Below are 72,089 nucleotides of genomic sequence, written 5' to 3' on the forward strand. Positions count from 1 at the left end.
ATGAAGGAATATACCATACTCAAGGATTAGAAGAATTACTGTGGTAAATAAAGGTGTTTTCTCCAAACTGAGGTATAGATTTCATTCAGTATCTTAGTATCTTGTAAGATGTGTGTGTGTGTGTGTGTGTGTGTGTGTGTGTGTGTGTGTGTGTGTGTGTGAAAGAGAGAGAGAGCGCTTTGGCAAATTGTCTCAAAACTTAGAGAAAAATTACAAAGGGTCTCATATACCTAAACTTTTCAAATAAGGAAGTAAACAAGAAAGAGAAGAAGGAATAAAAAAAATTAGATGAAAGGAGTTTTAATTTACTTCATTTTAGGTCTGATAAAGGGGCAAATAGATCAATGTTTCCTTCAAGGATTCTAAAACCATTTATGATTTATTATATCACCATCAACAGAATAGTATGTAATGGTTAGATTTATGACTTTTTATTTACTTATTTTCTTGATCCTGGGGATTGAACCCAGGGGTGTTCTATCTCTGAGCTACACTAGAGGAGTCAAGACAGGAGGAATGGAAATGAGTTGAGGGGTTTATCTAGAGTCCATGGAAGGGAAACTGAGGATTGAGACTAGGTGTATGGCCCCACTTGCCTTGGTGTGGGGAGTACAGAGAAAGAGCAGTCAAGGATTAATGCCAGATTTTCAGACTGAACAATTGCAAGGACAGTGGTATCATCCAACAGAAAACACAGCAGGAGAAGACTGGGTTACTAGATGGCTTTGTTCACTTTGGTACATATATAATTTTAGGTATCATCTGCTGAAAAGGATAAATTCAGCAAGCAGATAAGATCATTGGTATTTTATATGAATTGGGGAGACAGAAAGATAAACTAGAATAAGGCATTAAGAGTGATTACAGCCATTACCTTCAGGGTTTAAAACAGAAAACAGGAATTAAAACAATTAAGAAGAAAGAATGAACTGAACTCAAAACTGACATCAGATTTTATTTTTAAATTTTATCTCTGCTACTGTGAAGTAGGTTGATAAAGGCAAAGTGAATTGTAAATAATAAGTCTAACTTATTGACCATATGATATGAACTCTGTGATAAATGTTATCCAAACACCTTACAAATATAATCTAATTTCATTTCCATGAACATTCCCAAGAGTTGGAGAATGTACTGGTCTTACTTCTGTGTCCTATGAACCTAAATAGCACAATGAACAGCATAGAATAGATGATCAATAAATAGTGGTGATGAGAATGAATATATGATGAATAAATCCTCCAAAGAACCCTGAAAAGCCGGGCATGGTGGCGCACGCTTGTAATCCCCGCGCTTGGGAGGCGGAGACAGGAGGATTGCACAGGTTTGAAGCCAGCCTCTCTGGCTTAAGAGACTCTGTTTCCAAATTAAAAAAAAAAAAAAAAAAAAAAAAAAATATATATATATATATATATATATATATATATATATATATATAGTAGGTCTGGGAGTGTAGCCCGGAAGTAGAAGGATTTCCAGGAACCCCAGTACCACCAAAAAAAAAAAAAAAATTCTGAAAACTGGGTATTATCCATTTACAAATGAGAAAACTGAAGTTTAAAGAGTTATAGAAATAGATTTCTTTCATTGAATATTGCTAAACAGCTAAATAGCCATTGTTTGAATATAATCTTGGGCCTGATATTTTGTTTCTAGGATACATCACAAGCAATGATTCTGTTTTGTATTTTTTGTGGCTTTATCTGATGGAGTGATAAAGAAGAGAATTCAGATGACTGTATTACCAAGGTAATGGCCACCATCTTTTCATACCTGTCATCTGTTTGTGACTACTCTAACATAGCATTGTGGAGATTCTACCTCTAATCTAGTACCTAGTCATAAAAAAATAGGTGTTAAGAAATAGGTGTTACTGTGGTGATTTGCCTTTGTTTTATTGCATTTTATTTTATCGTCCCTAGTAATATGAACTGTGGAAGAAAAACCAATATATGGTTGATGTGTTTTTCCTTAGTCCTCAAACTTTTAATAATAATCTGTAATTGAGAGAACACACAAACAAGCTGAGAACTTTAAGTCATTTAAAAATTAAGTTACCAACACTTTTCAAGGATAGTATATCTCTGTTTGCAAACCCTTCTGTTTGTAAAAAGTAGTCTCAAAAGAATTGCTAATAGCAGTAATTAAATGTGTTGATTGATTGGTCTGCCAATGCCCACTGCACTTCATTTACAGCTTAACACTTTGAAGCAGCAGTGTGGTTGTCTGGAGTCCCTGGTCCAAAGAGACATGTAGAAGCAGCATCCCTTTCACTTAGCACTTATTTGCCAAACTTCTGAGTAAATAGAGACCAGAGGACGTCATTAACACATCTGCTGTTTGGTGTTGGTCATGATGAAAAATAATTTCACATTATAAGTCACTGTGGAATATTGCACTTAATGGAGATAGAAAAACACTTAGCACAGAATGCTTGGGGGAATCCTCGAACTCCTAAGCAAAGGCCAATTGTCAATTTCACAGAGGAAACTTTAGCTGATGCAAGAGAAGCAAAATAGAGACCTTTGCCTCAGTCTGTCTTCTTACATGATGTAAATATGTTTACCGAGCTGGCATCCTCAGGCAGCAACGAAGAGTTATCTGGAAGAGTTAAGTGGCAGGGAAACCAAACTACTGACATTCCCCCTGAGCACTGTTGATGGATACAAAAAAGTTCTTAGTTACATATTTATTCTATTTGCCCTTTAATCTGTAATTTTAATCTTTAAGATTATAAAGAAATGGCACACGCCAAATAAATTACACTCCTCTTTCAAAGGAGGAAGTATTACAGTGCAAGTCAACTTTTTTCTTAGTAGCAAGAATTGTTTTGCTGGTGTCTGGCTATTGTCTCTGCCCTCAGTTTCCACTGGATTGGAACTGTTTTTAGCAGTCCTGTGACTTTATTTACTTCAGTGAATGGAGCTGACCAGATGCTGTCTGGGTACAATCAAACTCACCAAAAAACACTGTCACCAAAAACACCTTTCTTGTTCTTCCCATTACTAACAGGCTGTAATAGCAGATTTGAGGATTCCATAAATATATTTTTTTAAATCTCAGGGGTAAACTTAAGTTTGTCAAATAAAATAATTTTTAAAATTTCTTTCTAGTGTTACTATATTTTTACAAAAGAAAAGAACATCTTTTTTTTTTCTTTTTTTTTTTTTTTTGCAGTACTGGGGATGGAACCCACGGTATTTTACCTTTGAGCTACACCCCCAGCCCTATTTTTTACTCTTTATTTTGAAACAGGGTCTCATCGAGTTGCAAAGGACCTCACTAAGTAGCTGAGGCTGGCCGGATCCTACTGTTTTAGCCTTCCAAATGCTGAGGTGACAAACATATGCCATCATACCCGACTCAGAAAAGAACATCTTAATCCTGGAAATTTAGCAGTATAATCTTTGACAAAAAGTTTATCCAATCAAATAAGTTTTCCAATGTGAAAAACTCACTACATTATTTTTGTTTTCTTATTTTATAGCGACCTATCAAAATTCTGTAAGAGCCTCAGAGTAGGAAGAATTGGGAATTTCTGAGTTAGACTTTCAAGGTACTATTAATTTTGAAAAGTAATATGAATAATTATAGCTAATAATGTTTATTAATAATTAATTAGCATTTATTAATTAACAATTGATAGTAGTTACTTGATAACTAATTGTTTCAGGGAATATCTTTAGAAATTATTTTTCCCTTGCCAGTTTAAAAATGTCACATTTTAACACATTCTTATTCATTTCTCCCTTTCATTTTCTTTTTTTTTAATTTTTATTGGTACATTATATTCATACATCATATTGGGGTAAAAAACTTGTGTGTAGAGACATGCACACATCACTGATTTAACCCCTACCCAGTTCCCACCCCATTCCCTGCCCATCCCTCCTTCCCTTGCTTGGCTTAGTAGTTGACTTCGATATGTTTAAGTACATTGTGTGTTTTAGAGATTTTCCTCTTCCCCCCTCCTTTCTCCTCCTTTAGGTTGTCTTGTTTGCTCCTCTATAGGATTTTCTTTTCATCTAGAGTTCCTCCTATGACCCACTTCTCCCTAACTCTCACATATTAGGGAAAGCATCTGATTTCTTATTTTTTGTGACTGACTTATCTCACTTAGCATAATGTCCTCCATTTCCATCCATTTCTCTGAAAATGATGTAATTGAGGTTTTTTTTTTTTTTTTTTTTTTTTTTGATGGCTGCGTTTCTCCCTTTCTTGGACGCATGTTCTGTAAGGTTCCATTGCAGGGGCTGGAGATGGGTGAGGTGCTGCCCACAGGGGCTCCCAGCTGGGGCTTCAGGGCTCGGTTTTAAATGTCATAGTGTTCTTTATTCCTCTCAATGTTCATCCTACTATATACAATAAAAACATTAAAATTCATTTTTGTTTTTTGTTTGTTTTTGTTTTTGTTTGGTGGTTCTGGGGTTCCTGGGAACCCTTCTACCTCTAGGCTACACTCCCAGACACCTATTTTTTTTTATAATTTTATTTGGAAACAGGGTCTCTTAAGCCAGAGAGCCTGGCTATGAACCTGCAGGATCCTCCTGTCTCCGCCTCCCAGACGCGGGGATTACAAGCATGCGCCACCACGTCCGGCTAGAATTCTTTTTTTTTTTTTTTTTAATCTGAATCCAAGGTTCTTAGAAGAAATGCACTCGTTCCAAAGAACCTGAGCCCCTGCTGAAAGTGCAGGTTTGCAGGTCACAGTCCAGTTACCCCAGATACTTCTGATGTTTCACACAGCCTAGGTAGAAGGTTATAATCCTAATCTAGTTAGTAGTTTCAGAATCTACGTTTTCAGAATTTAGCTTTCAAATCTTTTCCTGATAATAAAAATGCATACTTATTACAAAAGTAAACCCATCTAGGCATGTGTGACTGGAGATAAAACTGAATTCTCCATAGTTTTCCCATAGTTGGCCTCACATTCTGCAGTAGGAAAGAGAATGTCATTTCTAGCCTTCCAGACTTGGGCTCCAGTCCTGGCTCTAACTTTTATTAGTTGTATCTCCTGGGACTCTTGACTATCTCTTATTCACTTATTCACCTAAAGAACATGTACTGAGTAACTTGTCTGTGTCAGGCATGGTGCTCAGCACAGGATACAAACATGAATAAAACACAGTTTCTCACTCCCGCAATTCCGAGCCCCAGGGGTGGAGGACTTCACAGTGAGTGTGTTGGCAAGGAGTGCTCTGGGTATTTTGGGAATTCAGAGAATGATACCAACCCAACCTGACAGGATTACAGATGGCTTCCTGGACAGAACCCAGGGGCAGGAATGGCCTCTGAGCTAGATCTCATCCCTTTTTTATTTGAAACAAGGTCCCACCACGTTGCTGAGGGCCTAAGTTGCTGAAGCTGACCTCCAACCTGTGATCCTCCTCTCTCGGCCTCCCAAGGACTGGGATTACAGGCATGTGCCACTGCACCTGGTTGTCAAGGTGAATCTTTCCAGGTGAGTACATCCTGGCCAGTTACACTTCGGGTGCGGTAGGGGAAATTTCAGGTATGCAGAACTGCAGAAGGGAATCCCGAAGGAAGGAAAGCACAGCTCAATACTCTGTAGCCTAGAGGCTTTGGGATGAATTTTATAGAAAGGACATGAAAAAAAGATGTGCAGACCTGTCAAGGACCAACTTACTTTCCGAGTATTTTTTATAGTTGGTTATACACTTATGGAGCCATGTTGAAGTCCTTTGGAAAATGCATGTGTATATATTATCTTTTAGAAATACAAAAGTCAGTAAGTCAGGCTTGACGCTACCCTCAGCAACTTAGCAGGATCCCCAGCAACTTAGTGAGTTCCTGTTTCAAAATTAAAAAAATTAAATGGGCTGGGGGTGTAGAATGCTTCTAGGTTGAATCCCAGTACCAAATAAATAAAATAGAAATGCAAAAAAGCAGAACTGGGAATGTAGCTCAGTGACAGAGTTTTACTTTCCTAGCATATGCAAAGCCCTGGTTTCTGTCCCCAGCACTGCAAAAATAAACAAACAAATAAATAAAATTAAAATAACAGAGTAAAAAATAAAAAAAACCTTTATCTCTGCTCCTTACATCATCTAGATTACATGAGTATCTCAATAACTTAAGAATTGTTTTGTTGGTACACCTTCAAGTTTTGGGGTTTTTTTTGGGGGGGGGTTGTGTGTGTGTGTGGTACTGGGGGGTGGAACCCAGAGGCTTTCTACCTCCGGACTATACTCCCAGACCTATTTTATATTTTATTTGGAAACAGGGTCTCACTAAGTTGCTGAGAGCCTCACTGAATAGCTGAGGCTGGCTTCGATCCTCCTGTCTCAGCCTCTCAAGCGCAGGGATTACAAGCATGCACCACCACGCCCGGCTTAAGAAGCAAGCTTAAAATCATCATGGAAGCTGGAGGTGGTAATGCACACCTGTAACCCCAGTATTTGAGAGCCTGAGACAGGAGGATCGCAGATTGGAAACCAGCCTCAGCAATTTAGCAAGGCCCTCAGCAACTTAGATCCTATTTCAGATTTTTAAAAAAGGGCTGAGGGTATAGCTTAGAGATAGAATGCCCTTGGGTTCAATCCCTATTACCAAAAAATAAAATAAAGATGGACTTTCCAGTGCACTGATCTCTTAAAATGGAAGTATTAAGTCATTTCCAACAACTTCCTTGCTAGCACATGTTTGGTTTTGTCTGGAATAGAAATTATGAGTGCCCCTCTTTCAAAGGAAGTGGAAAATGAAACTTGTTTGATTTGAAGTTGACTCGGGGGAAAAGTGTCATGTCATTGCAATTGTTTTCTTAATATTTACCATATTTTTGCACATAAACTTAGTCTTCCCATAAATGTGACCAAAAACTCTCAGAAAACTATCTGGGGCTCACTGAATCCTGAGAGGTGGGACAAGCAGTCAGGTAAGCAGCTCTGAAGTCTGGGAGGCAGGAATTGTGCCAGTGCTACTGACCATGACTTCACCACTGAGCTGGGATAGAAATCTTCTTGTTTTCTGCTAATGATTCTGTGAAAGATCACTATCATTTCCCTTTCAATAAAGATTCAATTTGTGGAGGAAGATCTAAAAAATTTTGCTTGGGTTATCCATCTGTCTGTTTAGCTAAAGGGACAGTTCCTACAGACTCTCTGCAGTTGGAGTGGGAAACTGCTCAGAAGCTAATTGGATTCCAGATGGGAAATGCACTCTGGATAATCAAGACAATCACATCTTCTGCAGAGGAAATGGAAGCTACAGTAGAGTAGGGAATATGGAAAGACAAAGCAAGCCTCCTTCCTGTTTTGCTGAAAGGCTCAGTTATTTCTTATTATGAGCTATTTCTTACTGTATTATTAGGGGTTCTTATATTACTATTAAAGGTTCTTAAACTATTACTAAAGGTTTGGTTATTTCTTATTATAAAAAGGAAACCATGAAAGCCAGGTGTGGTGATGCACGCTTGTAATCCCCATGCTTGGGAGGCTGAGACAGGAGAATTGCACTGGTTTGAAGCCAGGCTCAGCTACTTAGTGAAGCTCTTAGCAACTAGTGAGACCCTGTTTCCAAATAAAATATAAAAAAAATAGGTCTGGGAGTATAGCTTGGAGGTAGAAAGCCTCTGGGTTCCACACCCAGTACCACCAAAAAAGGAAAAAAGAAGACCATGAGAAATGTAAATCGAAAAAAATTCTGTTAGTACTACATGAAAAACAGAATTATCTGAGTCATGAACTTATTCTAAGAAAAATCTGGGATCCACATTAAAACATGAATAGTAATATAAAATAGATATAAGACAAGGTGACTCATCATTATTATCAATACTGCTCTAGAAACACTGACTAATAAAGTATAGTAAGGAATGTATTCAAGAATCATAATTATTAGAAAGAAGGAAAACTCAGCATTGAGCATGGTTAGCTATGATGAAAATCCAAATAAGTCAATTAAAAGCTAAAATAAACTTCATTGCACAGCAGCAATAATGGTTACATAAAAATAAAATGGTTTAAAAAAGATTTACTCAACATCTAGAAGTAATCTTAGAGAAACATAATGAAAAAAATTAAAAATCACACAAATTTGCTATAAACTACAGAAATTTCTCTAAATGTTTTTGTTTCCTTTTGTAAATTTGACAAACTGATCTTACTGGTGGAAAAATTAAAGACACGTGTAAGTGATCAGGGGAAACTTGTGTTACCATATAGTTAAATTACCCATAAAGTTTTTAAATATAATAGAATAAAATCTAACCTGATCAATAAGATAAAATATTGAACTGAAACAGACTATAATGGGTGGAAGGCTCTAATATACCCTCAGGAGAGCTTCAGATTCGTGAACAGACATTTGTAGGCAGGAGTGTATTTTTTTGTTTCATAGAAAATTGGCTACCAAACCAAACATGGTGGCGCTTACTTGTAATCCCAGAACTTGGGAGGCTGAGTCAGGATGATCACAGGTTCACGGCCAGCCTCAGCTACTTAGTGAGGCCCTCCACAAATTAGTGAGACCCTGTTTCCAAATAAAGAATGAAAAATAAGGCTGAGGATGTATCTTGGAGGTAGAATGCCCCTGGGTTCAATCCCTAGTGCCACAAAAAAAAGTAAAATAAATAAAATTGGCTACCTTACCCATACTCATAGTCATGAGCCCAAGTCACTACTATTAAATCAGCCCAAATCCCAGATGATAACCTGAAACAAACTACATGAAGTCTATATAAGAAGTATCTCAATTTCAAATCAATGTACATGATTTAAAATTTTTGCCCATTTCCTATCAAAGTACCTTTTTAGAAAACCATTATTTGTTCCTCTTTTGGCAGGACACCCCTTACGAGAGCGATACATTTATTCTGACTCTAACTCTTGTTCCCACTCCTGCTATCTGCTCTGAGATGACTGCCTCTCCTGTACACCATGGAGCCCAATAAAGTGACTTAGTTTTTTTTTTTTCCCAGACATAAGTCCACCATGTAAGGTATAGCCTTAAAACATGGTAAAATCTTCCAGACATTTCCGTGACTTCAGAGGCAGATAACAGACAGAAACATCATTTAATTTCTAGGATTTACTTTCTTTTCTTTTTTTTTTTTTCTTTTGCGGGTCTGGGGATGGAACCCGGGAGCATTTGACCTCCGAGCTATACCCCCTGCCCTAGTTTTTGTATTCTTTAATTTGAAACTGGGTCTCACTAAGTTGCGGAGGGCCTCACTAAGTAGCTGAGGGTGCTTGCGAACCGTGATCCTCTGGTCTCAGCCTCTTGAATGCTGGGATTAAAAGCGTGCGCCACCATGCCCGGCTCTAATTTCTAGGATTTAAAAAAGAGAAATTAGAAACTACTGAAGTGGTAGATAATAAAGAAATACTCATATATCCATACAAAGTAAATAGTATATGGTCACTAAAATATGATAATTTTAAGGATTTTAAATGATCTAATTATTTTCAGGAAATGAGCAATGACATTTGAATTTTTATTTTATATATATATATATATATATATATATATATTTTTTTTTTTTTTAACAGTACTGGGGATGGAACCCAGCGGCATTCTACCTCTGAGCTATACCTCCAGCCCTATTTTGTATTCTTCATTTTGAAATAGGGTCTCACTGAGTTACAAAGGGCCTCACTAGTAGCTGAGGCTGCCCATGAACAGAGATCCTCCGGTCTCATTCTCCCAAATGCTGGGATTACAAGCATGTGCCACCACGCCTGGCTTTATAGGGTATTTTTATAGTTTATTTTTCAATCTTTTTACAAATGAGAATCAGAAAAACTTGTTATTATTAGGTACTAGAGATTAGATCCAGAGGCATTCTGCCTCTGAGCCAACCCCTTTTATTTTTTATTTTGAAAAAGAGAGCCGGCATGGTGGCACACGCTTGTAATTCCAGCATTCAGGAGGCTGAGACCAGCAGATAGCAGTTTGCGGACAGCCTCAGCTACATAGTGAGGCCATCTGCAACTTCGTGGGACCCTGTTTCAAAAATAAAGAATAAAAAAATAGGGCAGTGGGTGTAGCTCAGAGGTTGAATACCCCTGGATTCCATCCACAGACCTGCAAAAAGAAAAAAGTCTCAATAAGTCACTGAGGGTCTTGCTGGATTGTTCACCTCAAACCAGGGATCCTTCTGTCTTAGCCTTCCAAGTACTGGGATTATAAGCGTGCACCACCACACCTGGCTCAAACAAACTTATTTTAAAAAAGATGAAAGGCAAGCTGTTTTATGAGAGGAATATAAATATTAATAAGAATATAAACAGCCAGTTATGTCTAAGCAATAATAACAATATGTACTTTTAGTCAATTTTTTAAGAAGACCTGTATAATTGTTCTTTGGTATTCTCTGGGGATTGATTCCAGGACTCCCTGCAGATATCAAAATCCATGGATACTGAAGTCCCTTATATAATATGTTTATTATATAATCCTTTATATAATCATATAATTATAGGATATTTACATATAATCCATGAACATTTTCCATATACTTTAAATAATCTGTAATTATTTATAATATCTAATGCAATGTAAGCACTATGTTTATAATTATTACATTGAATTGTTCAGGGAATAATGACAAGTACAAAATGGTCTATACATATTCAGTAAAGATACAGTTTTTTATTTCCAAGTATGTTTTGATCCAAGATTGCTTGAATCTGCAGGTATAAAGTCCATAGATACGGAGGGCCAACTGTACATATATGGTAAATTCATGTATACATGTATGGCAAAATCATTCTAATTTACATTCCCAAATGCAGTTTTACAGTTTTCACCATTGAACAACTGAGTATATTGCTATTTACTCATCTAAGGCAGGAAAACTTCTTTAGAGAAATTTTTCTTTTTCTCCATGGTTCTGGGGATAGAACCCAGAACCTGCTCTACCACTGAACTACAACCTCAGCCCGAGAAAAGTTTTTTTTTTTAATGTAAGCCCTGCTAGACCTGAAAATTTTTTGTGTAGCCTAAAAATGTCAACAGCTGCATGCATGGTCTGTGCCCCAAACAAGAGATGAGATACAAGCATTATAATTTAACTCACTGTTCATTCTTCCACTCAAGTAACTGATAAAAGATCATGTAGTCAGTGCATTCGATTATGTTCATAAATATGACCACTAATTATTTTATGATAGAGTAAAATACAATAATTTTTATGAATTTGATTCTAAAAGTAACTTACACCTGGATGAATCTTTTTGAAAAATTTTCCCAAGTAGAATCATCTTCAGTGCTCTTCTGAACCAGGGATAGAAAAATGCATAAACCATTGGATTAAAAGTAGAGTTCAAGTAGCCAAACCACGCCAAAGTATCATTCAAAGAGGGTGGAATAGTGTAGTTCAGAAAAGGATCCATGACTGTGCAGACAAAGAAAGGGCACCAGCAAATTAGGAAAACCCCCATCACGATTCCTAAAGTCTTCGCAGCTTTCCTCTGGTTGTTCTGTGAGACTCCCTGTTTCTCTCCCAATCTAATTTGAAGGTTCTGATTTGTGCCCTTAATTGATCTTACCTGCCCTTTAGCAATTAAATATATTCTATAGTAGACACACAACATAATAGATCCAGGTATATAGAAAGAAGTCATAAAGGCCAGTATCCCAGATACTTTGCTAAAGAAGACAGAACAGCAGGCTAGGCAGTGAATGTGTTTGTAATATATCTCTTCAGCGCCCTTGAAGTTCAGCTCCAGGAAGATCATTCCAAATGCAAAAATAGCAGGGACACCCCAGCTGATGGAGATCATCACAAAAATCACCAGGGTACTGACCCTGGCTTTGTATCTCAGTGGGTCACACACGGCCACGTAGCGGTCAATGGAAATGAAGGACAGGTGGAAAATGGAAGCGGAACTCAGCATGATGTCAGTGCTGGTGTGAACCTTACAGAAGAGTTCTCCGAAATACCAGCAGTGCTCAATGGATCTCACCATGCTGTATGGCATGACCAGGCACCCCAGCAGAAAGTCCACAGTGGCCATGGAATGAATGAGCCAATTAGTGGGGGTGTGAAGTTCCTTGAAGTGTGATATGGAAATAATAATGATCAGATTGCCCACCAGCGTGGTCAGAATGATGAGCACCATCACACCGTACAGAGAAGCTCGCACGTCACCCGGCCAGGTGCTTCTCACACAGGAAACGTTAATTACATTGTGACGAACAGCCATCATTCCAACAACTAGCCCCTGGTTCACTTTTCCCTTTGTCTGCTGGGTAATCTTTCTCCCAGATCCATAGTCAGAATATAGATCCTTCTCCTTTTATTTGCACATACCTACCCCAGAAACCTGGGAGGGAAAGAGAGAGAAAAGAATAAATCATCAGCAATTTGATTTCTCCCACTTTTAACACATTTACCCGATTACTTCCTGTGTGAAGAATAGTTATTTTGGAAGGAGCTTTACTTCCAAGTTCAGTTCAACTTAACAAATGTTTTAAACTTCTCGCTGGAGTCGGACACTGTGCTAAAACGTTAAACTGAATTATTAGGTTGACTTATATGAAATTGTCAGTTTTATAGGTCAAAAATAAAATGATGACGATTACCATACAGTTTAAGATGGACTTTCATCACTATTTCCCTTCTTTTCTCTTTTCTTTTACTTTTGCTATTTGTCTATAGGAAGCTAGAATCTAGCAGAGATTGCTTACATCCTAAAGGGCATACATAAATTGCCAGAGAGTTAAGAATTAAAATATGTTAATGGAAAGGATTTAAAAAATGTATTTGTTGTTCATAGTGGTGATTATTTTTTTTATTTTTGTGTGGTACTTGAGGTCGAACCTAGGAGCATCCTACTTCCAAACTATAGGCACAGTTCCCCCAACCCCCTACTGTTTTGAAACAAGTTCTCGCTAAGGTGCTGAGGCTGTCCTCTAACCTGCAATCTTCCTGTCTCAGCCTCCCAAGGACTATGATCACAGGTGTATACAGCTATGCTTGGCAAGAAATGCTTTAACTGCACCTGTTACACAGACTTATGACCCACGAGTGCCTACCTTAGTATTTGCTCATATCGTAAATATATTTTTGTAATTGATTTCAATAAAAGAAGCTTACATACCTTTCTTTTCAATTTGCAAAACAATTCTACATATATTGCAGGCACTATTTCATTTTATTTGACACCTATAATATCAACATCATTCCTTGTAAGAAAGACACAACATGGCTTGTTAGCCTTCATTTTCTTGGAAAGAAATTGTGGTCCAGTTCACAAAAGCATGAAAGCTGAAATGCGATCTGAGGTCTCAGTTACTCACTTAATTTTCTCTTTAGCTAGTTCAGGGTTTCTCTGCACTTCAGAAGGAATGCACTCAAGATAAATTACACAACATTAACTTCTGAAGTTTTAATGTAAGATTTATGAGCTATTTTAAAAACTGACACCTGTAGTGAAGTGACATTGTGGTCTTGCCTATTAAATATTTTAATCTTTAAATCATAGACCAAAGTCTATGTGGTGAGGCAGTGCAGCTCAGACAAAAGAGTCCTGAGATGAAAGCCAGTGGGCTGAGCTTGGACCTACGCTGCTGGCAGGGCACAGGACCTCTTCAACTGATTGACTGAACTCTGATACCCATTAAATACAAGAGTCCAATGTACAAAACACATAAAAGAAAAATTTTGTTAAAACAGAGATGTCACCTTCTTGTAGACCTCCTCTTCTCTTGACCCACTGAAGAACCCCAAAGATCCATTGGACTCTGTTTGAAAATGCCTTCTTCTTTTCTATGATTCTGTAATTCTAAACCAGTATTTATATGTACAGAGGGGAGAGAAGAGGAAAAGAGGGAGAAGAGTTAAGAAGAGAAAAGAGGAGAGGAGAAAGTGAAGATCTTGGGGGGGAAAATATACATTTCTACCGATCACTGAAGTCTTATAACCTGTGATTACACTGTAAAAATGCTAGAAAATAGCAACATTTCTTAGAATGTCAAGGGTCAGACTTTCTTCTCATCTTTTCTTCTCTCTGGGTTGATGCTTTAGACCAAGAACACAAGAAACCCAAATTTACCAAATTAGAATTGGAGGAATGTAATATTTAGGTTCCAAAAACCCTAACTTAATAAATTCTAAATACTTCTCCTGGAGTCCCCTTATCTCTTGTTTCCGAGGGGGAACATACTCTTACCAAATAAATCTGTGGAATTTTCTTGAATAGACATCCAGGCTCATTCCATGATAGAACAAGCAACAAACTACTAGGTTATTTCAACTAAGTAATGTTTTAATTGTAATTAAAATTTCACCAAAAGAACAATAAATTTTTTACTATGAAATTTAAATGAACTCTATCACTTGTTAGATATCTACTTAGTCTCTCTCCTCCCTTTTTTCTTTCTTTTACTTTTGCTATTGATGTCATAAAGGAACCAAGAAGAGATGTAGCTCAGTTGTAGAGTGCTTGGCTAGAATGTGTAAGGCTATAGGTTTGATCCTTATCATTGTGAAAATTTAAAATTAAAACAATAAAAATACAAAAAACAAAATCACTTTTTAGAAGTTCTTGCTAAGTACTGACTGTGAAAAAAAATCCTATCTGCATAAAAATTAACTCAAGATGGACCAATGACCTAGAAATTAGCCTGGAAACTTTGTAATTGCTAGAAAAAAAAAAATAAAGGACCAACTCTCCAGAACGTAGGCACTAGAAGAAGTCTAGTCATTAAGACCTCCAAAGCTGAGGAAATAAAACTAAGAATCAATGAATGTGATGTTATGAAATTATAAAGTTTCTCTGCAGCAAAGGAAATAATCAAGAGCTTAAAGAAAAAACCTACACAAGGGTAGAAATTTTTGCCATTTATTCCTCTAATAGAGGATTAATATCTAGAATATATGAAGAACTCAAAAACTCAACACCAAAAACCAAATGACTCAATCAAAAAAAAAACAAAAAAAAACACTGAACAGATACTTTTCTAAAGAAGAAATACAAATAGCCAATGAATACATGAAAAAATGTTCAACATCATTGGCAATTTCAGAAATTCAAATTCAAAACTACACTTAAGTTCCATCTAGAGCCAGGTAGTGACACAGTCCTGTAATCCCAGTACTTGGGTGACTGAGACAAAAGAATGACAGGTTTGAGGCTAGTCTTAGCAACTTAGCAAGGCCCTCAGAAACTTAGTGAGACTGTTTCAAAATGAAAAATAAAATAGGACCAGGAAGTATATCTCAGAGTTATAATGCCCCTAGGCATTATATCAAGTACCAAAAAGAAAAAAATAACTACACTGGGATTCCATTTAACCCCAGCTAGAACAGCAATCATCAATACTACAAATATTAATAAATGCTAGAGAAGATGTGGCAAAATAGAAACTCTTATAAACTAATGATGGGATTGTAATTTAGTACAATTGTTATGAAAATCAGTATGGAGGTTCCTCAGACAACTAAGAATAGAAATACCTTTGATCCAGTTATGCCACTTCTATATATTTTTCCAAAAGAATTAACATTAGAATGCTATAGTCGTGCGTGTATATGAACTGAAGACCAACAACACTGATCCCATACTCCTCCTTGGCCCTGGTTCCACCAACCACCCATTCATAATTGTTCAGACTCAACCTCACACTGATCTCTACATCTCCTAATATAAACCTATCTCCCACTCAACTATTATTCTCAAAACCCTTCTACATATCCCTATGGTATTCATGGTGATAATTCTAAATAAATGTTTGGCTGTCTCCCATCAGGATACCTCCACCTCAGCAGTCTTGTCCATGATGGCTGTTTCCTCTCTCACAGTCCTGTCTCCCCTTTCACACATCCACCCTAGAAGAAGGGTTAGTATCCTCTTGTACGTGCTGGCACTCAAGATCACTGTCACTACCTGTCCCTTGCTAAGCTCCAACCTTTCCCAAGCTTTGAGCTTGTGTCTTCAGACTATACCTCCTCCTCTGCAGACCTCTACAGATTCCCAAGTCATTGCAACTCCTGCCCAAAATTCTTCATCATTTTTTTTTATTGTCCTACCTAGATGATCCTTGTGGAAATGGTCTTTCAGCATCTTGATTCTGTTTTTCCAACAAGCACAGCCTTTCCTCCATCTCACCTCACACTTCCTTGGTCACACCCCAGGGTGTCATGAGCCGCATCCACACCCTGCCTCCCAGTCAATGGACTCATTGCCACTAAGATCCTTTTCCAACAATTTTGCAACCCCAGTGAGTCCCTCAATTAATTCATTTCACAATCTTTTCATTGTTCTTTATTTACCCAAACTCACCTCTTTACTCAGTTTTGGATTCCACATTTTCTGGCATTATCTTTTTTTTTTTTTTTAATTTCCCCTTAGCTAGGGATTCAACTCAGGGGCATTCTACCACTAAGCTATACCTCTAACCCTTTTAAACAGATTTTTATTTTGAAATAGGGTCTCACTGAGTTGCTGGGGCTGGCTTAGAACCTATGACCCTCTTGTCTCAGCCCCCCAAGTACTGGGATTACAGGCATGCAGCATTGCCCTGGCTTTTGCCATTGTCTTACACTCCTGTGGATCGAAACTTCTCTGAAGAAGCCACATCTACACTAAAGGCCCCACAGATCACTTCACCATGCGTAACTTAAACATGGTGACTGTGGAGAGGTGGAATGCTGAAGGTGGAGATCCAAAGTTCTTTTGAGCTACCTTCGTCCCGTTAACAGCCTTTTACTTTCAACTTCTGCACCCTCAAGACTGTTAGGTAAATCTCTCGGAATATATCTAAGCTTAGCAGACCTCTAGTCTCTATCAACCCTAAAACTAAGACTGTGTAAGGGACATCTGAGAACCAGATAAGAGATTTCCTCAGTCAGTTGTAGCCTACCTGCCTAATGTTCCCACCAATCTATTTGGCAAATTTATTGATTTATGGCTTGCTGTGTACTTTGGCTATAAGAGGTTATATAATCCTTTTCATAGTGGAACGTGCCACTCAGGGTGACTCAATTCTGTGTTCTTAGACCATAGTCAGTTATATTTGTCTCAGGAAAAAAAACAAAATTTTTAGCTGGGCCTGGTAGTGCATACCTGTAATACCAGTACTTGGGAGGCTGAGACTGTAGGAGCGTAAGTTTGAGGCCATCCTTGGCAACTTAATGAGACCCTGTTTCAAAATAAAAAAGCAAGATAGGGCTGGGGGTGTAGCTCGGAGGTAGAATGCCCCTGAGTTCAATCCCCAGGACCACATACATACACACAAAATAAAATAATATAAATATTAATTTAAGAAAATTTAAAATAGCAAGAGATGAAGGGTAAAAGCAACAATAGTAATGTTCTCTAAATTAAGATTGAGTTTAAGCAAAATAGAATTATGAGAAGTCATAGTGCAATGCTTATTAAATAAGGATCTTGAGTTGAAGAAAAATTTTAAGGAAACTTTAATATTGGCTTGGAACTCAAATTGTAGCTATCTCACTATCTCCCAGTGGTCCTCGGGGCTGGAGAGGGGCAGGCTAGTTATACTTCCTCACTGGTTCTCAAGGAGTGACCTACAGTTTAATTTTGCCAGCTAGTTTTGTCAGCATTGTTTTTTTAAGTTTAAAGAGCTCACATTGTTTGACCCAAAAAATGTTCAGTGTAATGGTTTTTATAATAGCAACAAAAGTGAAAAGTGAAATAGTCTGAACTTAGATGAGACTTACGTGTATCATCAGATATAAGATATATTCAGTAAGATATTAAATAGGAGCTGGTTCTCTTTATGTAGAAGCAATAGAAAGATGTCAATGATATATTGTCAAGTAAAGAAAACATTACAAAATGTTTTAATATACCACTTATGTGACATAGATGTGTCTTTATCTATATACCTCTCTATGTATATTTGTATAAGAATAAAAGTAGTATCAAATAGCTTACTCCAAATTCTAAATATTGTTTACTCAGAATGGTAAGAAGGAAGCCAGGCATGGTGGTGCATGTCTATAATCCCCAGGACTTGGGAAACTGAAACAGGACCATAAGTTCAAGAGCAGCCTCAGCAACTTAGCAAGACTCTGTTTCCAAATAAAAAATAAAGTAGGGCTGGGAGTTTAGCTCAGAGGTTGATGCCTCTGAGTTCAATCCCCAGCGCCAGTAAGAGATAAAGAAAGAGAGAGAAAACACCAAATATTAACAATAGATTTTCCTGAGTGATAAAATGTCAGTTTTATTTTCTTCTCTGTCTTTTCAACATTTTCTATGTTTTCTTCCAGCTGAATGTTTTGCTTTATAAACAGGAGGCATTATTTTTTTTAAAAAATCAATCGTATTGTTTATGGAGTTTCAATGTTTAAAAATACTGGTGAATATGCCAGGCATGGTGGCGCACGCATGTAATCCCCACATTTGGGAGGTAGAGACTGGAGGATCGCACAGGTTCGAAGACAGCCTTGCTGGCTTAAGAGATCCTGTTTCAAAAAAAAAAAAAATAGGACTGGGAGTGTAGCCTGGAGGTAGAAGGGTTTCCAGGAACCCCAGTATCACAAAAAAAAAATTACTGGTGAATAAATATTAGTAATGTTATAATATTGAGTTTATTGTTTATATAACTCTGCATGCTTTATTTATTTATTTTACTCATGTTCTGTCGTTGGTCTACTACACAAATTTGGAAACAAAATTAGAAATGGACTTGATAATAATGCTATTCCAAAAGTGGTTTTGTAGCTCTATAACTTATTTCGCTTATCTAACTTACCTAGTATATTTTTTAAAATACTAAAAGTGTTAAAAAAGGGAATGAGACAAGGAACAGTTCAAATGTCATCATTCTTGAGATTGAACGTAAGCAGAAACAAACCATTTCTATAGCTCAGAAACAGGGAATGTGGCCAGGCCTGGTGGCACACGTTTGTAATCCCAGCGCTTGGGAGGCTGAGACAGGAGGATCGCACAGGTTCAAAGCCAGCCTCAACTACTTAGACCCTGTTTCCAAATAAAGTATAAAATAGCCCTGAGTAGAAAAGCCCCTGGGCAACACACACACACACACACACACACACACACACACACACACACACACCACGTGTGAAACAAGTTTTTAAAAAATGTACAACTTTTTGCCGGTGTGGTGGGGAGTGTTTATAATCCTAGTACTTGGGAGGCTGAGACAGGAGGATCATGGGTTTGTGGACAACCTTATCTACTTAGTGAAGCCCTCTGCAACTTACTAAGTAACTTACTATGTAGCCTCAGCTTATTCACTAAAAAGCCTCAGCTACTTAGCATTTGCAAATGACGTCATATTTAAGTATATTTAAGTGTGTGTGTGTGTGTGTGTGTGTGTGTGTGTGTGTGTACATGCTGTATTAGTTCAAATAACATAAAATCACCTTTTATTTAACTAGTTACCTAAATCTAACTTGAGACCCCATTTCAAAATAAAGAATAAAAAATAGGGCTGAGGATGTAGCTTAGAGGTAGAATGCCCCTGGGTTCTATCTCCAGTACCACACACACAAAAAGAAAAAATATATGCAACTTTTTCTTTTTAAAAGTGAATATTTGACCCCCGTTCTTGGGAGGCTGAGACAGAAGGATCAGCCTCAGCTACTTATTGAGGCCCTTCACAACTAGTGAGACCCTGTGTCAAAATAAAGAATAAAAAAAATAGGGCGGGGGGTGTAGCTTAGAGGTAGAATGCCCCTGAGTTCAATCCCCAGTACTGCCAAAAAAATTTTTAAAGTTGGTATTTAAGTAGCTAAATTACAGAAACTGTTTACCTTTTCATTAAATAATACTAATTTTTAATTTATGAATAAGTACAAAATCATTCATAAGTCTCATTATTTTTAGCACTCTCCCTATTAGCAGAGATGGTCAGTCTCTAAGTTCTGACAGGGCTGTTGAGTATGCGATTCAGACCTACCTTCTCTGGCGAGAGTCAACAGAACCAGTAGACGACCCGGCAGCATAAACACTGCCTTTGGGAGCAGGCTTCCCCATCTGTCTCCCGTGTACCTGCCAGTGAGAGCCCACAGCTACTCTCCAACAAGCTACGGTTAACACAGACAGAATGACGCAAATGGTAAAATCTGACAAAGATAAGCTGATAGTAAATCTTTCTGAAACAAACTAGCAACAGTATGTTATCAAGACATAGAACTGGGAGATGCTTTTATTCTAAACCATCATCAGGAAGCTAGCTGTGCGCATGCCAAATAGAGAAGGTAAATATTACCATTACTTTGAAAATAATTCCAAGCGTAGGCTACCCATTCTCACAGTTATGATAATGACAGTATATAAATAAAAACACATGTCCATTAAACCTGCCTGAATCGTTAATCGATCTGAAAGAAAAGCAGTCTTCTACTGGACATGTATACAAAGAAAATGACATCCATCTACTAATGATTTTTTCTTATGGTGCAGGAGATTGAACCCAGAGATGTTCTACCTCTGAGCTATGCCTCTAGCTCTATTTTATTTTTATTTGGAAAGAGGGTCTCACTAAGTTGTTGAGAGCTTCACTAAGTTGTTGAGGCTGGCTTTGAACCTGTGATCCTCCTGTCTCAGCCTCCCAAGTACTGGGATTACAGGAATTTTAAAAAGAAAATATTTTATAGCATTGGCTTTCATACTTAAAGACTGCTTATAGTTTATCTTGAGAAAGTGTACAATGTGATCAGAGTTCTCCAGGAAACACCACGGGATGTTGCCATGTTCTAAATGTTTACATCCTCCCCAAATTCATATTGAAACCTAATCTCCAGTGTTGGCATTAGGAGATGGAGCCTGAAGCGTGGTTAAGTCACAGGGTAGAGCCTTCATGAAAAGAACTAGTGCCCGCATAAATGGCAGAAAGAAATGGAGTTCGGAGTTCTTAGCTTCAACTATGCGGAACTTGTCTTTCTCTTATACTGTTGTGGAGTAGTTCTCTAGTTTGAAAGGATATTTGACTTTAAGGTATGTTTCTCCAATAGAAACTTTGTTATTTGACTAAAATAAACATGAAAGACTTTGTCAGTCACCAGGATGAACTAGATGAAAAGCAAAGAGTGAAGGTCAAAGGAGATGTACTGGGTGAAACAGAGGCTCAGGAAGGAGGGTGATGGGGTAAGAGATAATGGGCGGCTAAACGATTTGAAAAAAAAAATTCTTTTCTTTCTTTCTCTTCTTCCTCTCCCCCACCATGATAGATTCTATGGCTACCATAATACAGAAATACAGATTGGGTAATTTAAAAGGCAAAAATTAATTTTTCCACAGTTCTGGAGAAGAGATGGCCATAATCCTGGTTTCAATAGGTTTGATCTTAACTGAGGCCTCTCTCCATGGCTTCAAGATCGACACATTCTGACTATGTCCTCAAATGGCTTTGAGCATCCTTGGGGACCAGGAGGGAGTATGTCTTCTTGTCTGTCTCCTTTATATAAAGCTGCATTGTGCAATCACGGGAGCTTCACTTAGATCACATTATCGAATCCTAATCAGCTCATAAAGCCCTTCTTCCAAACACCTTACTCAGATTAAGCCACCTTCTTAAACCTCACAATGGAAACTAAATTTTAATGCCTGAACACCTGAGAGACACACTAAACCATATCTAGACTATACAGTACATGAGATAGTGTTAATTAAATTAATGTTTCTGTGAGTAAAACTGACATTAGATGATGTTAACTCTACTTGGATTGTGAAATTTTATACCCTTTAGTGGTCACTATCTTTGTTCAAGGTATTACCTCTTATGAGGTGATGTATCTGGGTTTTAGACTCTTCATCTATAAAGTTAGGTGATTGATATAAATCATTTTCTTTAGTGTTCCATCCATCCATCCATCCATCCATCCATCCATCCATCCACTTATCAACTCAGTGCTTACAAAGGAAGAATCTTCTACTCCTGGGTGGCAGATATAGTGTTCAGTATTTTAACTACAATGAATAATACCAAGTCAGTATGTTCAGGTCAAAGAGATTACATTCTAATCTGAACTGCCATAAGAGTCCAGTTAGGGGTGTGTGTGTGTGTGTGTGTGTGTGTGTGTGTGTGTGTAACTGGGGATTGAACCCAGGGGCATTCTACCTCACCCCTTTTCATTTTTATTTTGAAACAGGGTCTTGCTATGTTGCTGACGCTGGTCTTGAACCTGAGATCCTCCTATCTCAGCCTCTCAATTACTAAAATTACAGGTACATACCACTATACCAGGCCTGTTAGTTTTGCCACTCTGTTTTCCAGCATCCTATATCATCTGGCTTGTTCTGCAAAGCCATATTTCTATTTGGACTCTTTCTCATCTTTTTTGTGGTCAGTCTCCTTCAGCTTCCCTCTACACTAGGTTATCCTACAGTCTTCTAGCCTCTTCAACACAACTAAATTAATTACAGATAAGCAACTAGAGAGGATCATGGGATATGGTTTGAATACCACCTGACCTAATTAATCAGCCCTAAACCATCTTGCCCAATGATTGGCAAGGGCACCTGAAATTAGTAGAACATGGTCTTTTTTTTTTTTTTTTTTTTTTGGTGATACTGGGGTTCCTGGAAACCCTTCTACTTCCAGGCTACACTCCCAGACCTATTTTTATACTTTTTTATTTGGAAACAGGGTCTCTTAAGCCAGCGAGGCTGGCTTCAAACCTGCACAATCCTCCTGTCTCCGCCTCCCAAGAGCAGGGATTACAAGTGTAAGCCACCACCACGCCCAGCGAACATGGTCTTTTAATTAAAGTACTCTTCCTGTAAGTTTTTTGTTTGTTCTTTTATGTTTAATGCAGGTGTTATATTCCTTGTTGTGTTTTATTATAATAATTGACTGGTACTGCATCCTATATTGCGTATTTCCCCCAGTATTTTCAGTATAAGGCAATAAACAAAGTAGAAATTCTCTGAAAATTATATCTACTAACATTAACAGTCATTTTATTTTATTTATTTATTTATTTATTTTGCAGTAGAATGGAACCCAGGAGCATTCTACCTCTGAGCTACACTCCCAGCCCTATTTTTTATTCTTTATTTTGAAACAGGGTCTAACTGAGTTGCAAAGGGCCTCACTAAGTAGCTGTCCTCGAACTGCGATCCTCCTGCTAGCCTCCCAAATGCTGGGGTTACAAGCATGCGCCACCACGCCTGGCTATTAATAGCCATTTTAGTACAATTGAGCTTATAAGAACAGAACTTCTGGGTTACAGAATATTAAGGTAGGAGAAGGATTCAGGATAAATCTGGAGCTTCATGCATTGTAAACGAAGGGGCTGGTTTTATTGGGAGACTAAGGTGTCAACACAAGCATACCTAAAATGCTCTACTAAAAAGACACACAGCAAAATGGAACACATATTGATTATTTTCCAGTGTAATGAAAGAAAACTACCAAATCAACCAGAACTATATACAAACCAAATTCTTATAGATGATGGCAAACTGTGAAATGCATAAACAAGGATTAGAATGTGTGCCTTTAAAATATTATATCATGGATATTCATATCGAAATTTATTAGCATATCTAGAGTACTAATATATAAATATCTTAGTATATTTGGAATCTCTATGTGCACAGGACCTAGTACAGCCCCTGGAATTTAATTGAAATTCAGCTAATAATAGTTACCAAAGCTAGTAATAATCCAAAGGCTAAAAGAACAGACCAAATGTTAGCACCTCTCATAAATCTAATATTCCTTTCAGAAAATGTGCTGACTGGTTAAAATCATCCTGATTTCACCAACTCTGAATTATTTCATGAGTATTTCAGGATGAAGCTTTAGAAGCTCATCTGTATATCAATTCTTTAGCCACTACAAATAGCAGAATGGCATGCTAACAAGGCACTCAGCTTAAACATCTCAAGAGGGGCATTTTTCTCTTTGTGAACCATCCCTAAGGAGCTGCATTTTTTGAATACTGGTTTCTTATTGAACCTGAATCTCTGATCTAAAGAGGGCAGCCTTTTGTACATTTCCATACTAGGTTCCTCCTCTGAAAGTTTCAGAATGAAGTGACCCCGAATAAAGTAACTTTGTCTTTCTCATCTTTGTTCCCTCTGTGGGAAAGAAAAGGTTGAGAGAAACCACAGCAACAATTGTTAATAAAGGATTTTCCACACTGAGTCCTTCAGGTCCCTCTTAGGAACTCTTAAAAACACAAACTGACCATATTGCTTCTGTAGGCTCAGCCTGAGCATGGCTGCTGCCAGGAATGATTCAGAGGCATAATAAGCAAGACGAGGAGAAGAATGGGAAGAAGGATGAGGAGGGGTGGACAAGAAAAGAAAGAGGAAACGGGGGAGGAAGAAAAGAAAGAGGAGGAAAGAAAAAGAGAAGAGAGGAAATCGAGATGAATTTTTGCTGACCCCACACCATTCACTGGTAATATTGAGATATCAACAAATCAGTATCAATAAATCCTAAGTTTATCTCCACAACAACTTTAAATATTAGATACTATGTTTTAACTGTTGCTAATGGAGGAAAACTAGATAAATTATGATGAAGAGGCAGCAATGGAAATGATTCCAGATTTATCTGACTTCAGAGTTTTAGCTCCTAACCACCACCAAGGATTTGGAAAGAAAAAAGGAATCAAAGGCTCTGATTTACCCATAGAGCCTTCATATATCTATATAGGGGAAACTGACATTACTACATTAATGAGAATTTTATTTACCCATCTACAGATAGGTAGGCAGCGGAAACTTACTAACTATACACTAGGCAAATGAGATAACAAACAAATTGTAATTCCCAAACATGTTCAAAATATTTGTAATTGGCTTAATCACTAAAAGTCTTATATTTTTCTAAAGATAATTTTAATCATTCAATCACTAAAAATATTTTATCTGAAGATAATTTTTAAATATCTTTTTCTGTTAAATTAAGCGTGCGCGTGTGTGTGCACGTGTGCGCACGCGTGCGCTTAGCTGGCTATTTTAGGGCTATCCAATTTTATTTTCTTGCTACAGTACTTTTATAATCAATCTCTGTAATAACTAGTTTCCCAGAACTAGGTACACAGGCAGGCTTTTCAATTAATTTTTACTTGTATTGTGACAAAAAGTAATACTTCAGTTAATTGTCTTTGATATAGCAAGATAAAAATTTACCATAAACAGAAATAAAAAGCTGGTTCATAATTAATGTTGTTAAATAAACATCATAATCTGTCAAAATGGCATTTTGTGATACTAATATTCTCAACCATCAATTCAAGGTTTATCCAATTAACATGTGTACAAGGTACATTGCCCAAACATTATTTATCAGATAATTTACCCCCATAGTGACAGCTGGGTCCAATTTGCTTTGGCATGATGTCAGAGTTTCTAGGAAGTACTGATGATTAAATAGCTGTTCATGTTGATAAGAGCTTTTGATGTATTGCTCTAGCTGGACAATTCAACTCATAGAAACAATTTCAAAATAGAGGATTCAAAGAGTTCACTCTTTTGTTCCTTGGACCTTCTAAATTTACCTCCCAAGTTTGAAAAATTCCCATCTTCATGTTGACAATAGACTCTCAATATCTCAAGGAAAAATTATATTCTTTCTACCACATCAACAGAGATCATCAAGTGACTTTGACTTTTATTCATATATATATATATATATGAATAAAATATTTTATATATATATTTTATTTTATAATTATATATATATATATATATATATATATATATATATATATATATAAAATGTTTGGGGAAGGGCAGAGGTTATGGTACTAGGGATTGAACCCAGGGGCATTCTGCCTTCAAGCTACATCCCTCAGCCTTTTTACTTTTGCTTTGAAACAGAGTCTGGCTGGGTCTCTGAGTGTCTCACTAAGTTGCTGAGGCTAGTTTCAAACCTGTGATCCTCCTGTCTTAGCCTCCCAAGCACTGGAATTACAGGGTTACACCATCACATCACACACGGCTAAGCTTCAATGTTAATTGGGTTCTTTCATCTGCCTTATCTCAAAATTGGCAGCAATGAACTACAAAACTAACTAAGGAATGTGCTATATCTCATCCTTAAAGGGTAAGGATGTGATTGAAATCTAGCATTAATAATCATCAAGCAAGAAAAAAGTTTCCAACGCCTAAACTAAATAGGATTTATACTGAGTTCTTCAGAAAGGTCCAAACGAGCCTGGCTGCATAAGAAAAGGGTAGCAATCTAGAGGAATTACTAGGCATGAAGTGAAAAGGTTCTGCTTTGAGGGCCGCTCACACTCCCGAGGTGGCCTGCCTTCTCCCTAGAACATGTATCTCCACTTTGCCTAAGTAAATTTCTGTCTTTGTCTCTGACTTGGCACATGCTGAAATTATTATCTGCCATGGAAGCCAAAGACCCCACCGATCCTGAGTTCCTGAGGTGAGGAATGGACGCAGGTCACCCCTGACAGGACCACTGAGCCACCACCCTGCTCTCCTTTGCAGAAAGAAGCAATTTTGACAGGGGGGAAGTAGATAATAATGCTATGGGGACAGTCTATCAGACAGAGAGGTTTTGTCCTTTGTTTCTATAAGTTGTTTAATATGTTAAGAAATTCTGCTATTACTGGAAAAGAATAATGAATGCTAGATTAAATAAATTGTTTTTAAGCCGGGCGTGGTGGCACACACTTGTAATCCCAGCATTTGGGAGGCTGAAACTGGAGGTTCATGGTTCAAGGACAGCCTCAGCTACTTAGGGAGGCCCTCTGCAACTTAGTGAGACCCTGGTTCAAAATAAAGAATCAAAAATAGGGCAGGGGGTATAGCTCAGAGGTAGAAGGCCCCTGGGTTCCACTCCCAATACCAAAAAAAAAATTTTTTTTTTTTTTTTTAGTGGTACTGGGAATAGAACCCAGGGGCCTTCTACCTCCCAGGGGCTACACTCCCAGACCTATTTTATATTTTATTTGGAAGCAGAGTCTCTTAACCTGCGTGATCCTCCTGTCTCAGCCTCCCAAGCATGGGGATTACAAGCGTGGGCCACCACACCCAGCTAAAAATATTTTTTTCATATGATTTTTGGGGTTTTTTTTGCAGTACTAGGGATGGTACAGGGGCATTTTAGCTCCTAGCTACACCCCCAACCCAATTTTTTTCTTTATTTTGAAACAGGGTCTCACTGAGTTGCAAAGGGCCTCACTAAGTAGCTGAGGCTGGCCATGAACCGTGATCCTCCTGTCTCAGCCTCCCAAATTCTGGGATTACAAGCGTGCACCACCACGCCCGGCTTTTGGTTTCTTTATTCCAGAGGATATCCAGTGATCTGGTGGTTTTGAGACAGCTGGGAGCCACCACAGTGGGACAAGGCTGGATCGATGAAATAGCCCCCTGGGTAAAATAAGCTTTACAGCAAGGCAGTTGCTCCTCTCTTCCTGCGCTCTTTTTATTATGAGACTCTGATGAAACCACAGAAGCAGGATGTTTGCACAAGATGAAATTGTTAGCAGGGAAAACCCCCAATCAACCCACTAGCTTCACTTATTCTTCATCAACTTAAAGTCGCGATTTCAGAGGTCATACAGCTGGGCAATACGTGATTAGTTTCCTTCTAGCTTTGCTGTGGACCACACCTCTTTTGTGTGGGTTGTGATGATAAGAGTTGCCTAGGTTACTTTTCAGGGACTCAAAGGCCGCTTTTGCTGGAAACATGGACCCTTCACTAGGGCCTGCAGGTGTCTGATGGGCGACTGGAGTGGGATGGGAAGGCTCGGCAGCTTGTATTCACAGGATGTCTGTTCCTTTGGCTGCCTTGCCTTTGGAGCCAGATTCTTCTCAGCTCAGCACGCAGACATGTTGATTGTCCATTGGAGGTGGTATGTGTTTTCTCCCACTGCGTCCTCACCCACTGCGCGCGCACGCGTGTGTGTGTGTGTGTGTGTGTGTGTGTGTGTGTGTGTGTGTGTTCAGCAGCTACAGCAGCCCAAACACCCAAGCTCCTTCAGCCCCATAATAAAGCCCAGACTGAACCCAAAAGCCAGGATGTTTGCACAGGATGATGGTGCCTTCTACCAGACTAACTCAGGAATTTCCAGGACGAATTGATCATGACTGTCAGGTGGTCCAAGTGTCACGCAAGAAGAAACATCCCAAAAAAACCATTCCAAACCAGGGGAATGACCCCTAGCCATTGAAAGAATCACCAGCCTGCAGCTCACCCCAGCAAATCACTAAAAGCTTGCTTCTCTCTCCCTTTGTTTGAAGAGCAGCCTGGTGCCTCCAACAGTGCTGATTCCCTTCAGCCAAATCCCCAGGTAGCCCCTGGACCAAAGCCCCAATTAAAGCCTTCCCTATGTAGTTGCTCTCAATTGACTCAACTTATTCTTACCATCACTGAGTCAAAAATTCCTACCCAGGGCCAACTTCACTGTGGATGCATCAGCCATCCTCTCTAAGAGTGTCTCTTGGAGTCTTGGGGATTCCGCTGGTTATTTTTTCTAGGCAAGTCATTTTGTCCCCAGCCTGAGGTTATGGTGGGAAATGGTGGAGGATGGACAAGAAGAAAGGCTAGAAATTGGTGTTTATTTGCGAAGGCTACCACAACAAATTGCCACAGACTAGGTGACTTAAGCAGCAGAAATTTATTTTCTCATAAGTCTGGGGCTAGAAGTTCAAGGTCAACATGTTGGTTGGTTTGGTTACTCTTAATCCTCTTTCCTTCACTTGGAGATTATTTTCTTCTCTTAGTATTTATAGTCTTCACTCTGTGCACATCTGTGTCCTAATCCCTTTTTATGAAGAAATCAGTCATATTAAATTATGGTCCACCCTAATGACCTCATTTTACCTCTTTAAAGACCATATTTCCAAACACAGTCACATTCTGAGGTGCTAGGAGTTAAGAATGCGACAGGTGAGTCTGGAGGAAGGACACTATTCAACCCCTTATAAGAACTGAAATACGATGCTTAGGTAAATAATGAACAGACAAAACAAAATCATTGGTAATTTTAAGCAGAATAGAGTATAGGCTATGTTCTAATAAAAGTCGTAATGGATTCTGACGTTTTATAAGTATAGTTCATGCTAGTTTTGATGTGCTTTTTAATTGTAATTTGTATTTCTTCTGCACAAAATGTTTGGCACAAACATCTAGGCCTGATGACCCATTTGGCACAAGCATCCCAGTTCCAAGAAAGACCAGTGCTCAAACACAGTTTTTTCACTAACCCTAATAGATACTATATTAAGCTTATATTATCTGTTAAATATGTAAAATAAAGAGAAATATCAATCTTTCACTTATACCAGAGGGTTACCAAAAGCCTACATCAACCCTTTTCTCATCCATCATTTTTAAATTACTACCAATAAAAGAGAAAATGTGCCTATACTACCATCTTAATGAATATACAATAGGTATCATAACTATTAGCATTAATCTTAGTGCATGAGTCATGAAGTCTGATGAAACATTTGATGCCGAATCCCTCTCATACAATCTCCCAAACAGAGTGACTGTTAGGACAGGTCTGGATGTGGGTTGCAGGCTGAACAAGCGTCCATCACTTGACACCTAGTTAAAACAAAAGTGGACAAGATCTCTTAAGTTATAGAATCAATCCCACAACTTATTTATTTGTTTGTTTATTTTATGGTATTGGGGATTTAACCCAGATGCATTCTACTTTTGAGCTATACCCTCAGACTGATCTTATTTTATTTATTTGAAAACAGGGTCTTGCTAGAGAGTCTCACTACTTGCTGAGGCTGTTCTCCAATGTGATCCTCCTGTCTCAGCCTCAGTACAAGGGTTACAGGCACGTGTCATCACACTTGGCTCCCACAATGTTTTTAAGACTCAGTATAGCTGGGTGTATGGGTGTTGTGGTGCACACCTGTTATCTCAGTACTTGTGAAGCTGAGACAGAAGGAGCACAAGTTTGCAAACCTTAGCGAGGCCCTCAGTAACCTAGTGAAACCTGCTTTAAAATAAACATAAGCAAAGGACTGGCAATGTACGTAGAATGCCCCTGGATTCTACCCCATCACTAGTTAAAAATAAATGGAATTCAGTATATTAACTGAATGAAGAAACAATAAAAAATATATTGGCCAAATTTTGGCCTATTAGAAATATTTGAAAGTCTGGTATGTTGCTCTGAATTAGAGTGCTTGCCTAGCACACACAAAGTTTTTTTTAAAAAGTAAATCTTAGAAATATTTGAAATGCTGCAGAGAATAAGAAAAGTTGTAGCTATGAAACTGGCACTGATTCATTTATGATTGAAATGCCCACAGTCAATGTTATAATTTACCCATCGGAGGAAGCATCCCATGAGTTAATTAAAATAAAGCAACAGACTTAGTAGTATATAAGAGCACAATCTAGTTGTTGAAAACAAACAAACTCCTCCAGATGGGCAGAGGTGACTGATGAAGGCGAGGTTTGAGGCGGATACCATCATCCCCTGTCTCTGGTTCACTGGAGCCTCCTAGCCTTCCTCGGTCCCCTTCACCCTAGCTGTGGCTTCTGCCAAAACAAGGGGAGTTAAAATGGAACCTGCAGGTAAAGTCAGTGGGATAACGTGGCCGGCAAGAGAACCTGCGAAGCAAGCAATTATTTCCAACTTTTGGTGGCTAACTCTTGTAATCCTAGGAGGAGGGAGGCTGAGAAGGGAGGATCTCATGTTCCAAGACAGCTTCAGCAATTGAGACTCTCAGCAACCTAAGTGAGGCCCTCCCCTCTATCAAAACAGATATAAATAAATAAATAAGTAAATAAATAATAAAATAAATAAATAAATAAATAAAAAGAACTGGGGAGGTGTAGCTCAGATGGAGAATGTCCCATGGTTCAATCCCCAGTACCCCCCCCACACACACACAGTAAAAATGTTTGTACTTGCTTGCCAACACAACCACTGTTAAATTCTTTCTCAAGCTTTTCTTTCTTTCCTTTTCTCCTGTGGTCACAATGGTCTTGACCCACACAACAAAAGGGACCCCTTTCAACTTCCCTAGGCAATCGATCTCCAGCGATCCTACGGGGCTTCTCTAGTGGGGCTGCTCTTGAACTATTCTTACTCAATCTTTGTCATACTCAACAGACCTTAAACAGCCTAACCTATTCTCTATAGCTCTCCAAATGAGGCTTAATACTTTATTCTCGAAGACAGGCTAAGTAATCTATTAAGATCTTCCAGGCAAGAAATTCAGCTTGCTCAGTGTCCTTCATGATCCCCAAAGATAAATCTTTTCCTTTCCAAATGGGTATTTCTGTGGTATTTGGAAGCACTCAGGTAGGTTTTGGTGACATGAAGTGCTTCCTCTTATTGAAATTAATCAGCAATTTCAAGCAAATACTGTTACCTGAAATTCTCCAGGTGCAAGCTGAACGTCACTTAGCAACACCTCCGGGAAGACATACTGGGTTCCAAAAGTGCCGCTGAGGGAGAATACTTCAAACCTGGTGGAAGCCGTGTCAACCGAGCTACCACAGGAGTGCAAGTCCATCGTTGCACACTTCAGCAGAGTACAAATCTACAGAAGTCACGAAAATCAAAAAGTCATCAGAAAGTCCGATTATGTCACACCGTCTCCATGTGTTGAAACATCATGTTGAGCACCATACAATTTTTATTTGTTAATTATATCCTAATAAAGCTGTGGGAGTTGTTTAATTAATTAGTTAATTTAGTGCTAGTTATTCCAAAAAAATACGTCATAAAGTCAATAGAAATACTCTGTACCTAAAAATGCCTATGCCCCTTGAGTACTTCTTCAATAGAGCCTTCTGGTTCGTTATTGATAAAACAAAGACTTCAGACTTCAGTGCTTCCTGAAATTTATTGTCAAACAGGTTGATCACCTCAGGAGACAATCAGATCTTTGTCGTACAACCATGAACTATTCTCAAGTTAGCATGTTTTTAAATATCAAGAGTGTTTCAGCCAGGTGTGATGGCATACACCTGTAATCTCAGTGCTTGGAAGGCTGAGACATAAGGACCACAGGTTCGAGGCCAGCCTCAACAATTTAATGAAGCTCTCAGTAACCTAGCAAGACCCTGTTTCCAAATTTAAAAAATAATAATAATAAAAAGGGCTAATGGTGTAGTTTGTAGTTTGAAGATAGAATGCCTCTGGGTTCAACCTGTGGGTATAAAAAAAAAGTTTCATCTTTTTAAAAACATTTCATCTAGACACTAAGTACAATCAGTATCTTATTGCCTATTTCATATAATGAAAAAATTAGAATTGTAATAAACAGTAGACTTGATCTAGAGACAACCCTTCTGATCTAGAAAATGACATCCTTTATATCTATGCAAGGGCTGAAAAGGTCAGTAAAGTTTTTCTGCTGCTAGCCTACACAGCCATTTTAATATAAAATCTAAGTATATGAGTCGTATATGAGTCAGCCCACCATTCAGATGGAAAATCCCCCCATAGGAAGAGCCACCTTTGTTTAACTCCATCTGGACAGCATCTTCCAAACCAACATCATCTCTTGCCTGACTAAAGTATTAGCTTCCAACCGGAAAACCAACTAAAGAGATGAAGCCAGGGATGGTGGTGTATGCTTTTAATCCCAGTACTTGGGAGGCTGAGACAGGAGGATCCCAGATTCACAGCCGGCCTCAGCTACTTAGTGAGGACTTTGAAACTTGTTTCAAAACCAAAGAATAAAAAATAATAAGGTTGAGGGCCTAGTTCGGAAGCAAAATGCCCCTGAGTTCAATCCCCAGTACCACAAAAGATTTCTCCTCTCTCTCTCTCTCTCTCTCTCTCTCTCTCTCTCTCTCTCTCTCTCTCTCTCTTCCTGTCTCAGCCTTTCAAGTGCTGGGATTACTGAGTGTGCCCGCGGTTGGGATTACAACCCCTGCTAATGGCTCCTTTTTATCTTAATGACTGTGGGACATCTTTATATTTTACTTAAGATAATCATTCATAGTTTGACACCCAAGTCCACCTGTTTGTACTTCACCTAGTAACTTGTGACACCAAATATTACCTGTAGATAATACTGCCCTTCCACAGTATGCAGCCCATCAAAGGCCCCCAGAGCATAAACTTCATCCAATCTCTTCTCAGACATCTTATAGCTGAGATGACAGCAGAGATCCTTCTGACAAATTGTGTAGTTTCCGGCGATTCCAGCGAGCTCCACAAATGTGAATTCATCAAAAAACACACTGGCCTTAAATTCCTGGTTTCCGGTTGTGGGTATGGCTACACTTCTGGCATAAGAAGCCCAGTTCACTACGGGGCGGGCCGGGTGGGAATCCAGGGTTGAAAGGAGGAGTTTTCCCTCTTTGGTTTTCATGTCATAATGAAACTTTCTTGGAGAATCAGGCGCATAGATGCCACTTCCTGGAAGCAATCAGTTGGAAATGCTATTGGGAGGGGGGAGGGGGGAGGGGGAAGGGATTTCATAGTTGTCACTTTCAACGCATAGCATCATTTTACTCCCTCTAAACTTTATATTTCATTAAATTCATTAAGATATGCTGATGAGAGGACAGAAATAGGAGGAGATCCAATAAAAAATGAAAATAAGGGTCAAAGAAGGCAGAGGTACATGTAAAATGTGGTGAGTTTTGAAGAAAGAAAAAGATTCAGGCACTGTGGCACAAACTATAATCCCAGTCATTGGGAGGCTGAGACAGGAGGATGACAGGATTGAAGCCAGCCTCAGCAATTTAGTAAGGCCTTCTGCAATTTAGTGAGACTCTGTTTCAAATAAAAAATAAAATAAGTAGACTGGAGGGGGGCACATGTCAGAGGTGAATGCCCCTCATTTAAATCTCCAGTACCAAAAATAAAGAAAAGGAGTATATCTCAGATTGAGATCGGTTCTGAAGCACATCCCCAGCTATATGTTAAAAAATTATAAACCGGAGATCACATCAAGGGTACAGGGTAGTACAGTGTGCATACCTATATATGCATACCTATGTTCCTAGCAGCATAATTTGTAATAGCCAAAATATGGAGCCAACCCAGGTCTCCATCAACAGATGAATGGTTTGCAAAATTATGGGGAATAACACACAATGGAATTCTATTCAGCTATAAAGAAGAACAAAATCATGTCATTCGCAAGAAGATGGAAAGACCTGGAGAGCATTATGTTAAGTGAGATCAGCCAAGCACAGAAAGAGAAGGGACATATGTCTTCTCTAATATGCCCAAACCAGGGAGTATTAGGGATACCAGAGGGACTCCAGGTAATGGAGGGAAAACCCAGCAAAGCTAGAATGGAAGGATAGGAGAGGAAGAAGGCTGAGGTTGATTAATGGAGGAGCTACATTCGAATATGTGTAAAAGTATGAATGTAGCATGGTTAACATGGACACTCATTGTTGGGAGGGGGGAAGGTGAATGGGGGTGGGGGAGAGAGCACCAAGCATAGTCTAAATATATACCATTTTCAATATGTTCTACTTATAAATAAAAAACAAGTTAAAAAATTAAAAAGTTACTTTTAAGTCAGATGTGGTGGTGTATGCTTGTAATCTCAGTATTTGGGAGGCTGAGATAGGAGGATGAAGGTTCTAGGCAGCCTCAGCTACTTAGTGAGGCCCTTTGCAACTCAGACTCTGTTTCAACATAAAAATAGGGCTGGGGATATAGTTCAGGGGTAAAATGCCTCTGGGTTCTATCCCCAGGACCACACACAAAAAAGTGATTTTTAAGCCAGGTGTGGGGGCATAGGCCTATAATCCCAGGACTTGGGAGACTGAAGAAAGATAATCACAGGTTCAAGGACAGCCTCAGCAAGTACTGAGAGTCTCAGCAACCTAGCAAGATCCTGTTTCAAAAGAAAAAAAATAAAAAGGGCTGGGGGGGCATAGGGCATAGCTCAGAGTTAGAATGTCCCTGGGTTCAATTCCCAGTTAACACACACACACACACACACACACACACACACACACACACACACAGAGCTATATTTATTTTTCTAATTATATCAGGTCCCTGGATCTTAAGGACCACACATTACCTGTCATTCTTCTTGAGGGGTAATGTATATTGGAGGCTAGGAAATTGACTCCCATGCCCATTGCCCACGCCGAGTGGAACTCCACAGCTGACAGATGTGGCAGCACGTTCATCCACGCCGTGGGGAAGAGGATGGTGTCCACGTGGAAGTCTTTCACTAGGGCAATGGCAGGATCATGGAAGAGTATATCAAAGCACGTGAAAATGCCGAACTTTCCAAAGGTGGTGTTGAAAGTCACCATCTCGGGCTCTTTGGGTGCATCGAATTGATCTTCACCCATGAAAAGGTTTTGCTGTGATACACAGATGAAGGAAATAAAATTATAAGACGTGGGTCTGGACGTCACTGCTCCCGAAATAGTGCTCACTCACATCTATAGGACATGCCCACTTCCTCTGTGACCACTGTCTGCACAGGAAAAGAGACGTGCTTTAGAGCTCAGAGGCCACTGCAGGGAAACGGAGCTCTGGGTTCGGTCTTTATGTTGTAGAAATGTGTATGAGTGCCCTTATCTACAAAGACCATCTTAAATTTCACAAGGTAAGAAATGACAGATACCCTCTATTTTCCAAGAACACTTAACGGTTTCCTGTGGGCCAAGAACTTGATTTTCTTCTTTCTCTTTAAGACCAAGTCTGTTTGATCAGGAGTTTTTCATTCTAGCTTTGGCCCACTGCCAGGACACATTTTTAGAAGAAGGACAAGGTTTAAAAGAGGACATCACATTTCAATGTGGGTAGCACCTACGACTCTCAGACACACCCGACAACACACAGGTCTGTGTTCCTAAGTAAGTGCACAAGAAACCAGTTGGGTCTCTGTAAGATATTACCCCACCTTATCATTGCTTTCCATCAGAATCAGGCGCATAGATGCCACTTCCTGGAAGCAATCAGTTGGAAATGCTATTGGGAAGGGGGAAGGAGGAAGGGATTTCATAGTTGTCACTTTCAAGGCATAGCATCATTTTACTTTGTCTCTATCTGCTTGTAAAGCATGCTTATTATTACCAATTCTAACAGTTGTTTTCTTTCTTGCCCACTTTAATTCATAAAACAGTCAATGACTTAATTAACTGCAAATGAATTTTACCTTATGATAGCGGGCCACCAGTTTTCCCTGAGAATCAAACACCACATCAGTGTTGTACTGGTAACGACCATCAGAGGGACACTGGGAGTCACTGGTATTGCATGGCTTCTTGTCTCCTATATTTGCCACGACATAGATAGAATTGCTCTTGGCCAGGCAGCTGAGTCTTTCTTGCACTGGGGTGTAGCCAAATCTGGTATGTGTTAATTGAAAAAGAAAACTTTTTAAAATCAAATTTAGTTTTTAATGAATTTCAGAATGATATTTTCCTGAAGTTATTATTTGATATGCACTAAAATAAATTCTAAATAGAAGGGAATTCAGTGAAAACCCATACTGGTAGGAATTTGGTTACAGGAAACTACTCTAGAGTGAGATTTCTGGCAATGTATATTTTTCTTCATAGCATGTATCATAACCTGCTTTCACATATTTACTTGGCTTCATCTTAAAATGTCTGCAGAATCCTATACATATAATAATGAAGCAAAGACCTGTATATTCTGTTCACTAAACCATCTTGAAGCTTCAAGTGATAATGGATCTACACAATGGGCCTCAACAAAGTTTTCCCAAGTAAAAAACCAGCTGATGTTCATGACTGGATTTTTCACACTCTGTTTGTTTACCTGTTAGGGTTATCGCAGGGAATCCAGTTGACTTGAGGGTCTGGGATATCCTCCAAGTATGGGTAGATAGATTCCCTGCTGAAGTTTGCACCATAAATACCATCTTCTGGAGTCACAATAATATGTGCACCCTGTTAAAAAGGTATCTGATCAAAACATTTCTCAAACAAGCAAACAATGGGAAGGGGCATTCCTGCAAGAGGAACTGTGTGACCAACAGCCATCTCGGCATGCCTCTTCCCTTTTTAATCTTATTCATTTGTTTTCTATAGTATTATGATTTATTTTCTTTTCTTGAGTACTTGGGTTTCCTAACTCTGCCATTGTTATTTCTCTATAACTGTTTATTCTTTCAGAGACATTAATAATTTTCAAGCCAGCTGTAGTGGGGCATGCCTATAATCCTAGTACTTGGGAGGCTGAGGCAGGGGCATCACAGGTTTGAGCCCACCTCAGCAACTTAGAGAGACTCTGTTGCAAAATTTTTAAAAAGGCTGGGGTTTTAGCTAAGATGTTGAATACCCCTGGATTTAATCCCCAGTATTGTACCAATAACAAAAATAGTTTTCCAGGCCAGGCCATTCTCAGCTCTGCCAAGAACTGTCATCATTAACTGAAGTCAACCCTTCCTGAACTTTGACCACTTGTGCCTGATTGAGTCAGGACTGATTTATAACCCAAATTCTGTCTCTTTCTTCTTTTGCTCTAGTCTTCCCCTGTACTATATTCTGCTAACATAATTCCTACTCCCACAAAGGAAGAAAATCCATGCCAGTGATCTGCACTGAGGCTAGAACTACTTCCTGACCCAACCTGAGACCTTCAGATTAGAGAGTCACCTTGAAAGCTGATGTGTGGCCTTTAAGGAAATAGTTGGATTAAGGGTGAAAAGGAACAGTGGAACTCCCAATGACCTCTTATACACAGAGAGATAAATAGACAGACAGACAGATATAATTCATATGTACCCATGACGTTCATCATCACACTTATCTCTGGTCTATATCGGATTTATGGATATCTAATGTAAACCATTAATCTTCCAAACTGCTCACTTATACTGTATGTTTTGCTTAAACGTAACCCTTTATTTAACTCAGGGACTTAATATGCAGTAACATATATACTTTTATAATTAGAATGAAGTATATAATACACACCAGGAAGCAATTTGAAACCTGCAAACTCTTAAGGGCACAAGAGGCCACTGAGGCTACCAGTATTCTAACAATAGCATCTGGTCTCTGCTCCATTTATCCTCTGATCTTTAGCAGAAAAGAGGAACAAATATTTTGAACTCGAATTTACAGCAAGTTCCTCAAAGTCTGCTGCTTTCTATTTTCTTATTTTTTATGTTTTATTTTTGGTACTAGTAATTGTACCCCAGGAGCAGTCTACTTCCAAGGTATAGTCCTAGATCTATTTTGTCCTTTATTTTTAGAAAGGAGCTCACTAGGTTGCTGAGGCTGGCCTTGAACCTGCAATCCTCCTGTCAGCCTCCCAAATGTTAGGATTACAAGTGGGTGCCACTACCCTCAGCTGATCTGCTGCTTCTTGATGATGACCAAAACATTCTTTGCTTGACTCTGCTCTCGCTGTTGTGTAATAGTGTCTTTGCTCCATTAATTTTGAGAGGAAAGTGGGATTCTAGTTGTGAAACAAGGAATTTTGCTGATCCTAAAACATAAGTCACCCAAAAGTGTAACTGACTCTGCTAATGACCCTTGTCCCCCCAAGCCCCATCCTCCTCATAGGATCTATCATACTGGAGAGATGGTACCTGCTTTGCTGCTGATGTGATCGCTCCTTCCAAAAGATCCAGATTCTGGTTCATCAATGCCAGTGCTTCTTCAGGAGACACTGGTTTTAAGGTGGCATTAGGCAGTATCACTGCATGCTCATAAACAGCTGCAGTAAAAGTATCCAGGGAGCTGGCCTTTAAGACACAGAAAACCAAAATTGCCACATAAGTCAGCAACTGAGAAGTAATCATGCTGAAGTCCAAAGACTGCTGAAAAAACACAGCGTGTGTGCCTTCCTATTTATAGACAGAAAACACAGTAAGTCACATGATTCCCAGAACTTAGTACCTTAAAAATAAACTGCAAAAGCTGATTTGAAGGAAAGTTTGTGCCTTCACAGTATTCATCGACAATAAGAGACCTTGTCTTCTTACAGGGATGATTTAAGAGAAGCAAATCAGGAAAAGTATGTGTATTCATTTTCCAGGGCTGTCTAACAAAGCACCACACACTAGAGTTTAAACAAGAATGTATTTCCTCATAGCTCTGGGGGCATCATCTGGGCTGTGAGGTAAGGATGTATTCCAGGCTCCTCGGTTTGCCTTCCAGATGGTTGTATTCTCATTGTGTCTCTTCAGGTGGTATTTTCTCTGATCATAGGTTCGGATCCAAATTTCTCCTTTTTATAATGGCATCAGTCATCCCAACTAGTTCCCACCTACTTCAGTATGACCCCATCTTAACTAATTAGACCTCAAACAAAGATATTTCCAAAGAAGGCTGTCTTTGGGGGCATAGGACTTCAGCACAACTATCTTGTGTGGGTGCTTGAGTCCTGGTCCTCCTGAGTAACAGGATAAATACCAGCTCCCTCTACTGGTCGCACTCCTTTGGATTTTCCATAGTCAGGTGGGTGGAGATACAACAGGTTTTTCAAGGAGATATAATAGTTACACGAGAATTTATAAAAGGCTTCTTAAAACTGGTATGAGTTAGTGAAGGTTTAAAAAATTTCTACTTTGACCTTCTTAGGTGAGAAAATTAATAAGACCCTCCTGTTGATTTTCTAGTTCAATGAGTAAAAAGCTTGGCTGTCATCTCTCCCATCCTCACCACACACACACACACACACACACACACACACACACACGATGGATAAAAATCAACAACTTTTCTTGGAGGCATCAGAAAACTGAGGTTACAGGACAAACTACCATCCTCAGAACTAGAGAGGCGGACAAACACGGGGATGAAACTTTAAGGAGCAGAGTCCAGAGCTGGAGCCAGCACTCTGGTAGGATCGGCTTAAGCTGTGGTTGATGAATTGCGAAGCTCAGTGTAAACAATTTTGAGAGTCAAAACCCGGGACGGGTAAAGGGAGTTCCACATACTTTTGTGAGTTTCACCTGCAAAAGCTCCACGAGGTTCTCAGGACAAGTAGATAAAAATCAGGGCAAGTATTCCTTCCTGCTTCCTGAAAGGGAAGGGCAAACAAGTGCATTGTGAAATATACCTTAATCATACTGCTTAGTTCTTTAAGGGAAAGTCTGTGATCAGAGCCTGATCCACCTGTGGGAAATCAACCCCTCTAACCTCAACCAGAGGGAGGGTAATCTCACCAAGGGTAGAAAGAAAACAGACATTAACCCCAAGGCTATGTTGGCAGGAACACTTCAAGAGATCTCTTGTTAACTTCTGTAGCAAAGCTACACCAGAAAGGAAGGAAACATTTTCTTTTTTTATTTATTTAATTTTATTGGTGCATTGTAATCATATATCACATTGGAATACAAGACTTGAGAGGATATACAAGCACACATCATCCAATTAGCCCTCATCCAGCCCCCATCCCATTCCCTCCCCCTCCCTCGATCCCATGCTTGTTTGGTGATTAACTCTGACACATTTGTTTATGTACCTCCTGCGTTTTAAAGAGGCTCCATCCTCCCCTATTCCATACCCTCTGATTGATCACCTTAGTTGCTTCATTATAGGGCCCTTTCTATAGCTCGACCTCTTCCTGTTGCCCCTTGCCTCCTAGTTTTTGCTGATTAGGGGAAGCATCTGATTTTTATTTTCTGCGATATTTCTCTGTGCATGCTGCGTTACAAGGACCGATCCCACTCTTGACGGCCCCAGTAGTGGCCTGGCTACCCGGTGGACTGATCCAGACTTCGCTGACTCAAGCAGCGGCCTTGCCTCATGGGAGGCCCCGATTCTGGTCTCGAAGGCCCCGACACCAGCCTAACCCCTCAGCTGGCTGCAATCCCGGCCACAGAGGCCCCAGCACCAGCCTTGCCTCATGGTGGGCTCCGATCCCGGCCACGCTGGCCCCGGCACCGGCCTAACCCCTCGGCAGGATCCGATACCGGCCTCAGAGGCCCCAGCACCAGCCTTGCCTCACAGCAGGCTCCAATGCTGGCCTCACTGGCCCCAACACCAGTCTAACCCCCTCGGCAGGCTCCAATGCCAGCCATTGGCCCCGGCACCGGCCTAACCCCTCGGCAGGCTCTTATCCTGGCCTCGGAGGCCTCAGTAGCAGCCTTGCCTCACGGAAGGTTCCGATGCCGGCCGCTGGCCCCGGCACCGGCCTAACCCCTCGGCAGGCTCTGATCTCGGCCTCAGAGGCCCCTGCACCAGCCTTGCCTCACAGTGAGCTCCAATCCTGGCCTCACTGGCCCCAGCATCGTCCTAACCCCTCGTCAGGCTCTTATCCTGGCCTCGGAGGCCTCAGTAGCAGCCTTGCCTCACAGAAGGTTCCGATGCCAGCCGCTGGCCCCGGCACCAGCCTAACCCCTCGGCAGGCTCTGATCTCGGCCTCAGAGGCCCCTGCACCAGCCTTGCCTCACGGTGAGCTTCAATCCTGGCCTCACTGGCCCCAGCATCAGCCTAACCCCTTGGCAGGCTCTGATCTCAGCCTTGGAGGCCCCAATAGTGGCCTTGCCTCACGGCAGGCTCCGATGTTGGCCATTGGCCCCGGCACCGGCCTAACCCCTCTGCAGACTCCAATCCTGGCCTTGAAGGCCCCAGCACCAGCCTTGCCTCACTGCAGGCTCTGATCCCGGCCTTGCTGGCCCCGGCACCGGCCTAACCCCTCGGCAGGCTCTGATCCTGGCCTTGGAGGCTCCAGCACCAGTCTTGCCTCAAGGCAGGCTCCAATCCCAGCTTTGCTGTGTCCGTTGCCGGCCTCACCCCTCAGCAGGCTCCAATCCGAGCACCCTCTTCGCCCAACCAATTGTCCCACGTTCTCGAGGGTGCGTGGTGGTAGCATTCTGCCTCTGGGGATATTATTTCAAAGGTTCCAGGTGTAATGCATCAAATCTCTGCCTCCCCTGAGTACTGGCCACTGCCATTGCCACTGCCTCCACCATTTCAAATCTTTCCCAAGCTCTTTTTCCACTCTGAATGTTGTCCAGTGTTCCTAAGCATACGTGACAGTAGCATTCGACATTTGGTGTAATTTCTCCAAAAAAATAAGGTTGGTAGGATCCGATTTCTGCTTCTCCTGAATACAAGTCTCCACCGCCATCGCGGAGACCGCTTTCAACACTGCCTTTCTCCTTGGTCTCCGCTAAACTCTCTCCTTACAGGTGATGTCCAAGATTCTTAACAATATAGAGAAACAGCAGTTCTCCTTTACGGGGAATTTTTCCATAAGTTCCAGTGCATTTGGATAAGTTTTGTCTGCATCTCCAGTGTCCTGGCATCCGCCACTGCCTTCTTAACCCCTCCCCGATATTTTTCTTTTTTCTTTTTTTTTCTTTTCCTTTTTTTTTTTTTTTTCAATAAGAGAAGATAGTATGTGTGGGTTGAGGAGGTAGTGGGATCAGGCACTCAGTAGCACTGTGACCTGGCCCGGTTTCCCCATGGGTCCAGCATGCTCCACACTACTTCGCCTGGGGCCCAGAGTCCCGCAACCCGGGCCCCGGCTGATCCAGGGTTCCGGCGTGCCCCATGCAACCCCTGCCCAGGACCCAGAGTCTTACTGGGCCTGGTTTCTCCAGGAGTCTGGAAGGAAACATTTTCAATACTCCACCTTTTCTGTTTCATGCCTTCTACAATCTCTTGTATTAATATCTACTCCATTCTCTTGAATAACTCTAAGATAAGATGGAAGCAATTTGCAGCCCTTTTCGTTCTCGATAATAGGAAACTCTTACCTAAAATCTCTAAAACCTTTAATACAGTGTCAAGAGGATTTCCAAAATCAGGTCTGATTATTAGTGGTGCCGCTGAACTTCTTGATACTATTAAATGCTTTTTCACCCCATATTTTCTCACACACATTATAAATGCCATTGTTGCCCACAGATACAGACAGTAACATATGTGTTACTATATGTTCAAAGGCATCTTTTTTGTGGTCTTTTCCCCCAAGCTGTAATGGTACTGTGTTCTGCTGCTGGAACAGAATACAGGTTATTCTGTTCCATAGTATTTTTTAATTAGAGCAATTCCTGCTACTGTATCTGTTCCTTTGAAGTTAAGCAAATGAGCAGATGCCTCTATGTCCACAGTCTCTTTGGAAGAGACTCCTCTGCAGTCAAAATCATGCAACTTGTATTCCAAACCATCTAAGTTACCAGAAATTTCTAACAAATATTTGGCCAATATTTTCTTCAGTTCTCTAGAATTTGTGGCCACTGTAATTGGATACCATGACTGAACAAGAATAGTCCCTCGAAAAATGCCAGAGAAGGAGAGAAATAACTATCAGACACAGTGATCCTTCACATCAACATTTCCTTTCTATAGTCCAACAAAATCAGCTTAAAGTATACTCTTAATAAAATCACCCCCCCCCCTTTAAAAAGATCACTCAATCCAATTTGTAAGCCAGTAGCACTCTGGGTCTGTGTTTTCCACTGTGAAGAGAACATTTCCTCTGGGGATGACAGGCCGCTCAGGAACAGACTTTACTTCTATCGGAAGATGCCCTTCATGTTTTTCAAGAATGTGGTTCCATCCCTTATTATTAAAGACATTTTCCTGGAAATGTTCTTTGTATATCTCTTAGACTTCCTGGATTTTCTCTTTGAAGTTTTCTGTCTTCTTTTCAGGGCATTACAAGTAGAGTAAACTTTGCTTGTGTTGAGTGGATATAGTTTACAGTGAGTAACCTGCCCACCATGGGGCGAGTGCACGGAAACAGCTTGGGGGGCATCCGCTCCTCCCTGCACCACTTGACTCCAGACACCATTATCTAACTGATCCCATCCTAGGTGGAGCCAGCGCCCAGGCCAATCCACGCCACTGGCCAAGAGGCTGGGCACCAGGCACAGGGTGCACGCAGACCAGAAGGTTGATTTGATAGACAGAGAAAGGCTGAAAAACACAGAAACAAAAACAACAAGCAGATTGGTCTTTTTTTTTTTTTTTTTGGTGGTACTGGGGTTCCTGGAAGCCTTTCTACCTCCGGGCTATATTCCCAGACCTATTTTATGTTTTTATTTGGAAACAGGATCTCTTCATCCAGCAAGGCTGGCTTCGAACCTACACGATCCTCCTGTCTCCACCTCCCAAATGAGGGGATTACAAGCGTGCACCACCACGCCTGGCCAGATTGGTCATTTTAAAGTTACTTTCCTCAACCAGAAACAATAGGAAGATAACTATTTGGTTAACATCCAATTATTTAGTTACTACTTTTGTTTAAGAATTAAAAGCAAAGGGTTGTTACCCGGACAACTCAAACTGGTCTGCTTAGGAAATTGAGCTGTTATCTCTCTAATCTGTTAGTTTTGGTAACAGAACTTTAGTGTGAATGATTCCATTTTGATTTTTAACACATTTTATTCGGCCCTAAGGCAACAGCTTAGTATAAAACAATGGCCTCCTATAAATTGTATTTAACAGCCTGAACTAGATCTCATAAATTTATTATTTGCATTGCTAACTATAGAATTATATTCTGTAGTATCAGAAATACTAGTTGAAGCCATGACTGGCTTTGCTTCCCAATGAGGCTAGCTGAGGAACAGATGTCTGTGAAGTCCAGAAAAGGTCCTCATTAATAAGTCATGGCTAAAAAAAAAAAAAAAAAGGAAAATGAGGTGTAGTGAAGTTAGAGAGAAAAGGCCAGAGGTCAAAGAAAATAAAAAGCACAGATATTAAAATATAAGAGGGGAAAAGGACTTCAAGAGGACAACTCAAGCCAGGTGTGGTGGTGTACACTGGTAATCCCAGCATTTGGGAGGCTAAGACAGGAGGATCTCGGTTCACGGACAGCCTCAACTACTACTTAGTGAGACCCTTAACAACTCAGTGAGACCCCTTTTCAAAATAAAGAATAAAAAATAGGGCTGGGGGTGGAGCTCGGAAGTAGAACGCCCCTGGGTTTCACCCTAGTACCGCAAAAGAGGGGCAACTCAGTTGTTCTGTAATGCAAAGTAAGAACTGAGTAAAGTTCATGAGATCTGATTTTGAAATTCCCTTTAAGAAAGAGAGGGCAGAATTCTGCTTAGATAAGAGTGTTTGAGTTGAGGGATGGTGTGGAAGCTGGGGCCACAATGCATAACAGCCTCCGGCCAGTGGTCTGTGGGGAGAGGGAAAAGCCTGGAAGGAACTATGTAAAGCCATCCAGCGGGAACACGCCCATGGAAGGAACTATGTAAAGCCATCCAGCAGGAACACGCCCATGACCTGCGTAGACAGCAAAACCCCAACCACAGTCTGGTCTCATACAGAATCTGAAAGTCACAGCCTTGGTGATAAAATCTAAGAAAGAGACAGAAGTAGAGAGAACAAAGGCATACCCCGCTGCCCAGGATGACTCTGGTTTCCTGGCACTGGGGTAAAGTATATTGGAAAAGTCTAGGAATAAAGTCATGCATTTTTGTAAAGATAAGAAGTGTCTCTAAACACAGTGATCTGCAACCCCCCATCCATCCCAGAGAACCTGTCTGCTCTCCTGTGAGCAGCAGTGAGTTAATTAATGACCAGCGTGGAAAAAGACTCCGTGGCCTGGGGAAAATGGGCCAAAGATTATTAGGAAAAAGGTGACAGAGAGTCTCTTTCAAAGAAGGCTCCCAGCCTTGCACAGGCTGCAGCAAATCCTTGAGAAAATGTATACAAACTTTCTCTGCCTTTTTGTCCTATTCAGGATTTCCAGGGACAGGATGACGCTAGGGAGGGCTGTTTGCTTTACTCAGTCCACCGATTTTAATGTTGATCTCTTCCAAAACACCCGCACACACAAAGAAATAGTGTTTAACCAGCTATCTGGGTATCCGTGCCCATTTAAGTTTACACATAAAATTAACCATCACATGATGAAAGCAACATCTGCTTCCATTAGAGCAGTTACTGCAAAAAAAAAAAAGGGGGGGGGGGTTTCTAGGCCCTCTACTCATTTAAGTACGTATTTCACTATACACACACACACACTGGCATATACTTAAACACATACGTGGCAGGTGAATTCAGCTCTCATAAATGAGTTTATGCTATAAAAATATGCACGCACACACACTGTCTTGGTCTTTTTCTGTTGCTAACAACACAACACAATAGACTGGGTAAATTATAAAAAAAAAAAAAGATATTTATTTGGAGCCATTGATATTCTGTCATGATACCATGACTTTATTTCATTGTAATCACCTCCCAAAGACCCACTCTAAAGCATAGCTGAATTAAGTTTCCACCCTCTTAATACTTTACAGTATTCAATGTGAGTATTGGAAGGGTTTAACATGGTTCTATTTATACCATATTTATCTATTCATAATCATATTCAAACCATAGCAAACCCACTGCTTTTAAAATCTTAAATTCAAATGAGCTAAAAAAAAAGTTTATGGCATTTCTTGTAACCAAACACTAAGGACTCCCCCATTCTTTTTGCCAAACTAATCTTGAAGGCTCTGGTGAAGAGGTCGTGGTAATTTTCCAGGTCCCTGTCCTAACCGCAGAGGGTCCTTCTCAAACACTCTTCCATAGAGGGCCACGACCAAGATAGGCAGAGGGGCTCTACTTCTGCTCCTTAGACGTCCATCTCTTGAAACCTGCTCAAAGAAAGCAAAGGATTAACTCCAGTGCAGATCTTTGTCTCCAGCCCAGAGGCCCTACTGATAACATCAATCCTAAAGCTCCATAGAGTAGTAAAAAATGCACAAGATTTGGTGTCAGAAGACCCAGGTTCATGTTTCAGGTCTGATAGAGTGGCACTGAGTGAGAATACAGCAAATAATTTTTTTTCACAAATAATCAATTGAGATAATGTATAAAAAGGTGTGTGTATATGTGTAACTGGGGATTGAGCCCAAGGGCATTCTACCTCCCTTGGTACAACCCCAGCCCTTTAGTTTTTTAAAAAAATGCTTTATTGGTGCAGCCAGGCGTGGTGGCGCACGCTTATAATCCCAGCATTCGGGAGTCTGAGACTGGAGAATCGCGGTTTGTGGACAGCCTCAGCTATTTAGTGAGGCCCTCTGCAACTTAGTGAGACCCTGTTTCAAAATAAAGAATAAAAAATAAGGCAAGGGGTGTAGCTTAGAGGTCAAATATCCCTGGGTTCCATCTCCAGACCCGCAAAAAAAAAAAAATTATTGGTGCATTGTAGTCATACATCGTAATGGGGTACAAGATGGTGGAGGCACACATGCACATACCACGTATTAACTGCTACTATTATTAGAGGAGCTTCTCAAAATGAAATAACCACAAAATAATTTGTAGGTACACTATTCAATGCACTTTTTATGTATATGCGTGAATACTGGGGATTGAACCCAGGGTGCTTTACCTCTGAGCTACACCTCTAGCCTTTTATATTTATTGTTTTGGAACAGAGTCTTGCTAGGTTGCCGAGAGTCTCACTAAATTGCTGAAGCTATCCTCCAACCTACAATCCTGACTCAGTCTCCCAAGTACTGGGATTATAGGCATGAACCACAACTGCCAGCTAATGCACCACATTTAACTTGAACCTTCTAAACCATGCAAAGGAACCGAATATTAGTTGTCATTATCAGAAACTAATATTTTGGATTTTAGCTTCTCTGTAACTTCTACTATTGTCTTAATCTCAACAAGACATTTAAGTAGAAAAATCAATCCTAATTCATCCCAGAATAAAGACTACAAGTCGTGCTCCATATCACCATTTCCATGTCTTTAAAGTGTCTCTCATAGAATATGAAAGGCAAGATTTTGATACTGTCCAGGTCTAGCTTATCTGAAGAAATATATCATCGTGAAAACCCCCTACCTCATAATGACTTTCAGGGGCAAGCTGACTTCCGCTTAGAACCACCTGCGGGAAGACATAGCTTGTTCCAAATGTGCCACTCAGGGAGAATTGGTTGAACTTGGTGAAAGCTGACCCCACGGGCTCTCCACAAGTTCCCAGGTCAGTCGTTTGACACTTCAAGAAAGTGCATATCTACATTGAAGAAAGAAAAAAAAAGAATAGTCAGAAAGCTTGAAAATATTTTCTCAGCTAAATAACATAATTTTAAAGAGTAGAGAAATACATTAATTGCTTCTTAAGCAGTGTTGTTTTAACTTCAGGTTACAATTTGTGAGTGAATCTTAGTGCCAATTTATTGGATCAGGAGTGTGTGTGTGTGTGTGTGTGTGTGTGTTTCTGGGGATTGAAACCAAGAGAATTCTATCTCTGAGTTATGCTCCAGACCTGTTTTATTTTTTATTTTGAAACAGGTCTTACTGGGTGCTGGCCTCGAACCTGAGGTCCTCCTTTCTCAGCCTTCCAAGCACTGACATTAAGGCGTGTACCACAGCACCAGGCTTATCACTTTTTTAGTAAAGTCAAATGGAATAGAATAGAATTTTAAAAATCAGAGTGCATTGCACATAATTAAAGGTATTTCTAATTCTAATTTAACATATTTCATGAACCTTATTTTAACTAAATTTCTCTTTTAACTCAGTTATACATCCATATGGCTGAATTGGGTCACAATTTAAAACATATGACCTCAGAAAAAACACTACAGTAAAATAACTTGATGGTAAAAGATAATGCACAGAGATTGCAGCTTTTTAAAAAATTGGTACTGGGGGTTAAGCCCAGGGACATTTTAGTTCTGAGCTAAGTCTCCAGCCATTTTTAAATTTTTTTATTTTGAAACAGGGTCTCACTAAGTTGCTTCAGCTGCCTTTGAATCTGAGAGGCTCTTGTCTCAGCCTCCCAAATACTGGGATCACAGCTGTTTGCCACCACATTCACAGCTTCTTAAAGTTGGCCTGCTGAGAACTAATTGGTTTACTTTGCTTTTGACTTGCAATCAAAATATTAATTCTGTTCTTGCTAAGACTGAACAAATTGAGTGTTCCAGGGGGAAATTTTCAGTGATAAATGTAGTATCATAGCACGTAACTGACTCCTGCAAAATTTTTAAAGAAAGGCAATAATGACTTAGAAAAAGAAACCAATAACAACAAAGCACTCTGACAGATTTCTACACGTCTACCTGTAAATAGTATTGGCCCTCGACGATGTGCAGGCCATCAAAAACACCCAGGGCATAGGCCTCGTCCGCTCTCTTCTCAGACATCTCGTAAGTCAAGTGACAACACAGGTCTTTCTGGCAAACCGTGTAATTTCCCACATAGCCCTTAAGCTCAATGAAGGTGAACTCATCAAAATAAATCTTCCCCGGAAAGCTTGGCTGCTCGGAGGAGGAGGGCTCGACGCTTCTCGCGTAGGAGCGCCAGTCCACGGCTGCAGGGTAGGTGGGATGGCTGCGAGGCCGAACCCTCAGCTCTGACAGCATCAGCTGCCCGCTCTCTGTCTCCATGTCATAGTGATACACCTTCACCGCGTCTGGGGCATAGATTCCACTCCCTGCAGGCAATCAAGAGAAATGAAGATGCTGGTTTTAATTTTTATGTTGGTACTGGGGATTAAACTCCAGGGACATTCTACCTCTGAAATACCCCAGTCCTTTTTATTTAGTTAGTTTTAAACAGGGTCTCACTCAATTGCTGAGGGCCTTGCTAAGTTGCTGACGCAGGCCTCAAACCTGCTATCCTCTTGTCTCAGCCTCCCAAGCACTGGGATTATAGGTGTGAGCCACCACGCCCAGCATTTCCCCCCCCCCTATTTTGAAGTGCTAGGGATGGAATGCAGGGCCTCACAAATGTTAAGCAAGGGCTTTACCACTGAAATACATTTCCAACCCCCAAATTTTTATGGTGACAAACTGATAGAATATTCCCATGTGAAATTAAAGTTACAAAGCATAAAAAATTTTCAAGACGGAAAAGGAGAGAGCTGTTACTTTGGCCTGTGCATTGGCAATGAAATTATCATTTACTGTGATGGCTTTTTTTTTTGGTCTTGTTTTTCTTTTCCTTCTCCTTCTCCATCCTTTCCCAGTGGTACTAAGGATTGGATCCAGGAGTGCTCCACCTCCGAGCTACACCCCCAGCCCTATTTATTTATTTATTTATTTAATTTTTAAACAGGGTTTCACCATGTTGCTGAGGCCGTCCTCATACCTGCATTTCTCCTGTCTCAGCCACCAACTACTGGGATTACAAGCATGCACCACGACACCCAGTTTGCTTATCTTGATCTTTTCTTTCTAAAGCCAACTTAACAAGAAATGAGAAGATTTCCCAAATGTGAAGAATATTTTTAGCTCTTCACTGACCCTTACTAATTTATTTGTGTCTTGGATTTCTCAGTTGCATGGATGGATAACAAAACAGTCAAGAGGCCAGGGCATGGTGGCGCAGTAATCCCCGCGCTTGGGAGGCGGAGACAGGAGGATCGCACAGATTTGAAGCCAGCCGCGCTGGTTTAAGAGACTCTGTTTCCAAATAAAAAAGTATAAAATAGGTCTAGGAATGTAGCCCCGAGGTAGAAGGGCTTCCAGGAACCCCAGTACCAGCAAAAATAAAAATAAAAATAAATAAAAATAAAACAGTCAAGAGGAACTGGTGCATACCCTTGAACTTACATCCTACAAAGGATGAACTCTGGAAACTTGGTAAGTCGAAACTGATTTTATCTGCTGAGCAATAAGATTTATTTCACTATAAGTTATAGACGTTGACTCAGACAGTCTTTTGATCTGGCTTTTGTTTTTTTTTATATACCTTGACTTCCCGCTTCCTCCAATTTCCACTTAGTTAGAATTGAGATAAATGGATGCAGTGGCGCATGTCTGTAATCCCAGTACTTGGGAGGCTGAGAAGGAGGAGCACAGATTTGCAGCCAGCACCTTGTAAGGTCCTCTGCAACTTAGTGTTTCAAAAAAAAAAAAAAAAAAAATAGGGCTAGGGGTGTAACTAAGAGATAGAATTCCCCTGAGTTCAATCCCCAATGCCACAAAGTTTTAAAATTAAAATTGAGATGTTTGCCTTTTTTACTTCCAAGAATAAAGTTCCTTAAGTAGAAAACAATGCTATTGATTTTGTGGTGCTAGAATTCACGAATCAATGACTACAATAAATTTGGTTGCTCTTTTACTCTTCCTGCCCCTCAGGCCTCTGTCTTCCTGCACTGGGAACAGCTCTCCCTCATCCCTTTTTATGGTCCCTGTCAGGGTCCCTTGCCCCGCTCCAAGTTCATCTCCACCCCCTCCTCTCCCGACCACCAAGCCGACCACAGAGGTAAGAGACCAGAGGCATTGGTAGAGGAAAGCCTCAGCAGTTTGGCCATCCAGGATCCCCTGGACTCACTTGACCCTACTTACAACTAGGGCCATTTCTAGGACCTCGACACAGCACCCAAGTTCACTGATGCTGGGGCTGCCACAGCTGGGGCTGTGATTGGGACCGTGTTTGGGAGCCTCATCACTGCTTGTATGAGGAATCCTCTAAAACAACAGCTCCTCCCCCACGCCTTTCTGGGGTGGGTCCCTGAGAGGCCAGGTACTCTGCCTGATGGCCAGCCTTTCTCATCCTCCTCACCAAGCGAAGGCGCCGCCCCTCATACCCACCATCCTTCTCCTCCCCTCTTCTATGCCCTGTATGTCTCTTCCTATATATCCCCAGCTGGCCTGGGGAATTGGTTGGCTCAAGGTTTGACAGAGGAAAGATTAATAATTATTGGTAAAGAAAAAGAAAAAGGATGAGAAAAGAGGGAAAGGGAAAGGAAAAAGGAAGAAAGGAAAATCATGTCTGACAACAAGTGAAGGCTTCCTGAGGCTGGCGGCGCAGGGCTGGCGCATTACCGGTCATGTGCATGCTGGTGTTGTGGGTGTTCGCAGCCAGCAGATTGACTCCCATGGCTCTGGCCCACGCGGAATGGAAAGGGACAGCGGACAGGAGGGGCAGCGTGTTGTACCAGGCTGTGGGATAGAGGACGCTGTCAACTTGAAACTCATCCACCAGCACCGCAGCCGGCTCATGGGAAAAAATGTCAAAGCAAGTAAAGACGCCAAACTTCCCAAAGGGGGTGGCAAAAGTCACCGATTCTGAATCCTGGGGGAAATTGAATTGGATTTCTGGTGCAAAAAGGTTGTACTGTTAACAAAAAGCAAAGAAGGGGAAAATCAGATTTAAAAAAAAAGAAATCACCAACAACTGTGGTCAATACCTATAAAATCTTTTCTCTGAATTAAAACGATTATTCATAGATTTGCACAAATCATGCCCACTCTATAAAGTTCAATATGAATGTATTTAATATCACTGAATTGTACACTTAAAATAGTTCAGATGAAAAATTTCAGGCTATGTGCATTTTACCACCACCACCACCACCACAGTAATAATAGTAATAATAATAATAATAACAATAACAATATGAACTTTATGTTGCTGTCCCATGTGACTTCTAAAAGAATTACCCTGAGGGAAAAAACTGTTAAGAGGGCTAGAGGGGTAGACAATATGGTTTGACTCTTTGAGGGACAGACTGCCCCTGAAATAAGCCCTATTCTTTCCATGATGCATATTTCTTTAGGTGCTATTATGGTTTGAATCTGAAATGTCCTCAAAGACTCATGAGTTGAAGGCTTGGTCTCCAATGTAGCAATGTTCAAAGGTGGGGCTTTGGGGAAGTGATTGCCCAAGGTGTTGTGATGTTCTGTCTCACCAAATACCCATAACATGGGGCCAAGAAACCAAGGCCTGAAGACTCAGAGCCATGAGCCAAACTCAGTCTTTTCTCCTGTAAGGTGATTTCCTCAGGTATTTTGTCACAGTGACCAGAAGCTGGCTGGCATAAGCACATATGCAATAAAATTCCCCTCTTCTTGAAAAGACAATTTGTTTGAAAATGAGAAAATGAAAATTATTAGAAAATTAGAAAATTATGTTCCATTGCTATCAAAAAAGGTCCTAAAGAAATAAATAATAGCTTAGTATAAACTAGGCCCAACACTAACTCTGATATTAAATCATGGATAAAACTGAGCACTTCTCCTTTCTCAGAGTAAATGGAAATCTTTGTCAGGCTATTGTCACATGTATTTTAACATTCTGCCATATTCTATTTTATGACTAATTCAAAGTCAGAACCCTAATTTGGGACTGAATAAATTAAATGTCCCTTTCAACTAGAATTAGTAATAATTATGAGATGCATCCATAGCAGTTATCTCCTCAGCAGTCAACAAACTTACTTGCATATCACAAGCAAGAAAGAAATGAGAGAGAGAGAGAGAGAGAGAGAGAGAGAGAGAGAGAGAGAGAGAGAGAGAGAAGGAGAAGGGAAGGGAAGGGAAGGGAAGGGAAAGGAAGGGAAGGGAAGAGCAGGGCAGGACAGGGCAGGGCAGGGCAGGGCAGAGTGAGGAGGAGGAGGAGGAGGAGGAGGAGGAGAGGAGGAGGAGGAGGAGGAGGAGGAGGAGGAGGAGGAGGAGGAGATAGAGTGGTTAGGGCAGAAGTAATTCTCACCTTATGGTAGCGAGCCACCAGCCTGCCTTCAGAATCATACACCACGTCAGTGTTGTACTGGTAACGGCCATCAGGGGGACACTGAGGGTCAGTGGTGTTGCATGGCTTCTTGTCCCCAATATTTGCCACAATGTAGATAGAGTTGTCCTTGGCCAGGCAGCTAAGCCTCTCTTGCACTGGTGTGTAGCCAAACCTGAAAAAACAGACATTGCTTCAAACTGACCATCTACAATGATTTCTAAAATACCAGCTAGGTGTGGTAGGGCTCACTAGGAATTCCAGTCCTTGGGAGGCTGAGACAGGAGGGTCACAGGCTCCTGGCCGGCCTCAGCAACTAAGTGAGGCCCTCTGCAACTCAGTGAGACCTTGTCTCAAAATAAAAAAATGCTGGGCGTGTAGTTGAGAAGTATAATGTCCCCTGGGTTCTATCCCAAGCACCAAGAGAAAATTCAAAATGATACTTTATATGCCTGCTTCCTATTAACACAGCACGTCTAGGTTAAGAATTGACAGAAAAGATTTTAAAACCCAGATGCAACATAATGTTCATCTTCATGAAACCTAACTTCTTTCCATGTTCCCGACTTTAGATATCAGTGCAAGACTGAAGCACTAAACGATGGCGGAGGGAGAGAGGAGGAAGAGCAACACTGTCCTTCATGAAGCGTCCCCAGAAAGGCAAATGGAGGGCTTAAATTTTCACACACTCTTTTGTGGGAAGCACCTCATCTATAATCCAAGCTATAACCCTAGAGATTTGCTGGTATGAGATGTGGTCAGAAATACAAGTACCAGAGGGCAGAAAAATAGTTGGTCCTGTGTAACTCCTATTCTATAGAGAACAAAGGCTGCAGTTGTGTAGTGGAAATGTAAACAAACACTTCCCAGTGCTGGCTTGGTTTTCTCATCTGTCAGACGTGACATACAGAAAAAACTGAGTCAAAATTTATTTGCTTTCTTGTCCTAAAGAGATTTCAGAGCAAAGTATGGCGGCGAATGCCTGCAATTCCATCACTTGGGAGGCTGACAGGAGGATTGCAGGTTCAAGGCTAACCTTGCCAACTTAGTGAGGCTCTCAGCAACTCAGCAAGACCCTGTTCCCAAGAAAATATTATAAAATAGGGCTGGGGGTGTAGATACAAAGCCCTTGGTTTCCATCCCAGTACCACAAGAAGAGAGACAGAGAGAGAGAGAGAGAGAGAGAGAGAGAGAGGGAGGGAGGGAGAAATTGATTTTAGTAACTGTTATTAATTGCTGTGGTTTAGACATACATTTTGTGTGGTTTTAGGGATTGAGACCAGGGCTATTCTACCTCTGGGCTATACCCCCATTTTAGCGATGGGTAACAGTGATGGGTAACATCGAAAAGAGCTCTGCAGTGTGCAGATTCCACGCGTGTTATACTTTACTTGACACTTCTGTTCCCTGTGTAAGGGAAGTAGAGAAGAAATTTTATTACCTCTGTTTTACAAATAAAGAAAGGAATGGAATGTCAAACACGTAAGTTATGTGCCCCACATTGGAGCCAGCACAACGTGGGCTTGGAAGAAGTGCTTCCTGTTTCAAATCCCATGCAATTTCCATTCACATTATTGATCACATTGTAAGTCATAGTGATAGCAACACTCTTTGGAAATATGGACTCATTCAACTTTTTACCATTCTTGTGAAATAGGCAGGTGTTTGAGGGTGAGCCAACTCACTGGTATTTGAGAACATACATCCTAAATGTTACGACTTTCTCACTTTGTGGACACCCAATTGAACACACTTATTATGAAATTGTGCACACACATACTGTTCTTTAAAGAAATTTGCAAAATATAACCAATCAAGTATCATTTTTTAAGTCATCTTCCAAGCAGGAGACAAGCCAGATGGTATACATTTTGAAGCAATAGAAGCATCAAAGTCCAGTGCTCTAGATTGGCTATATATCAGCAAAATTATTAGTCAAGTGTAGTGAATTGGCTTTGGTTTTCTACATCATCATAACTTCTTTGTTAAAATATCAAAGAGTAATGACCTGACTTTACCTCTGGGGGTCTCTACACGGAATCCAGTTCACTTCCGGGTCTGGTATATCCTCCAGATAGGGGTAAATGCTGTCTCTGGTGAATATCCATCCATAGATTCCATCTTCTGGGGTTACAATGATATGGGCACCCTGCTCAGCACAAGTGGAGACAAAGAAAGCTTCTCATAAATTCCAAGTACCCTCCCAGTACCCAGGCTCCTTCCCAGTAACCCGGCCAGGCTGGGAAGAGCAGTACCTGCTTGGCTGCCAGCTGGATGGCTTTCTCCAAAACATCTATGTTCTTGTTCATCAGGAGCAGAGCTTCTTCCTTTGAAACAGGTTTTTCTGTTCTATTTGGTAGTATAACAGCATGCTCATACACGGCAGCAATGAAAGTGTCCAGCGCACCAACACTCAGGTCAAAGAGGGCAAAAACCACCAGGCATTTTGTAAAATATAATGTAATCATAACTAAAATAGGGTGATCTTTGCGAAACAAACTCAGATTCTTCTATTTTGGATCAGCAGAAAAACAGAAATGTTAAATACCTGCTGGTAACCAGCTACTTTTATTTCCTCATGAACACATTATGCAATACAGTGCTGAGACGGGATGTTGTGCAAGATACTGACAGTCAGAGGCACATTTGACTCGAGTGTGCAGCACTGTTGTGGACACGTCTGGGTTCAACTGGTCTCTGAACATGGAAATGATGAATCTGCCCCAGTCTAAAACATACTGGCAGCCAGGCGTGGTGGCGCACGCTTGTAATCCCCGCGCTTGGGAGGCAGAGACAGGAGGATCACGCAGGTTCGAAGCCAGCCGCACTGGCATAAGAGACCCTGTTTCAAAAATATAAAATAGGTCTGGGAGTGTAGCCCGGAGGTAGAAGGGCTTCCAGGAACCCCAGTACCACCAATAAATAAATAAATAAATAAATAAATAAATAAATAAATAAACAAACATACTGGCAGGCAAACTCTTTCAATAAAATATTTTTCCTGCTTAACCAATATTTCCATAATAAAGCCAATATTGAACTATTGTAGAAGGCAGCCATCATCAACAATTTCTTGAGAATTCCTAGATATGGCTGTGACAGACAAAACAGAATACAAAATGAGCCCCCGTCTTTAACTGAGCTCACAAAATGGCCAGGGGGAGCAGATGTATACATGATAGATATGGGGCCATAAATATTGGAAATTTAAACAAACACTTTGTAAAACGTAGATTATAACTTGGTTAAGTATACTTTTAAGCTGAGGCTCTGGGTCTCTCCTAGATCTGACTAATGCTGGGGAATTCATGCACAGAAAACTTAGGGTCCAAAGTTCCAGACCCTACAATACCTTCATCTTTGTAGAATGAGCTCTCTTTTGTTTTGTTTTTTGGTGTTGACTTTTTTGTTGTTTTTTTGGGGGGAGGGTTGTTTGTTTGTTTGTTTTAGTGACACTCTCTTCTCTAAATATTAGTATTATCACATTATCCAGAAGCCCATATTCAGAAGCATGTTTGTGTCTTTAAGTAAGCTAAACATTTTTAAGATAATAAATATAACTGATAATATCTTAATTTTGTCTGTTTACTTAACTCGTCTTTAAATTTTTCTCTCCCTTGATTATCATATCCAATTAATCATAACATTTCCTTTTTTTTTTTTTTTTTTTTTTGCAGTACTGAGGGTGGAATGCAGGGGCATTCTACTTCCAAGCTATATGCCCAGCCCTATTTTTATTCCTTTTTTTTTTTTTTTTTTTTTTTTTTGGTGGTACTGGGGTTCCTGGAAACCCTTCTATCTCCGGGCTACACTCCCAGACCTATTTTTATACTTTTTTATTTGGAAACAGGGTCTCTTAAGCCAGCAAGGCTAGCTTCAAACCTGTGCAATCCTTGTGTCTCCGCCTCCCAAGCGCGGGGATTACAAGCGTGCGCCACCATGCCCGGCTAGTCTTTATTTTTGAAACAGGGTTTCACTGAGTTGCAGAGGGCCTCAGTAAGTAGCTGAGGCTGTCTGCAAATCATGATCCTCCTGTGTCAGCCTCCTGAATGCTGGGATTACAAGCATGCACCACCACGCCTGGCTTTTCATAACATTTCCCTTAAACATCTGTTTTAATTTGTTATACTAAACCAGCTTTCAACTTTCTAACTTATTTTCCACAATGAAGTTGTTCATTCTACACATGACCACCTCAAAATTTCCTTTCAAACTACAGCAGTTATTACTTACTTTGACTCCAAAACAGTGATTCTCTATTATTTAGAATACTAAGCTGGGTGTGGTGGCACATGCTTGTAATCCCAGCATTTGTGAGGCTGAGATAGGAGGATCTTGGGGTCGCAGACAGGCTCAGCTACTTAGACCCTTGCAACTCAGTGAGACCCTGTTTCAAAACAAAGAATAAGGACTGGAGGTGTCACTCGGAGGTAGAATCCCCCTGGGTTCCATCCTCAGTACCACACACACACACAAACAAACAAACAAACAAACAAATAAATAAATAAAATACTAGCCAGGGGTGGTGGTACATACCTGTAATTCCAGTACTGGGGAGGCTGACAAAAGGGTCAGGTTCAAGGAAAGCCTCAGAAAATTAGCAAGGTCCTCAGGAACTTGATGAGACCCTGTTTCAAAAATTAAAAAATAAAGTATTTTATGGTATAGCTCAGAAGTAGAAGATCCCTGGGATCAATCTCCAGTACAAAAAAAAAAAAAAGTGCTGATGTCCCAGATCAATAATGTCTTAGTCTGTTTGGGTTTCTGTAACAAAATATCAGAGGCTAGGTATTTGATAAAGGTTAGGATAAGCAAAATAAAAGATGCCCATCAATCTTAAAACCATGCATTAAGTAGGGCCAGGGTGTGACAGTGATAGGTCACTTGCCCAGTATGTGCAAGGCCCTGGGTTAATGCAAAACTTATGAAAATATGACATGATATAATTGGCTGAAATTTTGGAAATGCTCTGGATTATTTCTACAATTTTCTTCTATCTACTGTTTAGTGATACCTACCAATGTTTAGTGTGTTTAGTGTTTAATGTTTACTCTGTTTAGTGATCCCTACCTAATGAACACTCCATGCACTGTCCCACTTACATGACCACAGGTCCACTTCTCTGCAAGGCCCCTGCTCTCCACCTGTCTAAGCTCCAGCTCTTCATACAGGTCCCCAAAATCCACCCCAGGAAGTGATATTTTTGAATTCTTTCTTTTATTGTGATACTTGGAGTTGAACTAGAGGAATTCTACCTCTGATCTATACACCAGCTCTATTTTATTTTAAAACAAGTTCTGACTAAGTTGTTAAGGGCCTCACTGAAGCTGGTCCTGAATCTGTGACCTTCCTGTCCCAGCCTCCCAAGCACTGGGATTACAGGTGTACACAGACATGCCTGGCTCTAAACTCTTAGTGCAAGCCTTTTTTTTTTTTTTTCTATGCTATTGGATGGATGTCTCTCACTGCTAGCTATTGTTTTGACTTTCGTGTATCCAAATGCCACACTTATACCCCCTAAGCTATGTCAATTAAAATTATTAAAAATAAAATTTAACTCGGGGGTGGTAGCACACGCTTCTAATCCCCGTGCTTGGGAGGCTGAAACTGGGGGATTGCACAGGTTCGAAGCCAGCCTCAGCTACTTAGTGAGACCATGTTTCCAAATAAAATATAAAATAGATCTGGGAGCATAGCCCAGAAGTAGAAAGTCCCTGGGTTCCACCCCCAGTACCACCAAATAAATAAAATAAAATAAAATTGAAAATATTAATGACCTTGGTCATCTCTATCTACAAAAATCTTTTACCATTCCTCAATTGAGAGAGAGAGGGAGAGAGGGAGAGAGGGAGAGAGGGAGAGAGGGAGAGGAAGAGGGAGAGGGAGAGGGAGAGGGAGAGAGAGAGAGAGAGAGAGAGAGAGAGAGAGAGAAAAGAAACCTTGAGCTGGGTGTGATGACGCACGCTTGTAACCCCAGCATTTGGGAGACTGAGATAGGAGGATCATAGGTTCAGGGACAGCCTCAGCTACTTAGTGAGGCCCTCTGCAACTTAATGAGACCCTGTTTAGAAAATAAAGAATAAAAAATAGGGCTGGGAGTATAGCTCAGAGATAGAATGCACCTGGATTCCATCCTTAGTATTGAAAAAGAAAAGAAAAGGAAAGAAAGAAAGAAAGAAAGAAAGAAAGAAAGAAAGAAAGAAAGAAAGAAAGAAAACTTAATATTTCCTTCCTGAATACTCAGCCTTCTAGAGGATGCATTGCAGGGATGTGACCCTGCAGGGCAGGGAAGTGTCTTCCTTGCTGTTGAACCCAGCGCATGAGAGACAGGAGGCTGGAGCCTGGTGAATGAATGGATGCTGAATAAACAAGCCTACCACCCCACACACCAGTCTCTGTCATAGATCAATACTGCAAATTTTTAGAACATTTTTTCTTGTTTTCACGTGTAATTTGTATGTCTTCTATAGTTTAAAATAAATCTGTTATGTGTACTTTAACCCATATAACAGACTCTTAGATAATTTAAAGAGCCTTAAATTCTCTCTTAATTCTTTTTTTTTTACTATCTATTTTTTTTATTTTTTTTTATTTTTTTTAACAATTTTTTTTTTATTGAACATAAATAGTATACATTTACACTATATTTGGTGCCCTCTCCCCCCCGCCCCCGTTTTCTCCCCCCCCCCACCAATGGTTGGCCAGGTTAACCATGTCTTATTCATAATTTTACACATGTTCAGGTGAAGATGCTCCTTAATCAAGATCGGCCTTTCTCCTCTCCTATCTTTCCATTAAAACTTAGCTAGTATTTCCCCTCTAATATCTGGGGTCCTACTGGTATCCTTTGTGTTTTCTAGTTTGGGTATATTAGAGGAAACATGTGTATCTTCTCCTTCTGTGCTTGGCTGATCTCACTTAACATGATGCTTTCCAGGGCTTTCCATCTTCTTGCAAATGATATAATTTTGTTCTTCTTTATGGCTGAATAGAATTCCATTGTGTGTATTTCCCACAGTTTTGCTATCCATTCATCTGTTGATGGTGATCTGGGTTGGATCCATATTTTGGCTATTACAAATTGTGCTGCTATGAACATAGGTATGCATATGTTGCTGTATTTCTCTGAATTCAACCCTTTTGGAAAGATACCCAGGAGTGGTATAGCTGGATCATATGGTGGATCTATTCCCACCTTTCTTAGGAATCTCCACACAGATCTCCATAGTGGCTGAACTAGTTTGCACTCCCACCAACAGTGTAAAAGAGTTCCTCTTTCCCCACATCCTCGCCAGCATTTGTTGTTGTTTGATTTCTTTATGCTTGCTACTCTCACTGGGGTTAGATGGAATCTCAGTGTAGTTTTGATTTGCATCTCCCTGATGGCCAGTGATGAAGAACATCTTTTCATGTATCTATTAGCCCTTTGTATCTCTTCTTTTGTGAAGTGTCTATTTAGTTCATTTGCCCATTTCTTGATTGGGTTGTTTGTTTTGTTGGTGTAGAGCCTTTTGAGCTCTTTGTATACTCTGGATATTAGCCCCCTATCAGAATGGTGGCTGGTAAAGATCCTTTCCCATTCTGTAGGCTTCCTCTTTAGGTTATTGATAGTTTCCTTTGATGAGAAGAAACTTTTTAGTTTAATGTTATCCCACTTGTTTATTCTTGCTTTAATTTCCTGAGCTTTGGAGGTTTTGTTGAGAAAGTTACTGCCTGTGCCAATATGTTGTAGTGTTGAACCTATGTTCTCCTCTACTAACTTCACCGTCTCAGGTCTAATTTCTAAGTCTTTGATCCATCTTGAGTTGATTCCTGTGTTAGGTGAGATATAGGGGTTTAGATTCATCTTTTTACAAATGGTTAGCCAGTTCTCCCAGCACCACTTGTTGAAAAGGCTGTCTTTTCTCCAGCATATGTGTTTGGCCCCTTTGTCAAAGATTAATTGACTAAAGATGTGTGGGTTTGTTTCTGTATCTTCTATTCTAATCCACTGGTCAGTATATCTGTTTTTGTGCCAGTACCATGCTGTTTTTATTACTATTGCTCTATAGTATAGTTTGAAGTCTGGGATTGTAATGCCTCCTGCGTGTTTCTTGTTATTGAGAATTGCTTTGGCTATTCTAGGTCTTTTCTTTCTCCATATGAAGTTCATGATTGATTTTTCTAGGTCTCTGAAGAATGTCACTGGTATTTTAATGGGAATTGCATTGAACCTATAGATCAGTTTTGGCAGAATGGCCATTTTGATGATATTTATTCTGCCTATCCATGAGCACGGGAGATCTTTCCATCTTCCAAGGTCTTCTTCTATTTCTTTCTTTAATGTTTTATAGTTTTTGTTGTAGAGGTCTTTTACATCTTGGGTTAGGTTTATTCCTAGGTATTTTATTGGTTTTGAGGTTATAGTGAATGGAATTGTTGTTTTTGTTTCCTTCATTGTGGATTCGTTGTTGGCATAAAGAAAGGCCACTGATTTCTTTAGGTTGATTTTGTAACCTGCAACTTTGCCGAATTTGTCGATCAGCTCCAGAAGTCTTTTGGTTGAGTTCTTTGGGTCTTCCAGATAAAGGATCATGTCATCTGCGAATAAGGATAATTTCATTTCCTCTCTTCCTATGTGGATTCCTTTGATTTCCTTCTCTTGTCTGATTGCTGCAGCAAGAGTCTCAAGGACTATATTGAAAAGGGGAGGTGAAAGTGGGCATCCTTGTCTTGTTCCTGACTGTAGCGGAAATTCTTGCAGTTTTTCCCCATTCAATATAATGTTGGCTTTGGGTTTGCAGTATATTGCCTTGATGATGTTGAAGTACTTTCCTTCTATCCCAATTTTTTGCAGTGTTTTTAACATAAATGGGTGTTGGATTTTGTCGAATGCTTTTTCAGCATCTATTGCTATGATGATGTGGTTTTTGTTCTTGGTTCTATTTATGTGGTGAATAACGTGTATTGATTTGCGTATGTTGAACCAGCCTTGTTTTTCTGGGATGAAACCGACTTGGTCGTGATGAATTATTCTCTTGATATAGTTTTGAATGCGTATAGCTAGTATTTTGTTTAGAATTTTTGCATCTATGTTCATTAAGGATATTGGTCTGTAGTTTTCCTTTCTTGAGGTATCTTTATTTGGTTTGGGGATTAATGTGATACTGGCCTCATAGAAGGAATTTGGAAGAGTTCCATCTCTTTCAATTTCCCGGAACGTGTTATGAAGTATTGGTATTAGTTGTTCACTGAAGGTTTTGTAGAATTCAGCTGGGAACCCATCTGGGCCTGGGCTTTTCTTTGGTGGAAGAATTTTTATTGCCGTTTCTATTTCTTTGGTTGTTATTGGTTGGTTTAGGCTTGCTATGTCCTCTTGGTTGAGTGTAGGAAGGTTAACTGTGTTTAGAAATCTGTCAATTTCATCCAGGTTTTCAAATCTATTGGAGTATAAATTTTTAAAGTAGTTTCTGATAATGTTTTGAATTTCTTCACTATCAGTGGTGATATCTCCTTTTTCATTTCTAATTTTGGTAATTTGAGTTGATTCTCTTTTTCTTTTGGTTAGGTTGGCCAGGGGTTTATCAATTCTATTAATCTTTTCAAAGAACCAACTTTTTGTTTTATTGATTCTTTGAATTGTTTTTTTATTCTCTATTTCATTTATTTCTGCTCTAATTTTGATGATTTCTCGTCTTCTGCTGACTTTGGGAATGGATTGTTGCAGAATTTCTAGATCCTTGAGTTGTGTCATTAGGTTCTTTACTTGGTGGTTCTCCATCCTTTTTATGTGGGCACTCAATGCGATAAACTTTCCTCTTAGTACTGCCTTCATGGTGTCCCATAGGTTTTGGTAGGTTGTGTCTCTGTTTTCGTTTGTTTCCATAAATTTCTTTATTTCTTCCCTAATTTCTGCTCTTACCCATTCGTCATTTAGTAGTGTATCATTCATTCTCCATGAATTTGAATACTTTCTTTCGAGTTTCCTGTTGTTGATTTCTACTTTTATTCCATTGTGGTCTGAAAAGATGCATGGGATTATATTACATTTTTTGAATTTGCTGGTATTTTCTTTGTGTCCCAGGATGTGATCTATTTTGGAGAAGGTTCCATGGGCTGCTGAGAAGAAAGTGTATTCTGTAGTTCCTGGTTGAAATACTCTGAAAACGTCTATTAGGTCCATTTGGTTTATGGTTTCCTTTAGTTCTAAAGCATCTTTACTCATCTTTTGCCTCGAAGATCGATCCAGTGGTGTGAGAGGCGTATTAAAGTCTCCCAGAATTATTGTATTTGGGTCTACTTGGGATCTTATGTCCAGAAGGGTTTGTTTTACGAATGTGGTTGCACCCACATTTGGGGCATAAATATTTACTATCATTATATCTTCTTGGTGTATTGTTCCTTTTAATAAAAGGAAGTGCCCTGATTTGTCTCTTTTGATGTGTTTTATTTTAAAGTCTGTTTTGTTGGATATCAGGGTTGCTACCCCTGCTCTTTTTCGGTCACTGGTGGCATGGTATATCTTTTTCCATCCTTTCACCTTCAGCCTGTGAATGTCTTTGGCTGTGAGGTGAGTTTCTTGCAGACAGCATATGTTTGGATTATGTTTCCTAATCCACATTGCCAGTCTATGTCTTTTGATTGGTGAGTTAAGTCCTTTGACATTAAGTGATATTATTGAAATATGCTTTTTGTTTTCTGCCATTTTGTGTTCTGTCTACTCTTGGGTGTTGTGATCTTTCTTCTTTACTTAAATGGCCCACTTATTAACTTCCTCTCTTCTCTGATTCTGGAGTCTGCTTCTTTTTTCTTCCTTATGATTTATTTCTTTAAGAATTTTCTCTAGTGTTGGCTTTGAATTCATGAATTTTTTGAGATTCTGTTTATCCTGAAAGACTTTGACTTCCCCATTGATCTTGAATAGTAGTTTTGCTGGATAGATTAATTTGGGCTGGAAGTTATGTTCTTCCAGGGTCTGAATCACGTCGTACCAGTCTCTCCTAGCATTCCTGACCTGGGTTGTATAGTCTGGGGTGATTCTTATTGTTTTGCCTCTATATGTCACCTGTCCTTTTGTTCTCACTGCTTTTAAGATTCCTTCCTTGGCCTCTATGCTGGTCAATTTGGTTATTATGTGGCGTGGAGTGGTTTTTCTTTGGTCCTGTCTCAGTGGAGTTCTGTATGCCTCCTGTACTTGAAGATTCAAGTCTCTTTCCATATTTGGAAAATTCTCTGAGATTATTTCCTTGAAGATATTACATATGCCCTTGGTCTGTACCTCTATCCCTTCCTCAATGCCTATTATCCGTAAATTAGGGCGCTTCATATTATCCCATAATTGCTGGATGTTTAGGTTTTGTTGCTGTAAAGATTTCTGTATATCGTTGACTGTGTTTTCGGTTTGGGATGTACTGTCTTCTAATTTTGATATTCTGTTTTCCATTTCATCTAATCTTCCAGAGTTTCTTTCTATTGCTGTCTTCATTTCACTTATTGCCTCTTTCATTTCATTCCAGACCTCTTTCTGATTCTTTTTTAGTGTTTCTATTTCACCTTTAACCTCCTCTATACTTGTTTTAAAACCTTTCATCATATTGAACAACAAGATTCTGAACTCCCCTTCTTGCATTTCTAGTAGGTCAGTATTCGTGATTTCTGCTGTCTCTTCATAACTCCTGGTTCTCATATTTATAGTGTTCTCTGTCCTGTTTTTCTGATTTCTACCCATCGTTCGTGAGTAATGTGTTTAGTCAAATCTTAATATTAGGAGTTTAGGGGTATCGGCCAGTCAGCAGAGCCTTTCCAGTGTTGAGAGTGGGTGATGTGGGAGGAGCTGGGGTGATGGGTAAAGGAGTCAGATTAGGTGGAGGATATGTTAGGTTGAGAAGGACTTTAAGTATGATAAGGTAATAACTTGCTATGAATGAGAGAGAGTTAACTACTAGGACTCTTGTTGTTAGTAGAGTAGTTATGGATATAAAAAATACTTTGAGTTTTAAACCATGAGGTATATTATGGGGAAAAGTTTTGGGGGAGAAATGTATGTAGGTTAGTGTGGGAAGGTTTGTAAATAGGGATGCTGGTAGGAGCAGACAGACATAAAAAAAAAAAAAAAAAAAAAAAAAAAGAATCCCCACAAGATACCAAGACTATTATGTAATCCAAGAAAAAGGAAGGTAAACCAATCAAAGGAGGAGAATGAAAGAAAAGGAAGGAAAGAGGAAGAAAGAGGAAAAAGGAAGAGGAATAAAATAAAAGGAACTAGCAGCCGTGTGAAATAAAAAAATAAGGCAAACTATCCAATGTATATATATATAAAACAACAAGTTAAAGTAAGAGAAGTTTGGATTAAAAGAAGAAAAAAAAAGAAAAAAAAGAAAACAGCAATAACCATACTAAAACAAAAGCACTTTAAAAGCAAAATAAAACATAACATCCACATTAAAAGTAAAACAAACAGTCCTCCTTATTTACGCATATGGGGTCAGATCCATATAATATGTGCGTATCTGATTGCTTGGTAGCTTTCAGGATACCGTCCAATGTCTCTTAGTTTTCTTTGTACTCTATTTTTATCTTCTTAAGTCACTCTGGGTGTTTGGACACCTTTTTCTCCTTTAGCTGCTTTAGGTTTATGTGTCCGGGTGTCTGGTTTCACTGTTATTTGATTCTGTACAGTTCACAGATTCTGCGAAATTCTAACCTGTGGTCAGCACATCTGCACTCACCACCCTCGCCTCCAGCCTGTGCTTCCCTACAGCAGGGGTGGAGAGTGACTAAAGTGTAATTGGAACTTCCCCCTGAGGTCCTGAGCAGATTTTGTGGCCCGATGGATTTTCTTGTGTCTCTGGAAATTCCAGCTGGGCTAGCCGGTGTGGTCCCAAGATGTACCCTGGGCAAATGAATGCTGGTTCCTGGGTGGCCACACTTACTGCCAGAGCTCTGCCTATTCCAAGAGTGCAGGCTGGATGCACTGTTAATACTGGACCCTAGTGAGAGTGGGTGCAGCTGTCTATTGCTGCTGGTATGTTCTTCCAAGGTGTATTGAGCTGTGTTCTCACTTAGAACTAAGCATCTGGCTACCAGGAGGTTGGGAATACCCCGCGGTGGGCCAGGGGTGCAGGGTAGGTGCTCAAGGGTCCAGTGTGCGGTGTCCAGCAATGGTCTCTGCGTCCCACGGGACGTAGAGGCTGGGGGTGCCCCAAGGAGATTTCTGGGTCTCCCAGTGCTTTTGCAGCCTGGAGGGTAGGCTCTGGCAAGGTGGCAGGGGTTAGCCACAGAAGCAGGCTCCAATTTAGGGGGGCAGTGTACAGGCACTGATTACTAGTAGGGGACAGGCAGGATGCGCGAGGAGAGTGCTCTGAGGCTTGAGCCCGTGGTGGGGGGTTGAGACTGCGACTGCACACATGCTAGGACCCCAGTTACTAGGGCGCCCTCAGGTACCTGTCCTTGTGCAGGAATCCGTGTGAGTCTCTGTGCCGATGTGATCCGGTCGCTGGTGGGCAGACAGAGTTCTGGTGGGTGCTGCTCGCTGCTTAGGATGCGGTCCTAAGTCCGTTTTTATTCCCGGATTATCTTGCCGTGGTAATATCGGGCAGGCAGCTCCTTGGACAGCTGCTAAAGCAGCCCGCGGCTCAGCGTTCCGGTCCGCGGTCAGATTGTATCTGCAGCAGGTCCCGTGTCCGATCTTTGTTCTTCTTGTTCAAGTTCAGGGTTCCGCCGAGGTACCAGGATGTGTTTTGGTTCCTGGTATGTGTTTATTTTGTTGATTTAGACACTGCTTTCTCAGTATTTAAACTTTATTTACTTCAGCTACTGAGAGGTGCTGTGTCCCTCAGTCGCCATTTTGGGAAAAAAAAATCTCTTAATTCTTATATTCTCTGGCCAAATTATAAGTTTCTTAAGGCCACATGACAATTCAGTGCTGTACTTAGAAAATTTTATGTCACGCTAAACTTAGTAAATGTTTTCTGATTTAATAAACTCAATTTCCTGGCATAGTTTTAGGTTGAACTCCCTTCTTTGAGTGTGTCCTGAATATAGAGTTTCATCTAAGATTTAATTTGCTTATTTCTAGAGTCAAGTCATCAGTACTGATTCTTTCTTGTCTTGTCTTTTTTTTTTTTTGTGGTACTGGGAATTAAATCTGAGCACATTCTAACTCGGCTACACCCCAGCCCCATTTTTTTTTAATTCTTATTTTGAAACAAGATTTCTCTAAGTTGCAGAGGCCTCACTAAATAACTGAGGCTGGCCACAACCCTGCAATCCTCCCATCTCAGCCTCCTAAATACTGGGGTTACAAATGTGTGCCACCACACCCAGCTAATACTGGTTCTTTCTTTTGGGATTTTTCTCAAGTCCTCATCTGATCCAGGGAAAATTGTAGGATTTGGTTATTTATTGTTTTTCTTTGCTCATTTTTTGCTTGGTTTGGTTCTACAATTCAAAGTCTCTGGGTTCAATAAACTTTTCCAGTCTCTGATTATGCCTTCTCTGAGTGCCTATACTGTGTTCCCTTATATACTTGAGCACTGAAATTACATCTATTAGACATCAATTTATCCCAGAAAATGGTAGCTGCGAATGAGCAGGAAACTGTATAAGGCAGATTGATTGCTTTGTGATGAGAAGAAAACTATTGTTATTTCAAGTTGACATTCCAGTTTGGTTCACCTGATCTCTGACTAGCATTAAACAGGAACACTTGGGAATTCCCCTTTATTTTCCCAGCCCCTGATTCCCGGAAATGCACCAACATTTTATTATGTTGAAATTGATTGAAACTTGAATTAAATATTTTGTTACCAAGTGTTGTGAGCAATGCCTTTGCTTCATACACATGTAAGGAAATATGATTGCAGATACAAGTTATTTGAGAGAGACATTTATACCTAATATGAATGACAGTTAGGAATTACCATAAAATTAGAAAGTTTAGAGTCCAACATTTTATATTAAATTCAATATAATTCTTCTTTGAAACATGTGAGGTAAAATTGTAAAGGGAAATAACCTTGGAATAAAATCTTTAATAACTTGTTGCCCCTGCACATCTTTATTTCTAATATTTATTTTCATTCCCATTATAAGGATCCTGATTTTGTGGGCAAGAACTAGTCTTTATTTTATTATATTGTGGTACTGGGGATAAAACCCAGAACATTCTACCTCCAAGCTATACCTCTAGCTCTTTTATTTTGAAACAAGATCTAAGTTACTGAGGGTCTTACTAAGTTCCTGAAGCTGGCTTCAAACCTGCAATCCTCCTGTTTCGCCTTCCCAAGTACTACAATTGCAGTGCCACCAAACTCAACGAGCAAGAATTACTCTTACAAGCCCTCCATCAGCCTCCCCTGGCCCTCATTCAATCCTGTAAACCATTTCGGCTCCCTGACCCATTGTTTTCATTATTAGGATACTTTCAAGGTCTAGGTAGAGCCAAGGCAGACAATCAGAACCTTCTTTTACTTGTTCTCACTTTATCTTTCCTGTTCTTAACTACAATCACTTTTCCATCTGTATTTTAACATGATTTGTGCTATTGTATGGTTCTTGGGTATGCCCTAAAGGCTGCTGTGTTCAAGGCTGGGTCAGCAAATTGTCAATAGTAGAAGGCGGAAGAGCCTTTACAAGATGGGACCTAGTGGGAGCCCTTTTGTTTTTTTAATTTTTTATTGGTGCATTATATTCATACATCATATTGGAGTAAAAATATTTTTGTATTGGTGCACTATGGTCTTACATCATAATGTAGATCATGTTGACAATGGCACATTCACACAGTACTAGGTGCCCCCCCACTTCTATATTTCCCTCCCTCCTGATACCAAGGGTCCAGGTTAATCTTATATTCACATGTGTACACATAGTTGCACGTAGCTTTTCCATTAATGAGTCTCAGCCTTCTTCCTCCTCTACCCTTCCTGCCTGGCTTCACTGAGGTTTCCCCTCCATTATGCAGAATCCCCCTGGTATCTCAAATACTCCCTTCCTTGAAAGGTTGTCGTGCGCAGTGACGACTCTTACACGATCTTCCTCAAGCAGTTTTATTACCCCAGTTTCAATGCTCTCTCAACGCCCTCTCAGGTAAAAACAACATCAGTCTTCTATCTCCTCCCTCATCACTCCACCAACCCTCCTCCATGGCACTCTACGTCTCTGCTGCAGCACACACCGGTCACAGTGGTGGCTTTGTGAACATGTCCGTCCCAGCTCGGAGCCCAGAGCAGTCCGCCAAGAAACTGCTCTTCCTGTCCACCAACCCTCTTAGCTCCCTCTCCTTCCTCCCCGCTAGGGCATGCGCGCTTTTTAACCTTCTCCTGGGCGGGCAGGTGGTAGCACGAGGCGTTGCATCACTAATTATCCGTAAGGCGCCTGATAGGGCTCACTGCGCAGGCTCAGGGCACCGCCAGCCTCGTGAGCCTCGTGACTTGGCTGCAAGCCCAGGCGCCATCTTGAGTCCACACTGGCAACAAGCCTGGGTGCCACCTCGGTCCTGCCGAGTGGGCCCCGACATATCTCCCTTTTTGTTTTATTAAAATAAGGCTCGGGATCGTGCCTGTCTTAGGTTGCCGACCCTCAAGGACCATTCTTACCCGTCATTGGGAGAACAATAGCATGATTGTTTCCCTGTCTTAGGTTGAAAGGTCCCGGGGACGATCTTACCCGTCACTGACTACCGATCCAGCATACTGAGCCGTACATGGGGAGATAAGCCAGCTTCAAGGGCTGCCAGAGCTTGCACCAATATGCGCTGTTGTTGCAGTGTGCGTTGTCGAGTTCGCCTGATATATCCAACCATGAAACATCATGCTACCACCAGCAAGAATGCCCAGAACGCCATGCCACCCCAGTCTTTTAAAAAAACCCAATGTTCCGTGTATTAAGTCCATTCATTGTTGTACTGCGGCGATTTCCATGCGGGTAGAATTAATTGCAGCGATGGATGCTCATAGCTCAATCATGGTGTGTTCAAATTCACGGCTCCAAGTTCCCAGAAGCGTCTTGCTTAATTGACGAAACAAATTGCCTGCATGGGAGAAATTCTGATACTGCACATACGTTATACATATAGTCCAGATAATTGAGCTTGCTGAGCCATGCCAGCAGCCACATGTGAGGATAGAGCATTCATAGTGGCTGCAATAACTGCCACGGCCACAGAGGCCACAATTACAGCAATAAGAGCAGAAATTCCAAAGTCTCCAAGGGTGCATAGAAGCATAGCAGAAAGTCAGAAAACAGGTATCAATAAAACAACCTAAACTATCATTAACCAAGGTAAAGGAAGAGGGAAAGTAGAAATAATCCCCCAAAGATCTTAAAGAAAACAACTCATCTCTACGGTACCGAGCAGCAGTTTACAACTCTTACGTTAGGAACTAATCTTCTGACCTATCCTTTACACATTAGGCGCCTTTTCCAACTAACCTCAGGTGTCTTCCATCTATGGTGGCGGATTAGGAGAGGGAGTCGAATCAGGACCAGCCCGATTCTCTAACTTGCTTACACTAAAAAATATCCTCCTTAATGGAGCCCCCTTTGATCGGGGAAAATAACCCTCCGTAAACGGAGCCTCCTCCTCCTTTTTCGGAGTCAAAGGAGTACTTACCAGCCAGCTGCCCTGGACTGCCGAGGTTCTGATCAAAGACACGATCTTCCTCAAGCAGTTTTATTACCCCAGGTTCTTGTACAGTTACCAGCCAGCTGCCCTGGACTGCCGAGGTTCTGATCAAAGCGAAGTTCCCCGTACGGGCCACCACTTGTCGGGCGCAGTGACGACTCTTACACGATCTTCCTCAAGCAGTTTTATTACCCCAGGTTCTTGTACAGTTCCCGTAAATCTTCTTCCGTCGATTCCCTCCCCCCAGAAATCTTCCCCTTATATAGAGCCTAACAGCCAATCAGCAGACTGTTCACGTGCACAACTCACGGGCACAGCCAGTCCATTGGCTGTTGCCCTATGGCATGCGGTGTTCCCGTGTATCTCATGCTCTTGTCGTCACTTCCTGAAAGCTGTTTACCACCTAAGTGCTCTGGGGAATTACCGCTCAGCGCCATCTTAGCTCTCGGACTTACTGGCTGATGGGCGGGGCTCGTCACAAAAGGTATCTCAGCAGCATTTCTGAACAGCTGCTGTTGTCCCTCCTCTTTTTATTTTTCCTTTTCCTTTTTAAATTCATTATTGTTGACCCATTATAATAGTACACAACAGTGGGATTCATTGTTACATATTTATATATGCATACAACATAATTTGGTCCATTTCTACTATCCTGTTCTTGATGCGATTTCTTCCCCACAATATCCTGGCTTTTCTTTTTCCTTCTTTTGGGTTTTTTGCTTGTTTACTTTGTTTTGTATTGTGGGGTTTTTTTCCCCTGATATTTTAATTATAACCCCTGACTTCTTAGGTTGATGTTCCATGGGGCCAGTTCCTGGAAGTCTTGGCCCTATTACACTCATATCTTGGGTGTTTTATCTATTTCATTTGTGTCCTAAAATGCCATCTCTATGTTAGTGATTCACATATTTGTATCTCTAGCTCAGACCTGAGCTCTAGACTCCTGTGTCCAGCAGCCTACGGGGAGGCTGCACTTGGGCATAAAGGCTCCTCAGATCAACAGGAGCAGAGCGGAACTCCGGCCTCCTCCTGCTGCTGCCCTTCCACCTGCAGCCTTTCAGATCATAGTCAGCATTTCTCCAATCTTCCAGCTGCTTGAGTAAAACCCTCAGAGTCATCCTTACTTTGCTCTTTCTCCCTCACCTTGTACATGTTAATCAGGGACTTTCACAACTGGTACCCTGGTCCATGCCACCGTCATCCTTAGCCTGGATTGTTTCTATAACCTCCTAACTGGGTCTTGTATTCAGCACCTCTGCTTTTATACAACAGCAAAGTGAGCCTATTAAAACCCAAGGCTCGTATCACTGCTCTGCTCAAAACT

General features: G+C 40.5%; 2 protein-coding genes across 2 annotated transcripts; both read right to left on the bottom strand.

The window, feature by feature from the left end:
* Window positions 1-11,150: 11,150 nt before the first annotated feature.
* On the bottom strand, window positions 11,151-12,170 carry TAAR1 (trace amine associated receptor 1; the record flags this gene model as incomplete). The annotated part of the gene is made up of 1 exon (XM_080700034.1): window positions 11,151-12,170. One exon carries the CDS (start codon window positions 12,168-12,170, stop codon window positions 11,151-11,153), a length of 1,020 nt encoding a protein of 339 aa, XP_080556160.1.
* Window positions 12,171-29,250: 17,080 nt separating this feature from the next.
* Window positions 29,251-55,628, bottom strand: LOC308266100 (uncharacterized protein; the record flags this gene model as incomplete). Its single annotated transcript, XM_080700126.1, has 16 exons — window positions 29,251-29,433; window positions 31,230-31,400; window positions 32,874-33,232; window positions 34,866-35,157; window positions 35,958-36,150; window positions 36,587-36,717; window positions 38,367-38,624; window positions 42,793-42,971; window positions 43,457-43,653; window positions 46,180-46,334; window positions 47,540-47,713; window positions 48,765-49,138; window positions 51,477-51,768; window positions 53,143-53,335; window positions 55,179-55,309; window positions 55,416-55,628. 16 exons carry the CDS (start codon window positions 55,626-55,628, stop codon window positions 29,251-29,253), a joined length of 3,495 nt encoding a protein of 1,164 aa, XP_080556252.1.
* Between the last annotated feature and the right edge of the window lie 16,461 nt (window positions 55,629-72,089).

The sequence above is a fragment of the Muscardinus avellanarius genome (assembly GCF_963383645.1).
Source record: "Muscardinus avellanarius genome assembly, chromosome: 8".
In the NCBI taxonomy this organism is placed as follows: domain Eukaryota; kingdom Metazoa; phylum Chordata; class Mammalia; order Rodentia; family Gliridae; genus Muscardinus; species Muscardinus avellanarius.